Below are 71,887 nucleotides of genomic sequence, written 5' to 3' on the forward strand. Positions count from 1 at the left end.
AGAGATGAGGATGATGTTCCCGTGGTCATTTAGGAAACCGTATGTCAGAACTGAGAGCTTCCCTTGAGCCATTCTCTGGTTGGAAACTGTCTTTAGATGTGGTTGACAGACTGTGGGTACCACAAGGGAATGGCAGGGAACGGAATTTGCTGAATGCCTCTTACGCCTCTGAGCGGCTGGATAAGGTAAAGCTTGATTCCCGCTGAGGTCCTGTGCTAAGAAATGCTGAGCTTAGAGAAACCATTAACACCCATGTGAGAAGGACGGGCCTGAAGTCTGGTGGTCGATGTGCTGATTTTGTGGAAAGTGAACAGCACTTTTGGAATTGCAGCTTTATCCCGCTGCCCCGCAGCAAGCGCCGCCTGCCATGCACGTGCGTGAGGGCACACGGGTGATCTCACGCTCTCCCCTCTCTCTCCCTCTGTCTCTCTCTCTGTTGTCCCCTCTCTTTCTGCAGGTCAGCGTGGAAGTCTTGGTAGAATACCCTTTTTTTGTATTTGGACAAGGCTGGTCATCCTGCTGCCCCGAGAGAACCAGCCAGCTCTTTGATTTGCCATGCTCCAAACTCTCGGTGGGGGACGTCTGCATATCACTCACGCTCAAGAACCTGAAGAACGGCTCTATTAAAAAGGGCCAGCCCATGGACTCAGCTAGTATCTTGCTGAAGCATTCAAAGAATGACAGTCTAGCTGGAAGTAGACACAGGTATGCGGAGCAGGAAAACGGGATTAATCAGGGAAGCGCACAGATGTTAGCTGAGAACGGTGAACTGAAGTTTCCGGACAAAATAGGATTGCCTGCAGCACCTTTGCTCACCAAAACAGAACCCAGCAAGCCCCCAGCAACGAGGAAGAGGAGGTGGTCAGCCCCCGAAACACGAAAACTAGAGAAATCAGAAGAGGAGCCACCTTTGACTCTTCCCAAGCCTTCTTTTATTCCTCAGGAGGTTAAGATTTGCATTGAAGGTCGATCCAACGTAGGAAAGTAAAAGTTGTTTGGGGAAAGGAAATTAGGCTATCCCTTGTCATTTTTATCCAGATTACTGTACTGTAGACTAAATAACCCAGTATTTACATGTTATCATCTTATTTTAGGTTTATGTTATAACCTTGTTGTTATAGTTGCAGCTGGTATTATGCAGGAGACTGGTGCATATGTTTTTCCACAAGTGTTTGTCAGTGACTAGGTTTATCGAGAGCTACGGAAGGGGCAGTACCTGCTTCACACACCCTTAGTGGAAATGAATGTGTTGTCATGGCTCCTGTTTTCTAACGCCTCGTGTAGGACAGGGTCCAGCTGTGATTTTGTTTTCTTTTTGTCCTCATTTTTTTTTTTTTGTTTTGTTTCGTTGTTTTGGTTCCTGTTCTAGTTTTTCGGGGGGAGGTGAGGAGAAGGGAACTGTAGCAGAGGTGTGTGTCACGCGTGGGGTGTGTGTGTGCTTGTGCGTGCGTGTGCGTGTGTGCACGCCAGTCCCGAGGAGGGGCTGCGGCTCTGTGGCGGGTTGATGAAGAGGTTTCCTCACCCCAGGTGGATGCTGAGGACACAACCCATGGGTGTTATTGAAGAGGATCGGACAGTCTCTTGACGTTTTCAACAAGCCAACTCTTACTCAAGGCTCTACAGTATATATATATATATATATATATATTTGTGTGTGTGTATATGTATATATATATTTTTTCCCCCCATGGGGTTTGACTGCACTGATTTTTATTCCTAAAGCAACTGCCACACCAACATCTCCTTTTCTGCTTGCTAGTGCAGTTCCATTGCCCGGAGTCAGCAGGTGGGGAGGCTGTACGGACTCTTGCACTGGTCGCCCCGCAAGGTTTTCTTTCCTTGATGGCGGTGGGGTGGGTGGGTGCGTGCGTGTGGCGTGGGTGTGCGTGGGTGGGTGTGCGCGAGGAGGCCTCCGGCTCCGTGGATGCGCCTGGCTCAGGCTCACCCCTCGTTTCTGTGCAGTGTTAGACAAATCGACCGGGTTACGCCATTGACATTTGCTTCCACAAGGTAGACGCATACTGCCCCTTTGAGATCACAGGCATCCATGGTTTGCAGTTAGGTTGCAAATCTTTGTCTTTAACTCTAGTACTGTTTTTAGTTCATGATTATGGACAACTGGTGCCACTTTTTTTCAAATTTCGGTGTGACACAGGAATCCGCTGTTGAAGATGAACCTAGAATGTCTTTAAGCACTTAAAATGCTGTTCACACTTTATTGCTGAGCATCCTGGTCTAACACTCAGTACGTACTGTATCTCACTTTAATCTGCTCGGAAAAGCAACAGCAGCAAACAAACAAACAAATCTCTTCAATACTGTAACTACATGCAACTATGTAAAGTTTTCTCACAGGCAAGATGCTGAAAGTTTTAATGTGGTTTCAAAGGGATGAATGTGAATTATTGAACTAGTATGTGACAGTCATTGTCCACAAAGGACTACTTAATAGGAGGCACTTTTTAAACTTTAATGCTTGAGAAAGAGTTAAAGGCATATGCGAGCTGACAGATAATAAAAAAAAATAAGAGAAAGGAAAAAGGAAAGAGGAAAAAAAAATCATTGTCCAGTGTTTTTGAAAAAGATGGACTTTAAAGAATCTTGCAATTTGCACATCTTGAGTTTATCATTTATGTGGTATTCCTGCAGTTTTTACCTAATAATGTTGTGGGTTGGGGGGGGGTCTGAAAGAGCATAAACAAATGTAGCAATTACTCACTAACCTGCCTACGCTCTAGGCCATTTCATAGAGTTACGTTCCTTTCAAAGTTCATTTTTGGTCTTTCTACCATATCTGCCACACAGAACCAGGTCCTACCGGGACAGCTCTGAGAATTTTTCTTCAGACTTGCTGAGAGAGTTTTCCACAAGAAACATTTCTGTACGTAAGCAAGGTGTTTGTTTGTTTTGAAAACAAACCTATTGTTATTTTATTATTATTATTATTTGTTATTTTAATTGCATCGTTTTCCATTGGAAAGGCGAGATTTCAAGAGTTTGGTACAAACCAAGTCGGATGGGGAGGGGGGAGGGAGGGGGATTCACGCCGTTCAGTCTTTTTCTTTCCCCAGGTAGGGCCGGATCCTTTGAGGTGCTGTGCACCCAGCCTTCTGCACCAGCCTCGGGGAGGTGCGAGTGGGAAGTAGGTGGGGGCTGAGCGCTGAAGCCTGTTGCTGCCACTAGAGAGGTCCCGCTGATGGGGGTGGGATCGCGCTCGGGCCCCACGTCAGCGAGCGTTCCTATCCTTGTTTTCGGTTGGCGAGTTCGCATCCTTCAGGTAGTTTTGAAGAAGCTGTACTTGATAGGGAGAAAAGGAAATAAAAGTCCGTCGTTAGAAACGCAGTAACCTAAAGTGAACAAATTTATTTAAAATCTTGTTTTCCCTCTCCCCTAAAATACAGTGCTTTTATTTAAGAGAAGAAATGTTAACCCCAAACCCCAGCTTTGACTCTGTCATTTGTTACTTGAAATTTAGCTCACACCAGAACTAATTGTTTTTATACCATATTCTGGGGTGCACCAAAAAGTTGAAATACGTTTAAAATAGCTTGAAACTTTTCTTGAATTTCCTTGAATTTTATTAACCTCTCGGCGGGCTACCAAATAGCTGAGTGGGTTTCTTCTCACAGTCACACTGCTTAGTTAGTGCTTATTTGTTAATATTTCTGCTCAGAGAAGTTGCTTAATCTTCCATATACTCTGCTCAGGGCACTTGCAATTTATTGTTTTGTTTTGTTTCCTGTTTTGTTTTTAAGCTTTGATGGTAAAGGAATAGAAAGAATTACAGATTTTAGTTCGCAGTCGTACCACTATTTCCATACTTCACGCATACTCGGGAAAAAAAAAAAATCTCAAGTAAAACCATACGCGTACACATTTGTGGTTAATAAAGAAGCAGGGGCTATTAAACTGACTGGATCTATTCAACTAACACTAAAAAAAAAAATAAAAAATAATAATAATAAAAAAATACATTTGGAGCAATAGGAATGTATTAGTTCTGTGCTTGTATTTCAGACTGAGGAATTCTGAAATAACTGGTTCTTTCCAAACAATTGTCCCTTTCCATGCTTTGGCTTTTGTAGGATGTGCAATACTTTACGTGCCAACTTAGACTCACCCGTGCGGTGTTAGCTAGATCTCATACCCACTTCTGATTTCCCCTGGTTTTGTTCTTGTTTAAATAGTTTCTTTCTTTCTACTTTCCCCCCCCGCCCCTCCCCGCTATTAATAACTCCCTCCCTCTCCTCCCCCCACCAAAAAAAAAAAAAAAAAACCCCAACAAAAACAAACCATAGTAATGGTCAAGCATCCCTTGCCCCGGCAAACATCAACCCTTTTTGTATTTGATGTTAAAAAAGATCCAGGAAGGAAAAAAAAAAAAAAAAGAGAAAAAAAAAAATGAAGATGTATTAATGTCTGCGTGCCGTCCAGGCGTCCGTACGGCCAAGTGCGACCCTCCGCCTGGACGGCACGCAGACGAGACCCGGCTCCCACTGGGGAGAGAAAAGCCCCCCTGGGGACCAAGTTCTTCACAAAGTGGGGGGGGGGACTTTGCCTCTCCCCCCCGGCACCGAGCGTCCCTTGCAGCGAGCGCCCCCGCGCCCGGGAAGGGCCATCGATCCCCGGGCGCACCCAAAAATGCCGCTGGCAGGCGTAGAGATGCTGAGGCGAAGCCGATGGAGGAGGTGTAGCCGCTGCTTCTGCGCGGCGTCCGCTTTGCAATAGTAACTGACAGTAGTTTTCTTATTCTTTTTGTCTTCTTTTTTTTTTTTTTTTTCTTTCTTTCTTTTTTGTAGCAGGCCTGTTTAGTTTACAACGAAACGCATACAATCACCAAGAAATTAGTCAGGGCAAAGAAAAATAAAACAAGAACCTCTTTATAGGGATTTCTAAAAAAAAAAAAAAGAATCTATCTATCTGTCTATCTATCTATCTAATCTATCTATATATCTATATATATAAAATGACTGTTCCTTATAGTGTTTAACTTAGGCATTGTTTCAGTTTGTCTGGGCCACATCACGGGGAATTTGAGTTTGATGTCACTTACCTCGAGTCCTCTGGTCGAGACCCAAACCGGAGTCGCTGTTGACCTATTTTTACCATTTCGTACGTTGTCCTTGGGCTCGCTTTCCCTCGGAGACGCAGAGCTCGGGAGGAGGGGGGGGACACAGACCTTCCTTTTCTTTTTATTCCTTTAATTCCTTTGTCCCGCTGTCGCTTCATTTGACCTGTCGTTCCCGTCATTTTCTCAGCGTGGGGAAGTGACATCACTGCTCTCCTTTCCCTTAAATCAAGGAACATTTTAGAAACCTTTCACACCTTTTACTCAGGGATGGGGCTGGCATATGTGTGGTACACTGATGTGACCAGAAGCAGCACTTTTACTGCTCCGGAGTAGGGATGTACAATGTTACAGACAAGTTTGGATTTCCTGCATCTCGTGGTTTAACCTTTGTAGATCTCACTTAGATTGCAATACAAAAGCAGCAGGCTCAGCGCGAACTGTAGCTGTTGGGTTGTCCTGAAAATTCACTTTCTGCAGAGATTTATTTTACTTTAAAGCGTGTTGCCAATAGTAAAAAGGAAACGGTGAAATTCTGTTAATACTTGCAACATCTTTAAAAAAAAAAAAAAAAAAAAGCCTGTATCAAAGAGAGAAAATCCTCAATATTTTTAAACACTAACAGTGTTATTTCCAAGAGGGGGGCTCTTGGTGCAGTGCTCTGCGTGTCCTGGGACCCAGTTCTGCAAACACTTACGCACGTGCTTATGGGGGTCCGGGCTGGCCGGCCAGGGCTGCTCGGGAGCTTGCTGTGAAGCTCACGTATGAATCTTTGTGGAAGCTTGGTTCAGGCAGGGCCTGATCCTGACCTTAATCAGGCGGCTGGAAAAATCTTTGCCCGGGTTCTCCAGGGCAGAAGCCCCAGGTGGGCAGGGGGGATTTGGCCTGTTGAAACACTTCTGCTGCCCCGTTTGACCAATGGCAAAATGGGACATGCACTCGTAGGATTAATTTCCATTTCTTCCCTCCCCATCATCACAGGGAACAGCAGAGCCCGCTCTGGGCTCTGGCCGGTGCTGATGTGAAAAGCCAGAGGAATGAACGCAGCACCAGAGTGCGGGCAGGGATTGCCTTCCCTCTGGTTTATCCAACCCTCCCACCCCCCCAAATCCTGAAATACAGAGCAAAACGAGAATTTGTTGATGCAGATGCGCATACGTGCACACACAGAACCCCAGACACAAGTGTCTGTTTGCACACAAACAAATATGTGCGATTTTTTTTTTCTTTACGCGTATGCCTACGTGCCCAGGTGATTCCCTGTCCTGAGGACAGCCTTGCTTTGTGTCCATAGGGAAATTCCAAACGCGTTGCACACCTCTACTCCAGAGTTCAATTTCTTTTACATAGACGACCTCGCTTCAGATGTGTTACCTTTACTGATAGGATCTTTTCTTGTAGCACTATACCTTGTGGGAATATTTTTTGATGTAAACCTAATTTGAGAAGCTTATTAAAAATAGAAACTTTTTTTGAAGCACTCACATTGAGGAGTACAGGTAATGTTTTAAAAAATTGCACAAAAGAAAAATGAATGTTGGAATGATTCATTCAGTGTTTGAAAAAGAGACGGCTCTGTTTGAACAGTGAGTTTCATACCTTGTTTGTAAAAAAAAAAAAAAAAAGTTTTTAAATACAAAAGCAGAGAAAGGTTGAAAGTTACATGTTTTTTGTATATAGAAAATGTCATGTCTAGATGATCTGATTTGTATTGGCTTTGGCCAGGAAGAATTATTACTTAAAAGGCTCTTAAAGAACAACTGTGCTTAATTTTCTGTTCGTATTACATGGGTCCCATTTCTGGGGAATGGAGTCACGCTTCACACACTGTTTATTCCTGTGCTGAAAATAGACCCTGGAGCAGCAATTCTCCAGTCCAGCTACCGGGCACTTCAAAGGGTGGCTACTCTGCAAAACCAGAGTCTCGCTCTCCAGCTGTATTTCGGCTTTAAGCTCTCCTGCCTGCGCCGAGGGAGCCCCTGGCAGCCCAGAGGGCACGGCTGGTTTTGAGGGAGGCCTCGGCCGAGCCCTTTGGTAGGTGTCGGTGTCAGGGCCAGCCCTGCTGTCGGTGCCGGGGCGGGCAGGGCGGTAGCAGCCCCGGGCTGGGGAGCCGCTGCCGGCTGAGCACCACCTGCTCGGTCCCCGCCTGAAGCCTTTCGGTCCTGGTTTTGGTTTTTTTTTTTTCCTCTCTCTGGGATGCTGTTCCATGTTTTTTCAGCACTTCCTGTTCCAGACGAAACCCAAAGAGTATAACCCTGAGCAAGAAGTGCTTATCACAAGGGATCCTAGCCCAGCGCTAGCAGCAGAGCGATACCCAAGGCCAGCCGGCCTTCCAGCCCCCTCTCCCCCTCCTCTGCTGCCCGAGCCGCCGGGGAGCAGCCCCTCACACCGAGCACGTTTCCAATGATGGTCTTGATCGATGGCGAGGCCGGTGTTTTTCAGAAGCCAAAAGGAGAGGATCCCGAGGCAGTTTCTGAGGAGAGGGTCCTTTTCCTGTCCAAAGATCGAGCTGGGCAGCCGGGGGCCGGCGGGCAGGGGGAGCGGGTGAAGTTCCCAGGCTGCTTCCGTCCCCCTGCCCGGCGGTGACCCACGCTTCGGCTCCCGCAGGCACAGGGGGCAGAAACACTCGCCCTGCCCGAGCGACCCCCGGGCTCAGAAAACCGGCCCCAGGTGTGTTACGATGAAGTGCATTCAGCCAACAGGTAGTATTTATACAATAACAGTCTCTAAGGTCTCCGTAGTTTTTTTCTTGCCGTTAGCTGAAAGGACTCAAGTCTTCCACTGAGGATTTTATGGAGGCTTCATCCAAGGTTGTTTCTTTTTCTTTTTGTTCATTTCTGGTTTGAGCGGTCAAAGCTCCTGTGCCCTTTCCCTCGACCGCGCAGTAGGTGTGCATTGGAAGTGGTGTTTGCAGCGAGCGTTAGTCACTCGTTGAAGCTGTCGTGGCTGTACTATGGGATTGCTGACCAGCAGGAACCTCAGGGCCCAGCTCCTCGCCCAGCACGGAGCCAGTGTGGGACCGCCGGCTTCCTGGGCTCTGCCCCTTCACGCCCACCGGCGAGGGGCTCGCGCCCTGGCCTTTGCTTTAAAAATCCAGGACCCACGTACGCTCTCCCTTCGCAGGCGCTCTGCGGAACTCCTGTCCCAGGCAGTCGGGGTTGGATCGGGGTAGCTGAGGGCAAAAACGGGCTGGGGGCGGCTGCGGGTGGCTCAGTCGGTGTCTTCTGCCAGGCCGTCGGGCTGGCCTCTTAGCGAAGTTACTAATCTCTTAAGGCATAGATACGACTCTTCACGACAGTCAGCTAATGTTGAAACTCACTAATGTATGTATTTGCTCTTTTTTTTTGTTTTGTTTTTGTTGGAATAATATATTAACTTGTTGAACACTGTTCTTTTCGCAGTGTTACAAAAGGGGGGGAGGGAGGGAAGGAGGGGGATTTTTCCCAACCTTTTTCAGTTCGGGTGAGCTACTGAAAATCATTTTGTACTAGCTATGTCACCGCTCCCGGCAGGCAGCAGCGCCGCATGGCGTGGGGCTGTGCCGGGACAAGGTTTAGCCGTTCTACAGCAGTAGTTTTTAAGGTCTCTTCTTTTTTTTTTTTTTTTTTTTTTTTTTTTAAAAAAATCGTCTGGTATTACTAATGAGGCTTGTTGCAAATCACACTTCCGGTGTAGTTCCTAGTGTAGGCCCAGTAAAAGGGATATCGCAGCTTTGTGTTGGGGAGAGATTGAGCTGACATGGCCAGTACAAAGGAGAAATAGGGAGGGAATAACGTTTTGCACCTTATTGAAAAGAGGAGATTTTAAGTGCATACAGACATAGTTAAGAGCTTTTATTGTGACAGGAGAACTTTTTTCCATATGCGTGCATACTCTCTGTAATTCCAGTGTAAAATATTGTACTTGCACTAGCTTTTTTAAAACAAATATTAAAAAAAATGGAAGAATTCATATTCTATTTTCTAATGGTGGTGTGTCTATTTGTAGGATACACTCGCGTCTGTTTATTGAATTTTATGGTCCCTTTCTTTGATGGTGCTTGCAGGTTTTCTAGGTAGAAATTATTTCATTATTATAATAAAACAATGTTTGATTCAAAATTTGAACAAAATTGTTTTAAAGAAATTGTCTGTATACCAGTACAAGTTTATTGTTTCAGTATACTCGTACTAATAAAATAACAGTGCCAATTGCAAACGCGTGATTCGTCTTTATGAGTTACGACTGAATGCCAGAGAGCTTTCCTAGGGAAGTAATTCGCCTAATTTAATTCTCCCCCCCGCCCCGGCAATGCATTTTGGATGATGCAGAAACACACACGTAGCCATCCATGGCCATAAAACCCTCTCCAGACCATCGGAGCGAAGCTCTTTATTGCGTAACAAAAACTTTCCATTTCCAACATTTGAACACTGGAAACGATGGTGCCGCACATGCCGGGGCCGTCGCGCACACGCGGTTGCTGCAGAGGAGGGGAGGCAGCGCTCGTCATGGCCATCTCAGCAGGGCCGAGTGGGGCAGGAGAACATCTAACGCTCATCAGCTCCTGTCAGGCCATTACGCAGAAGCGCTTTGCAGTTACGGCAGGCAACACCAAGGAGTTTCGGACTCTTGAGTTATTTATTTATGTACAAAAACTTCAACCAGTAAACATTGTGCCAAGTAAATGCTGGGGAGGGCTCGCGTGAACAGCTGGATGACCGCAAGCGAAGCAGAGGCTGCAGGGGGATGGTCTGTGCTGTGTTTAGGGGTGCAGAGCTGCGCCAGCACCTAACCCGGCCATCCTTTGCCCCCCCCCCGTGCCCCCAGGTAGCTCCCGGCTCACAGGGAAGCGCCCGGCCTTCTCCTGCCTTGGCTTTTTTTTTTCCATTTTCTCTTCTACACAAGCAAGGCCAAACCTGGCACTTGGTTGCCAAGGCCCTTCTGGCTGCAACAAACAACTTTTTTGATACAAAACCGATACTAGTGACCAAAAAGCAACATTTCCCGGGTGGAGGGGTGGGAGGTGGCGATGAGCCGACACTGTAGGTACCCTGGCAGAAAGCTGTAGCAGCAAGTCCATTCAAGACAAGGAAGCTCAATAGGTATAGACGAGGGAGTACCTGGTTCAGAAAAGGCTTCAAACTCAACCTGTCCATGAGTGGAAAACACCAGTCCCGGTCCCAGCACAGTGGGGCTTTCCCAGTTGCTGCTGTGTTTCTTGCTCACCCCCATCCTTTCTCCTGCTGTTACTGACAAGCTGTAAGGAACACACAGGCACACTTTGTATGGGAAAAGCTCCTCCAAATATAAGCAGTGGCTCCTCCTGCCCCTGCTGACAACTCTTCACATTTACAGGGTGTCCCCATCCTATATTCAACGCCCTCCCCGTGCCCTAAGGTGAGAAGAAGAGCCCAGCCAAAACCCATGCCCTGTGGCTTGTTTTTCATCTGGCAGGATGCTGGGTCAAGGCCCACTTCTATAACAGGCTGGGCACAGGCTAGGGGAAGGTCTACATGTCCACCTCTCCACAGCCACCATGAAATCACCCAGGCATGAGCAAGGCTGCTGCTGAGCCAAGCCCTTCCTCCCCAGGGAACGTTCAGGTAAGCCAGGCTGCATGGGGAGGAGGGCCAGCCAGCCCTGCCAAGAGGCTACAGCAAGGCACCTCCAGAATATGACTGGGAGGAGGTGTTTCAGGTGTCCTTATGTTTTAAGAATCCGGAGGTGGACACGCTCAGCAGAGATTGCTTTAATGATGTAACATTGCCCTTGTCAGCATCCTTGCTCGTAGGTCTTTGGTACGTTCAACTCAATCACTCTAGGGCCAAACCTCAACATTGCTCTTGGGTGCTCAACTGAACAGTTGCCTGGCTGGGGGAAAGCAGGTATGACCGTGCCCTACAGCACAGCTTAGCACACTCACAGCATTGCTCTGGACAGGATGGGGTTGGGGTGGTAGGGTTAAAGAAGACCAGGTTATGCACAGTCACCCAACACAAAGCACTTAAGAATGACACTTCCCACAGAAGGACACCAAGTAACAGAGGACCTGGTTAAATGTCCAGATGAGGTAGATCCACAAATGGCACGTGGCATTTATCCATAGTTGTGGCCTCTGCTCGGACCATCCTGCCAGACACAGCATGCCCTCAGCTCCATCTCTGCCCCCGTTCCTTGTGAGCGTGGCAGCGGGCTTGAGCAGGGCACAGCACCAGGGGCTAAGGGAAGATAAGGGCAACTACTGGAGCACAGGACTGGGTGTTGAAGGAGGGCTCCAGCTCATATTTTTTCCATTTTTCCAGCCTGTCTGAGAGCTGGGCATGAACAGTGCCAACGGTGACTGCTGACATAGTTGGGGGGGGGGGGGGTATCCCTGAACAAAAACCCGCTTATAATGTTGGGTGAGATGCAGACATGCCACCAGGTCAGCCTTTCTGCAGCCCATTTCTATCTCCGCTCACTTTGGAGCAAGAAGGAGAAAAATGAAAGAGAAAACATGCTGCTTAACAAAATGATGGTAAAAGCGGCTATTTAGAAAACCAAACACCCTAAATCAAAGCTTTATCAGTAACTATTCTTAGCCTCAATGTCATTCACAGCCTGGAGAATTCTGGGGACAACTTCAGATTAGCCCATCCCCATCCTTTCCTATCAGTCACTGTCAGTCACTGGTCAGTCAGAGGTATGTGCCAAAGGAGAAGGGAAGGGGGGGGCGTAAGCACAGCCCCAGGCCAGGCTGGCTGTGGGAGTGTGCAGCCTGCCCAGGGAGGAGCCCCCACGCTTGCCACGCAGGAGGAGAGGCAGCCCCCCCGGCCTTGTCCCCAGCGCCTGCCTTTTGGAAAAGAAACTGTTCCGAAGAGATGTCATGAAGCTGCTCTGGTCAGTGTGCGTATGATCTTTTTTAAAAAAATGTTTACAAATATATATATTTTTTTATATATGTATATGTATTTCTTAAATTCCATTTAGAAATGTAGCTAAAAGAAGTAGAAAAGCGCCAGCGAGAAGAGGTGTGAGACCAGCAACTGCTGCACTTCCCACGTATGAAGGCACGAGTGTGGAGAGACACCTGTGGTCAGGCCTGCAACGTGATGGTCTAACCCCACTCCTCACAGGGGGTGTTGTTCATTTGCCTTTGCACCCCTGCCCTTTGCATCCCATAAATAAAGGAACGGTGACCACCTACAGCTCTACTTACACAGAGTAGTAATACTGCCTGTGCTCTAGGCTTAGGGCAGCTAAGAGCAGTATGTGGCCCATGGTAGGTTTGTGGTAAAGAAGCCTGGCACCTTCTTAACGTGATGCTTTCAGGCTGGAGGGAACAGAGATCAGCTCCTTTATTCACAGGCCTGCTTCCCTTCTGCATTCAGGTTCCTTTATGGTATGTGGGCAGGGCAAATGAGCCTTAAAGCCAGCACAGGTGTAACCTGTGCTCACATTAAGGTCCTTATTCACCTCCAAAGCAGAGGAAGGGTCACACCCCAATTAAGAATTATGCCCTACATGTTAAATGGAAGACATTTAAAGTATCAGGCTATTTAGAAGATACTCTGTGTTTTTTCTAATGTGCACAACACACTTCAGTATCACCAGGGATCAGCCTATGGCCTAGATGTGCTCCTCAGCATGGTCAATTGTGCCACTCCTTGTGCGTGGCTTTTTGAGCAGTCCGGCATATGAGTTTAATTCTAGAGTTTCTCTTTGCTATTCCTCTTCCTACAGATCACTCTTTTGCTTTCAAAGGAGGCCTGCTTCTTTCTACAGATAGCTACAGGAGAGGAAAGTAAGACTCTGAAGTAACATCAGCTGTATTAGGATCTCAGCAGCACTTTAAAGTAAATGGCCGAGCATTATTAATTCATTGTGCTCACTTTTACATCATTTATCATAACGAGCTACTGTGGTATTCATGTGGATGCAATGTGTATTTCCAAAGAAATTTCATTGTGATTTATCAATTAATTAGTGGGCCATTACATTTTATTAAAGTGTTACCCAGAGTCTTAAACATTCATTACTGCCTTTAGAGCAAACGCTTTAACTCCATCTCAGCCCACCGGTGTCTTGCAACCAGGCTGTTCTGCCGAAAGCTCTCTTTTGCTTTTCCTGGTGTCAAGGACTGCAAAGGAGTGGTACCAGATAACCAAAAGTGAATTTGATCCCTCTGGCCTCCTTCACCTGGCCACAGACAATGCACGGCACAGCATTTTTTTGTCTTTTCTAAATGGATACGAACAGGCAAGGGAACAGGGAGGGCTGCAGAGAAACCTCCCCTTGGTGGGTTGCTGTTGCTGAGTTTCAATGTCTTAGAAATCTGTTCACAGAGAGCAAGTAAAAGCCGGAATACAAGTAATTCAATAACTGCATGCATGAAAAAGCAGGCGAGCTCTGAGACATTCTCTCCTGAGATGGGGGCAAGGGGGACAGCTCAGGTTTGCTACATTCAATGCCAGCTTCTCTGAAAAGGCAAGTCCATTGAATAGGGACATTTAATTAAGAACAGCAGTACCAGCCCTGTGAACTGAGAGTGAAAGAGATCTGGCATTTTCATCATCACCGTTAAGAAGTCACCAGCAGCCAGGCCTCGTCCACCATCCACCTCTGGCATTCTGCAGGCTGGCAGCCATGCCACAAACATCTATTCTTTGGTCAGAACAAAGATGAAAAGAATTTGATTTCTCCACGCAATTCCTTGCATCTTTTTCTCTCCCAGCCTGCAATTTCTGGAGGGTGCACTGCCAGAAGTGGTGGTAGCTGACAGGTCAGTCTTAAAAGAAGGAATGTGTGTATGTGTGCAGGCGCAAGAGCCAGGTCTGTACAAGCCAATTCTTTGTTAATTGAGGTTTCAGCAGCTATTTATCGGGGCTGGGGGGGAGGAAACAGGTGAAGAAATGTTGGTTAAAAAATAAAATAGGCACAACAATAAAAGATGAGGCTATTGCATTTTGAACCAATGGCACTGCGTTAACAGCACAACCTGCCCTTTCCAAATGCCAGCCATAGCCCCTCCAATGGCTATGACACTGCCATTCCGAGAGGTGAGTTTGCCACTAACACAACATGGAGGAGAAAGCAAAACGAAACAGCAGCCCTTCCTGCTCCTCTCCCCCACCCCTCTCTCTCCAGTCCCCCAGTCCTGGGCTAAGAGAAGACCTGGCTGTGCTGCTGGGTGACCCGGATAAATGTTGTTCTCCTGCTCAGTTCCTTGAGTTTGGCAGCTCCCACGTAGGTGCAGGTGGAGCGCAGCCCTCCAAGGATGTCCAGGATGGTGAGTTCCACATCCCCTCTGTATGGTACCTCCACAGTTCTGCCCTCTGAAGCCCTGGAGAAGAGATCGGTTACTGCATTTACATCTAGATGCAAAACGTAACGATGTGTTTACTGGAGCAATGTGGAGCTTAATACTCTGCATGCTGCAGTTTACAAATACTCCCCCAGTTTTATTGCTTGCTGGCCTGTTGCTGCTTGGTGCTCTCAAGCACTGAAATGCCTCAGCTCCAGTGACCACCAATACTGTGAACTAGAAGCAGACAAATTTTGTAGATGCTCCAATATCCCATGAGCGTATTTACAGATTCCCCCCCTTCCTCATCTCAACCATCTGCCTACAAGCAAGTGAAGCTTCCAGGATTATGGAAAGGTACATATGACCTTGAGAGCTGGAAGCTTTAGAGTATAAGGAATGGTCAGGCTCAGGCAACTTACAGGAATGCTGGAGCTGGTTCTCAGCAGGCACAACTCTACAGAGGCTTCGCGGCCCCTGGCCTCTGTCCCATGTCACTGACCAGATGCAGATGGAAAAGCTCTGGCTGTCTCTTAGCAGACTGATTCTCCAGAGCCCACAGAGATGGAGCAGGAAACCTGTTATGGAAAGCCGCTGCAGAGCTATCCCCTGAAGCTAAAAGGTTAGCTAGCACAGTTCAGAGCCAAGCAAAAAGGCCAGAAAAAAAAATAGTGCTGTGAATACTGTCAAGTACAGGCACATGCTGTCCCCCAAAAACACATCTGAAGAGTTACATGATGGAGGAATCCAGGCAAATAACTTTCATCCCTTCTCCTTCAACTTTCCTCAGCCTCATGCTCAGCAATTCCTCCTGCAGTGGAGTTCGCCAAACACCAGCTCATCTCACTAGGCTTTAAAGCAAGCTTGTTCTGCATGGCACATAGCTCCTTCGGAGCGGTAGGCCTTGGGAAGGGGGTCTAAGAAATGCAGTGGGGAGAGGGGATTGCTCTCCTTCTTATCTACAAAATGGAGGCAGAAATCAGGGCTGGGATCTGTCATTGTTGTAACTGTCGCTTTATTTACTTCTCCCTTAAACAAGTTGTCTAAGGGATAGTGCAAGAAAGAAAGGGCATGCCTGTTTGGAGGCTCCATTTGCAAATCATTAACAGCAACAGTTGCTCTGTGGAGGTACTTCACTGTGAGCCTGGCTATATTTCATTCTGTTAGTTTAAATGTGAGGTCAAAGCCCTAGGGAGACAATCAAGGAAAAGTGTTAGTACACCATGTGAATAAGGAACCATGATTAATCTCCCTACATCTGATGAGTAATTGACTCCTCCTTGAAACTCTTAAATAAACTGTAATAGGCAGCCAATGGAAAATGTCTGTACCACTGCCATCAAGAGACTCCGTGGGGCTCAGGGGTGTGTTGTAGGGCCTGTGTTCCTGAGAGTTCACAGGTTTTTATTTTTCATTCCAATGCCAACAGGAAGAGAAGGCCTGGCCCACAAAAACAACACAAAAGCAGTCACGCTGCCATTCTGCAGCTGGGTTTTTGGCCACACCGACCCTGTCCAGTCAAAGTTGGGAGGTTCAGCTCAGCCTCCAGGGAGCTTCCCACAAGACTGTGAGAGACAGTGCATGTTTGGGATTTTGGAGAAACCAGTGCGAATTTCACCTACTAGATCCTGCCACCTGAAGAGCTCTGCATGCTGTATTGGGCAAGATATGCAGGGTTTACTGCATTCATGCATGACCGCCAACTCAGTTCACATATGAGTGTCCAATTAAGTTATGCATGAATGCCCCATCAGTTCAAACATGAGTGCCCTGTTAATTCATGCTTGAGCATCATGTGGGGCATAAGTTTTGCTAGCAGAAGCTGATTGCAAACAAAGGCATCCCCAGTTACAGTGGTTCAGCAGACCTGCAGAGACGTGAACATTGCTCCCGAGAGCATGAACATTTGGTGGGCCTTTTTTCAGAGAAAAATTACAGAAACATGGGGCACTTACAGCCACTGTCCCTGGGAGATGCCCCTGCAGTGGCTATGGTGCTGTTCGGAAGCTGGAGCTCGTGGGATGCCACTCTTGGCTTTGGAGACCAAAACCTACAGAAGTGGTGAACTAATGTCACAGCCCCAAAGCTCTGACAGCTAGACAGTTGCTTACTGCTCCTCTGGTATCAGCTGGTGGGATGTCCTGTTGATCACAATAGGAGTGATCTATTGATACCATACCGGGAGAAGCACACTGGAAGAGAGCTGTGAAATTAGCTCCACAGAAAACGCCAAGAGTCCAGTTTTATGTTCATCCTTGAAAAAAAGTGTTAAAAAGGGCTGAAAATTGTCCACACTCCCACCAGACATGCTGGGAATAACGGATGTTCCAGAAGGAAAAGGAGGAGTATAGGATGGAAGTGGGACAGAAATCTAAAGCTGTGAGTTAAGCAACTGCAAGTACAGCAAAAAGGTCAGAACTCAGTTAATATTTTGGATGTGGAGCAAGCCCCAAGACAGCGAAGCTCTTTGGTGTGTCATCTTATTCCCCAAATGGGAAGATGCTCACACTGCTGCATGTGAACACACATGCACCCCCCCCATTTTGCATGTAAATGAAGCCCTACAGGTACTGAACTCATGACCCTACTGGTACCTTCAACAGTGGTGTTAATTTTAGCTTGTACAATCTGCAGTGCACCCCATCACTCCGGCCAACTCCAGCCTGCTGCTGGCACGGAGGGATGCGTGCGGTGGGTGGGAATCCTGGAGGGCTGGATAGGGTGAAGCACACGTGATGGTGCTCTCTCAGCCCACCAAAATGTGGGGCAGGACAAAGGGGTCAGGCTGACCTGGCACGAGGCAACCTTCCCTATGCGCGGAGCATTTAAGAAATGGCAGGAATTGGGGGCAGGTCTTCCAGGCTATCATTTGGGATACAGAAAAAGACAGTAAGTAGCAGCCAGCTGCTGGTGCTATTCTGTCTCTGTGGCCCAAATTCCACCCTACACTTAGTATAAAGTGCTAAAACCCAGCTTAGTAGCAGCTGTGAATTGCTGAGTGACCACAGTAGAACCGCGGTGTTCACACAAAACCTGTGAAATCTCAAAAGGGTTAACAAAAGCAAATTGGCTCTAACTGAACAATACTGCAGTCTCTACTCCTGCTTGCCTCGTTTCTTTTCTTCCATAAAAGAAACCTAATAATTGACTTTCAGAAATTCCCAGCTCTGATCCATGTTCCTCATGGAAGGATGTGAAAATGTAAAAATAAACCAATACATAAATGACATAAAAGTAATGAAACCAGGTACACAGATTTCATACAAAATTAAATGGGATCAACTTGACATATTCATTACAAAAACAATTACTCTCACGACTTTTATTTGCTGCTACAGCCATCTCGCCTTACCTGTCAATTTTAATTTAACTGTTTGCTGGAGGCTCAGGTTCTCCAGCCAAAATAAGTAATTTTGAGAAGATGAAGCTAAGTGACAAGTAGTCTGATTCTGCAGGGGACTGAGACACTGAGCTCCCCACTGCTTGAATGAAACATTGTGAGTGCTCAGGCTTTTTTTAAGACAAAACAGCTTATTGGGGTCACTGATAACAGAAGTAAAGCTGGGCTTTTTAAATGCATATAAAGAAGCCCCACTGACTTGACCTGTCTGGGGTATCCAGCATTTAAAACGCTAAGTTAGAACACTTTTGGTTCAAGTCTGCCATAAGCTAAGCTAGTAAGTGACTAAACTTCCTGTAACTTTTCCTACAAGAATAATTCAAAGCAAAGCCTTGCCCTGTTTCCAATCGTCGCTTCAGTACCCAGCACATTTACAGTGCTGGAGAACTAACAGTCGCTATTTTTAAACCATGGTGACACTCATCACGCTGGGACAGGCGAAGCAAGACCAAGACCATGGCTGGTATGGATAGCCAGCTCTGAGTCGAGGCTGCAACACGAACAGATGAGAATCAGCTCCTTCACAGTTACCAGTCAAGGCTTACAGATTTAACGCTTGGAGCTGTTGTAGCGAGCAATAGACTGGGGACTCTTTCTGTGTTACCTGTTAGTGGCACAAAAAAAGCAGTATCTCAACAGGGACTAAAAATTTCAGATTGTGGTTCTGCTCCCTTGTTGCTGAGAAGGTTTCAGAACTTGATCCCCAGGGGACTCTAAAATCAGCACCCAAATCAAAATACAGCAATGGATCAAGCAGAATTTGTGTAGTATTGCCCATAAGGGATTAAAAGGATCTATCTAGACTAAGACAAATACACCGCCTTTCTGTACATTCCTTTTTGCTACAAGACTTAATACTTGCACTTTATCTTATTTTTAAGGGAGACCAGTGTCAATTATTTCTCCTGGTGGCGATAAATTTTGTTGCCAGATCACATACCCACCTACCTAGGTGGAGCAGAATTTAACAGCTGTCTTAGTCCTTTGGCCCACTGGTACAGCAAGCTTTCTCAAACTTTTCCTGCAACTTTCACCAGCTCTGTGGTGGCCAGGCCCTGAATGACTACAGCTGCACTGAGATCCACACAGCACGCTTGGGCTGCTCTGTGCGTTCGCAGGGAGCCATTCATTAACTACATTCATTAACTACATGCCTGACCAGCATCAGGCCTTTCCCACACTCCAGCTGACACAAGCACAGGGTAGCAAAGGACAGTGAGATACCATAGTTCAGATAAAAGGTTGCCAGCACCTCTGTGTAACTGGCAGCTGCCACTTTTAAATTATGAGATATTACTAGTGCTGTCCACTCAGACCATTTGTTCAGAGGCTCTGATGACAAGCAGATTCAGTGGGGGACAAAAAAAGCCCCAGAACTGTACACAGCTTCTGGGAACTGGCATATGAACCCGGAGTGAATCAAAGGTCAGAGATATGCAGCACATCTTTCTGGTGCAGCATTTCAGCTTGTCTCAGGTGCAGACAGACTCTTGTGCAGCTCGCTCTTCTGCAAATAAACATTTGTGCTTGAAAGCAAAAGCAAACTGAACCTGCAGCACCAAAAGAGCCTTGCAGGTCAACTAGGTGGAAAGCCAGTCACAAGGGTTGCTCCCCTGAGCAATCCACTGGCTGACCTCACTGTAGCCAGATATCCTGAAGATAATAGTGCTTTTAACTGGTACAGATGCAGACCCATATGAGATTAATTGTGCATTGCTCACTAGCTTCCAATCTGAGCCCCAGAAAGAGGTACACAGGTCAGGTAAAGTAAGAAGGGTACACTCCACTCAAGACAGACACGTATGTCCTCCTCAGGAAGAAGGTAAAGGTATCCCTGTCCTCTTCTCATCCTATTAGATGCAGAAAAATCCTGGCTTGAAAATCTGCCAGGATTTACATGTTCTCCTCAAATTACAGTATTCACTGTATATTTTCACTTGTTAAGAAATATCTTTTTTTTTTTTTCCCCTCCAAAACCAAATGTCCTTGGAACTTGCCAAAACTCATCACAAGCTCTTTTTTGCCCTTGAAAAACTCTTCTATCATCTCGCATCCCTATGTCCAACTGGTTTTCTTCTCTTCAGAAGTCTTCCTCAGAAAGTAGTACTGAACCAGACTGTGTCTAGTAGGCACAGACTATCTGCTAAGTGCGGTGTCCACAAGCTGTCTGTTTCCCCATTTTCACATAGACTTCTCTTTTAATGAGCCTGGGTTTTCTGCCAGAGCAGGAAAGCTAATGACTTCATTTATCTCCAGGTCTCTCCTGCACAACGTCTACCAACAGCCTTCCTTAGTCTCCATTATTACTGCAGTCTAGGAGCTCATAATAAGCAGCTTGGGACACTTAGGCCAAAGGAGACAGGTGTAAATGCTCTGAAGTAGGCTATGTCTTACCACTTTGTAAAGTGCTAGGTGAACTAGTGCACATTTTATGGTGTATTTTAGAAGTGTCAGACAAAAATCAGATCCAATTGCAAGGTGGAGGACAGGAGGTGGGATCAAAGGTGCTTTCTATCTACTGTGATGTCTCAGACTGCCATGATCCTCTCAGCATGTCTCTGTGTCAAAGTGTGAGTTCCATTTTATTTTGTGGATCCCATTCTGCTTTACATTCTGCACTGTCAACTTCACAGTGCTGCACCTCGTTTCCATGGTAGCAGCTGGACACATTGGGGAAAACCCACATGCTGGAATAGTTGCAGCAGAAAGGGCCAACAAACCCCATCAGGCCTGAACGTCTGGAATAGTAGGTAAGGTCACTGAATCTGAGACCCTTACTAACAGCAGTTTACTAGATGGGTCCAGAGCCTGAATCTACCCCAGCAGAGGAGGAGAGAATCAAGAGACCCCTCTTACAGTGTAAACTGTAAGACAGGAAAGATTCTCTAACAAAGTATGCAAGAACCATGGCAGGGGGTTTGGAACTCGATGACCTTTAAGGGCCCTTCTAACCCGAACCATTCTATGATTCTATGTTGTCTCAGGAGAGTGACTATACCTGCTGCTCAGAAGAGAAGAGACACCGAGTTCCCTGGAGTCATCTGCTTTTTTTGAAAAGTCAAAATTCTCATCACTTTCTGGAGTAAAATAGCAACGGACGAGATTCCTTTGCAAAGCCTTTCTTCCTTTCCTCCCCTCCCTAAGGATTTTAGCTCAAAACCCAAGGTCCCACATGCTGCATGATTTGGAGCTACTCTGGTGCTCTGCTACCCAAAAAGAGGTGGGAAATCTGTTCAGCAGGATTCTGCTGCCTAAGAAGACTGCCCAACAAACACAGGAGGGAGTGCTGAGGGTACCGCCTGTGACTGAGAGTACTTTGGAGTTCCTGGGCCCTCATTAGTATTACAGCTGTAATTCAACTCCATACTGGGGAAACCCCAGCTGAGCTCCACCCGTTCACCAGGCACCCCCTTTTTGCAAACAGAAGGGAGCATGTGGGCCAGCCGGGAACCCATACGCTAACAGCACACCCAACCTAGACAAGCAGAGGGCCAGAAACTGCAGCCTGGCGTGCCATGTTCCAGCATTTAATTCATACACATTCGGAGAGACCCTTAAGTCAGAACAGTGCCTAATGACTCCCCAGACCATGCAGCTAGTGCTGCAGTGACAGCACACTGCACTGGCTGCAATCAAGTGAACATGGTTGCTCTCAGCTAGCCACCCCCTGCTCCTTCTCCCTGTCTCCCCCTTGATGTCATCCCTCCCTCAGATCTGCTGCCGTAAGTGTTGGTAACAGCTTCCTAAATGGAATAGAGGCATGGGCCTGTTTCCAATAGATGCCTTTTGCACAATTCTGCTCCAGAAGCTATTGGCTGTCTGGCTCACTGCAATTGCTCCTGTGTGGAATTCATACCTGTATTCAGCAACCCCTCCTGCATGCTTCTTCATGGCTGTATCAGAGCTCATTCCATAGAAGAGTTTCACCTTCTTGCCATTCTTTTCCATAATCTCTCCAGCACACTGGTCATGGCCTGCAAACATTCCTCCAAGCATGACAAAATCAGCACCAGCTCCTGTGATCAGCAAGGTGACACATAAGGAAGCAGGGAAAAGAGAAGAGGGTAAAAGACAAAGCAAGAACACAGTGGCCTCCAAAAACAACCGCCAGCCCCAAACAGTTCGGTACAGAGAGTCCCCTCCTGTAACAGATGCAGCAAACTTGAAAGAAATGCTTTACTGAAGAACTGACACATGCTGAATTGTATTTCTCTGATATTTTAAATTGAAAGAATTCTTTTCTGTTGCGATGACAAAGACATAGATTATTCTACTCCCCCCCCCCCTTTATTTTCAAATTCAGTTTTAACCCTTTACTTAATAATAGTATCTGAGCACAGTTTCTTATTAACTACTATTTTGAGTGCAGTACTTAGAAGCCCTAATCACAGGGCTGGGACCTGTTGAGTTCAATGCTGTACAGAGAAAAGGACAGCTCCTACTTCAAGACCTTTCTAGGCTACAAGCTGTGAGTGGGAATGTACCCTGATGGAAGGCATACTCATGAATATAATGTACTCCTCCCAACACTGACATAAAACAAGCAGATGGATTTTTTAAGTCCATCAGCCGTATGTGTTCAGTGTAGGTCTGAGTGTAGCTCTGTGAGGTCAGTGTAGCTCTGGATGAGCCCTTGTCAAAAAGATCTGGATGGGTCTACATTTGATTCCTGTTGTTTAAAAACTCTGGGCCAAGGACCGCCACCCCTGGGTTCTGTGGTACTCAGTATGCACCACAAAGGAGGTCTAAATATGTTCCAAATACTGAATAACACTGAATACTCAATCATGCCTGTTCAGTCTGTCCATCTTCCCTGGCTTTGCAAATCATGAAATCAATTCCACTAGGAATAAGATCAGGAAGAAGTTTTTTGGAATCACTCTTGATTTTCTACTGTGATTTCCAATATTTCCAGCTGAGCTGGAACTATTCCACCAGCAGCTCCTCCTGTGATATTTTGGCATATCTAGTCTTGCTTAGAAAAGTTTGGCTTTTACTCTTTTATGAGCCTGTGGTGACCCACCCCTGAAACAAAGCATTTTCCTGTTCAGACTCTCTGTTCTTCAATGTGTATGTGTCAGAACAGGCCTCCCTTCTGTCCAGTTTCTTCCCAGAACTGGCAAAAGAACAGGGCTATAAACCTCACTTCATAGAAAGCATATGAGCCTGAACTAACCCCACCCTGTTATGAACATGTCCGAACTCTGGAGAGATCCCAGGCTAGGTACATCTGGCATTAGGATTTGCTCTCGTCTCTGCCACCATCCAAACACCACCAGACCTTGAAATCTGGAGAGTACGTGAAATCATTATCAAATCTGCTCAGCTTCTGCCACCTGTTTAAAAGACAAACCTGAATTTGGGAACATTTTGATCTTAGAATACATGACAACTGTGGAGTGTGCACTGATTTATAAAAGCCAGTTCCCTCCCTTTACCACTTTGCCAAAGAGCAGACCCAGCAACAATGCCTCGGAGCAGAGCACCCAGCTGCTCTGCTAATCTCACCTCCCTTTGCCTGGTTGTTGTTTGAAAGGAACACTATGTCCGTGGTAAAGGGATATTAAAATTTAGGCTTCTGCAAAACTGCTGAGCACAGCACAAGCAATATTTATAGCCAGGCACCCATTCAGGTGTCTCATCATGCCAGCTACCTGGCAGATTTTTCCTGAGCTCTCTTGTTTCATATGGCTGAATTCTAAAGCCTTACTTTGATTCATGTCTGATACTACTATTAACCTGCCAAAACCCAAGGGAACGTTCATCCTTTAAGACATTCTCAATTACTGGTGGGGAGCTCCTGTTGTTACCTGACATAATCTTGCTCCACCTTTGCAAAAAAATAGTACTCTGGGAAATCTAGTTGATGTCTCCTTCATGGGTAGAGGAAAACAACATGAGAAAGGAGGGACAGATTTGAGGTCAAGGTTTCAAAGAGGGCCTTTAAACAAATGACAGGCCTGCCAAAGGACACTCTGGACTCTTTGCCTTGTCAATACTATCGCCTGATTCTCAATTCTAGTCCTGTCTCTGGTTATGGGTCTCACAGCCTCCAAATTACTAATGCAAAACAGTCACAAGAAATCTACACCTCAGAATCACAGAATTTTGGTTCGTCTGCACTTAAGTATCTATTCATTATTTTTCTTTTCACTGCGTATTTTGGGAGGAAAGCAAGTATGTTTGAATTACAGGACTGAAACTCATCCAACTTTTGCAAAGTACAACATAATTCATCAAGCTCTTCCAGAAGAGAGGAGCCATGTTACAGCAGAAGTAGCACGTCTATTCATTGGAATGACACATGCTTACTGCCCTGCAGCTCCAGGAATGACAAGCCCATATTAAATACACTTTTCCAGTGCTCTCCTGAACTTTCCACCCCGCTTCAGTGTTGCAAAGATGTCTTAGAGTTTTGAGCCTGTTCCACTTTTCTGCCAGTTAACAACCAACCAGAAGGCTTGCTTTCTTTACTTACGCACGGTTTTTGCATGACCAGAAGCACTGGCAATGTTTGCAACACCCAGCTACAGTCTTTCATTTTCAAGTACGGATAGACAGCATGCCATTACTTTAGGTTGTGGGGTACTGGGAACACCTGGCAACAACCTCCCAGGTAACACAGGATGTGATAGGGTACGTTGCCTACAAGCATCCCAGTAGCTCATCCAGAGTTTGCTAAACTTGTCCTGTTTCTACACAACGCCAATTCAATGCACTGATGCTGGGGAGGACTTCCCCCTTGAGGCCTATGCTGTATCTGGGCTGATTTTGCTCATTCACATTTCACAGTGCCTTCTCTTTCAAGCCGTTAAGTAATGTGTGCTGACACCAGCCCAATCTTGCAGCACTCACACAGTTCTGCTAGATCTGGATGGAGTCCCTCAGATGTCTTTTGTGTGACTGATAATACAAGTTACCGATAACCAGATTGGCTCTGCACAAATTCAGCTGGAGTCACCCTGGATTTGTGGCCTGGGCAGCCCTCCAGGCAGATGCAGCGTAAATTTGCCTGGACCACAGCTGGCCCTGGAATCAACATTCACCTGTGCTCCAGCTGAGCCAGCGAGCCTTTGCAACAGTAGATATACACACAGCTATTGAAAACAGGAAAAAAAAGCCAGTATGATCTGTCAGGTATATTTTGGAACCAGCATATGTCCCCATTTGACTTTTCCACATGATTTTTCCTTCCTTTTACTTCCCTGCTCCTGTATGTCTTCTCACTCTGCTGTAAGGAACAGTAGTATTGTGTTAAAGATGCTGGCGTAGTATTCAAGAGGCACATTCTGTTCCTGACTGTGTCACAAAAATATATGTGACCTCAGGCAATTGAACTTTGTATTTCTGTGCTTTGACTTCTCATCTTTAAAAAAGGAGACAGTAGTGCCTCCCCGGGGTATTCTGAGAAATGTGTTCATGATATCAGCCTTTCCAAGAGTGCAGCTATGAGAACCATCTGAGAGCCGAACACAGTTATTTCATGCTTTCCCTCATTCCTGCATCAAAACACCTCTTTTCTTCCTGATCAACCTACATCTTTTCCATTATCATCTCCAATACAAAGATGGCAGTGATATCTTCAGTTTACCAAATCCGTATCAGGTTCCCATCCACCAATTCCAGAATTCCAGCAGTCTCTCCCAAAGTATCTGTCACTCCCAGCATTTTGTACTCCACAGTCAGCGCTTCTCTGTTCCTTGCCCTTTTAAATAGGCTTCTACCTTGTTTCCCCTCTGTCAAAATGCCCAATTTGCCTCTGACTCTTGACACCAATGGTGTCACCTCCCACTTGTAAAGCTTCCCAGCATCTTCTTCATGGTTATTCACAATGTTTCACTTGCACTCTATCCACTTTATTCCTCCTCTGTTCCCATGAACTTGCCTCCTTCAGTCACATCTTTAGCCACTTGTAAATGCTAGTCTTCACATCTGGGACTCCCTCACACTTTTCATGATTCAAATTGCTGCTTTGTGACTGCTTTCTAATGACCACCTCAGCATCCCTTTCCTGAAGACTTTACAATGATCCACCATAAAGACATAGTATAATCACTTTAATCAAAAGTCTTCTTTGGGTCTTTTGTCTATGCTTTGTCCAGGCCTCCATCCCCAGGTGAAATTGTACATCTGTGTGGTTTAGTACCCGGTCTCTGCTGTCCAATATATTTATGTAGCTCCTCCCCGCCAAGAGGCTCTCAACATCCAGAGAAGTCTGTACTAGACAATTCAGTATTATTATCAAGGCTTTGGCTTGTAAATGCTGGGCATGGAGGCTATCATCCACGTGGCTCACATAGCCAATCACCTAAATAGTATTCAATAAACACTGATAGTAGTAACGTTATCTAGAAGCTTATTTTGCCATCCACCTTTAACAAATGCACACATGGCTCCAGCTAGTCAGATATCCAGTGTGTCTGCCTCAATTATACATAACCAGATATGGTAAGCTTACTGCCTCAAGGTACTGTACCTGTGACACACTGGTCAGACTGATCTGTCTGGCCTATTGTCAGAGTACAACTACTGCCTGTATAAACTCAGCTTTCTGATGCTCCTCTGTCCCAGGGACAACCCATGGTAGCCTTCAAACACATACCACTGTGAATCCCAGCATCTCCTGACAATCGGCAAGGCTTTAATCTGCCCTTTCACATGTTTCAAGCAAGTTTCTGTTCAGTTAGCCCAAAAAGACTATAAGGACCCTTCAGACTTGCTATAAACATCTCAAAGGAAAATATTTTAAACACTTTGAAGTTGCTTCCTGTTGTTCTAACGTCTGGAAACGCTCTTGTTGAAGAAAGACCTTTTCCACGGGCCAGGTTTCTGCACAGGCAGCTGGGAATGCAGTGAGGTCGCAATCCCAGTTCACAAGCTCCCAACACAACGCCAGCAAGAACCGGGAAAGTCAGGCAGAACAAAGGTCTCACTGCAGGCGGCATGATGTCAGAGTGGGCTGGGCTGAGGAGAGGTCGGGTGTTTTTTTAATACAATCTTGTTGTCAAAGAGGGTGGATGCCACTGTTCAGCTATGTCAGAATCACCCAACTGGAAGTATCTATTCCCTACGTCACATCACCCACTGGGTAACACAATGGTGCTGTGAGATCCTGTGACTGACCAGATTCCTTCCTGGTAGCAATCACACCACAGCTGTGCTTAAAATTCTCTAATTAAATCTTCCTTGTCATCTGACCTGTCTAAAAACAGGAGCTGTCTGCAAACTTAGAAGACAGATTTTGGTTTCAACCTTTCCAGGAGGCCCAGAGTTTTTCTTGGCAGGTCTGTAATCTGAGTTTAGGCCTGCCCCTGCTTTCCATACTTGCAAAGCTTCCTGCCAAGCAGATGTGCTGTATCATAATGTCCTACCTCTTGTATCATAGCACCCTGAAATCCCAACGAGACACTGTGCTGTCCCATTGTATACTGGGTATTACCCCACTGTGACATCTCCAAAGGGTCTGGCATTTTGGGGGGTAGGGGACTGTCTTTAAATGTACTGCTAGCCCAGGATGCATTTAGCGCCTCGTTCACATATGCTACTACAACAAGGTTATGGCTAAGTGACAATCCTGACCTTGACCCTCCCATACCAATGTAACTTTCATGGCCAATAGAAAATACTCACATATTAAATGTTCTAACATCAGGAGCTGGTGCAACTCACTGAAGCTATTGGCATGAGAGCAAAATCTGTTAATTATTAACTTAGATGTTTTAGACATCTGCTCAGCTCTAGGGTATACAGTATAAATAAAATCTCATCTCTTCAAGTTTACAGCTGATCCCAAGAACATCTCCAGGGATCTGGCCTGCCTTTTTGTTTTGTTCTTCTGTCCAACACACATTCCACCATCTCTTCGCCCATTCAAGGCCAAAGTCACCCAGATCTGGCAATGTTGCAGGCATCTTTGAACCCTACTCAGAAGAAACCCCTATCAGCTTTTTTTGTATTACTGTCCCGATGGCTGTATCTCATGCATGTCTGGCAGATAGTTTCTAAATAGGACTTCGACCACTGTAAGTTTTACGCCGCAGAATTTGGACTGTCTGGTCCAAAGAGCAAATTCACGTCTGGTTTATTAATTTCACTGGAGTCACCCACAGGGACGAATGTAACCTATTGCTGATTACACATTCAGGGTCAAATTGACTCCTGCATCACTGCTGACGGTGTTGGAGCTACGCAGGGAATACCAGGTGGCACTACGCACTGTCCTTACCAAAAGCTTTGGCGACATCTCCTGGACAGCTGCATCCTCCGTCCTGCATAAAGAAAAAAACAGTGAGTGGCAGTGAGCTCACCCGGGGACCTGGTGAGCACTGGTGCTCCATGACCTCCAGCAGAAAGGCCCCTCCTCAGGAAGTCAAGAAATGACTGTACACCATTGCTACACATCATCTTGGCTGAGTTTTTAGGGAATCCATATTATCCTTTCTATTGCTTTTCTTCTTTAGGTTCATCTACTCTACCGTATAGTCTACTGATAATATCACTGATAACAGCAGCAATGCAAATTCCTGACTGCAATTTCCTAAATACTAGAAACTGGAAAACAAAAACTCCTCTGATGATCTGAATCATTCCCTGCCATTTTAATTAAAGGCCATGTGATGCAGAGGTACCACAAAACCCTACCTTAAATGACCAAAGACATTTAAAGTAACTTTCTCAGCAGTTTACAATACATTAAAAGGTCACAGTGGGAGGGGTGAGGAAATACACCATCAGCTATGTTGGATTTTGATCTGATAATCTCTAAGCAAATTGGGTAATCTAATCTTTGGTAAGTGAAAATGAATCTCTCATCATGAGTTTGGTTAAGAAGCAGCACTTTGTGATCTTTAGCATTTTAGATCTGTATTTCAGTTTCAGTGCAGAGCAAAATAGTGGCTGATCAGAGGGTTTCAGTTGAGGGGAGGGAAGCTATGTATGTGTGATAGGGCTGTAAAAAAAGGGATGGCACATAGCAGAACTCACCACGTGCTATGGTTGTATAGGTTTGTAAAGGTCTGAGCATCAGATAAAAGATCCTTCTACTCTACACAGACATTGTACCAAGAGGGCTCCCAATTCCTTTGAAGATCAGGGCCTGTTGCAGACTGCTGACAGCTTTCCTGCTTTTGAAGCCACTCCCCAGACTGCATGGTTACTCCATTTGTTTCACCTCCCTGTTGGCAGAAATGCATGCCCGGGTATGACCTGTGGCTGAGCACAGCTAGACACCCTACCATCAGCCATTTTAGAGCTGGCTTTTGCGGGTAGGCAGCAGCGGGGCTGAGTGTTAGAACCTCTCTGTGTGCAGAAAAGGATTCAGACACAAACTGAGCAGGTGGATTCAAAAGTGAGTGGCTTTTCAAAGGGCATCCCGCTGCAAACAGCGCCTGGTAGCAGTATAAAGGCTTTTATTCCATTTGCTGATAACCTCTAGCACATTATGCTTTTTTTTGAGCTAGACACTTGCTGTCAGCTGCAGAAAAGAGTGCTGGGCTGACAGCTGAATCTCTCTCTCCTATTAAGGGCTTTACTTGTGCAATTCTTTCCCTCTGACAAGTCTGTCAGAGCTTGGAGGAAGGTGTGAGTGTGCGTGCATGTGTCAGGGGAGGAAGAGCCGAGATAGAAAGAGGGCGTCTAATAATCTTCAAAGAGTAGTGTCGGGAATTTGCCTGACTCTTACTCTGAGACCGACTAGCTATGAATGCTCTCTGGTAGGTGGGTTCAGTGTGTTCTTGTTGGGTGGCTCAGTGTCTGACTTCTGTAATTAACCCGGTAGTGGCAGTGATGGAGTCGTTACGCTTTCAGAAGTACCATGAGGCTGGTGGCCTTAATGTGTAATCATTAATCATCAGCTTCAAGAAATATCACTTTGAATGTCACCAAATTACAAAATGCTGAGCAGATTAAGAGACTTTCCCAAAAGCTCATAAGTTACCGTTTAAGATAAAAGGAGCTGATGATGATGATTCACAGCACTTCTTTATCTGTAGATGTCTCCACTTACTTCACATAAACAGGTAAATTTAATGATTCACAGAAAGGGAAACAAAAAGGGGACATACTAAGCAGTAATGCCAGAAGATGCTATATAATAAAGCTATATGCATTAAACCACTTCATTCCATGTGAAAAATCAAGCACTCTGTTTAGAAATTAAGACTGTGCTTCTGCTGCATTCAGTCTGGGAAGCTTCGCCTTGCAATTCAGCTCATCCCAACAGGGGCTTTGGTCTGGACTCAAAATGACTTGTAGAACTGCCGGGCTACAGTCATGGAGCTTGTTGCAGGCTCAGCCTCTACCTTAGGGAAATGTACCTGTACAAATCCTCCTGTGAATTCAGGAAGACTGGCATTATTCTGAAGTAAGCCTGCTGGAAGGGTGGCCATGGGGCCTGTATAGGACATGATTCTGAGACAACTGGGTGCTAAGCAGGAGTGAGGAAAACAGCTTTTTAACACAGCTAAAATAATGTTATTTTCCTCTCTCTTGTTTTCAGAACAGATAAACCATTTAAAACCAACAAAATTTAGCCTGAGGAAAAGAAATACAGCATGGAAAACCAGTATGAACTGGTTAAATATTTAATATTATATGCAAATTATAGTAAGTTTATAACGATGATTTATATGTTTCAAGCAACTGTATAACAGCCCTTCCTACAGTATTAGCAAACAGATAGGTATTTATTATGCAGAAGATATATAAAGTATATGGCATATACAGCAGCAGAAACAATACATATAGTGCTTTATTCTGAACTACATATGCAGAGCATATTTCCGTGTGGAAAGTGTTCTGTGTGGAGGAAGAGATGATACGGCAGTAGCTGGGTGAAGAACCCCTTAGTCATCCCTTTCACTGAATGCTGGTGGCCTATCACCCAGGCAGGGTGAAGGGGAAATAGGGATCTCTATCAAATGATAGCCAAATGAGAGAGATCACATGCAAGGCTGCTTTCCATTCCCCACATTGCTGGCTTACTAGAATACGTGACTGCCTCCCTATCCAGCAGAGTAGTTCTCTGACCTACAAGAAAGAGAAACTTTATCTCAAGTAGGGAGTTTCTGAAGGAGCTCTCCTGCTAAATGGCCTCTCCACTGTAACTCACTGCTCAGCCTTCTCAAGGATTAGCGGGAATGAAAAACGAGACCATTGGCTCCCTGACAAATAAACAGTGCCTGTATCTTAGACAGGGTTTCCTCTCTTCTTTCAGTGAGTCATGAAAGATTCATTTCTGAGGTGAGCTTTGAGTCTTAAAGATAATTTAGCTTGAGGAAAGTAACTGGTGCAATTTCACCTCCCCCTTCACTGTGTAAGTGACTCTAGAGAGACACCAGGTGTTCACTTGGACTATCATGTTTGTCTAAAAATTATCACCAACTTTGTCAATGTATCAGCTCCAAAAACCATACATGATCGCTTCAGTAATAAAAATGTGTTTAAAATCCCAGTTTGTGCTAACATCCTAGTAGAGCTACTGGAGCTTCAAGCATGCTTCAAGCATGCTGAGTTCCTTGCAGTGCCTGTGCAGTGTACTGTGCAGTGCAAGTGTACTGTGCTCAGCACTGTCACTGTCTCATTCTGTGAGTGGGACTTCTTTTCCTTCATACCTAAGATGAGCCAACGTAACAAGAAAGAGGAGCAATTCAATGAAGGTACTGGACAAGACAGAAGTGGATGCAAGAAAGCACCTCAATGGACTGACCCATGTCACGCCATCAGCTACAATCTACATGAAGATAGCTGGTAGGCTTTGAATCTTTTCACATCCTTCCTGTCTTTTCCGTATTAATATAACATAAATAACCCGCTGGATATGTTTTCTCCTGATGAATTGATGTTGATAGCTGTGGTAATTGATTGTAGAAGTCTCTTGGCTTAGGTAGGGTGTGCCCCTTCCTGAATCTACATGACAATAATGAGACATTTTGAGGGATGCTATGTGTCCTTTATGCCACTAGACCCAATTATATACTTAGGCTTGCTCCCATATGGTGTATGGTGTTTTTCCCTCAGAAGGATACCTCTCTTTTGTGATACTCTTGCCAGAGCTCCGGCAATGACCACGCAGTCCAGCCTTCTCTTTCCCCAGTAAACGCACCAATACCTATCTGAACGCTGCAGAATTCAGGCATAATATCCTCACCCTTGCTTTAGTCTCCTTAGCTTGGGTGACGGAGTTGAGTTGCAGTGGTGTTAGACACCCCAGTTACAGCTAAAGGCCCAGATGTTGTAGCCGACAGGTATGAAGTTTCCCTTCTATACTCCCCCTGTAATGGCTAGGGGGTTGATAGGTATGGACTCACCGAAGACAACATGACCTAAGCAGGTCAGGAACTGATCTATCTGCAAAGCAGCAAAGGAGAGGAGGAATAGTACAGAACTGTCTCATTTTTCAACAGTCTAAATACACACTCCCTGTTTTCTTGTAAAATCAGGGTAATAATTTTCTTCTGAGAGTTGCTAGCAGAAAATGATGATTGCAAAACTAGGATGGGTCTCTGAGCACCATGGCTAGGACGACACCTATAGTTATCCAGCCTTCATAGTAATGAGTCAGTCTTTCATGCTCTATTGCACACATGTTCTACTGTCTGCTGTAGGCATAAACATTTGCAATGCTGCCCAAGTCATAAAATCACAGACTGCTTTTCCCTTTTTTTTTCAAAATTCATATAGGGGAGCCATGAAGAGGAGGAAATGCACATGCATTAACAATAAAGAACAAGAGAGATCCGACTGTAACACATACTTGTTTTTCTGCTCCATTATACACACAGCTCCAAGAACACCATTAAGCCCTTCGCTCATCCACAACCAGTTTGTTCTCCTCTCCCGTCCTTCCTCAACAATACAACACAACCCTTTCCTCACACAGATACTAGTCACAACTGGGTTGAAAAAATCAGGGCCTTCCAGTGATTTCATTTGGCAGTAGATGTAAAATTCATTGTGGTCTCTTCTAGGGCCACAGAGGGAGACTGTTGGCTCTGAGCACACCTGTGATCACAGCATGCTGGTTAGCCCCTATGCCTCCCGGATTACCACCTGCCCCACAGCCAGCCTGCAGAGACTGTGCAAGCCTGACACAGCCTTTGGGTGCTGTAGGCTGCAGCCTATCTCAGTTTGAGGCCATGCTTACAGATTTACTTTTTCTGTGTGAGATGAACCTGGTCTTACTGGTAGAGTGGAAGCTGCCATTAGCAGACAGTACAGATATGTGCTCTTTTTTCTCCACAGGCTTGTTATTTCCCCAGAGCTTTGTGAGAACATGTGGCTCATATGCCAGGTGTGCTCAACAGAGCCAACTCTGAAACACTCCTGCTCCTGCATAGAGAGCTCCGTGAGGATGCTATCTGAATCAATCCAGCTACTACAGCACAGATGGGCTCATATCACTTACCTTGTACTCTCCTCTAGTCTATGCCTGTCCCTCAGTCCCTCTCTCTGGGGAAAGCCATGTTTACATCTCACTCATTTTTCAGAAATCTTTCATATTGTTGGCTTCCATGTGAAAACAATCAAAAACAAAATCAAAAACAAAACAAAGATATCAAGCTTCCTGTTTTGCTCACATAACAGCTTACTCCATTCAGGGAGCAATAAGCAGCTTTCCAAAGGCACGAACAGAAATGAGGTGCCCAAGTCTTTTTAAACATTAGCGAGAGTTAGTTTTTTTAGGTTTAAATCTCCACTGACTACCCTAGGAGCCAGTATAGGGGTCAACTGGAGATGACACAAGGATAGCCTTTAACATGCAGAGTACTGGACTGTTTGATTCTCCTATTCCACAACAATTTGCACAGTGGGAATCTGACAGCAGATGATATTTACTTACAGAGATGATATGTCCTTTCAAGCCATGTGCTGAGTCTGCACATTCAATAACAGCACTTAGCTGTGGATATCCCACCCCTGTCTTAATCCGAGTGGTACACACAGAACCTAGACAAGAGAATGAGAGGATAGAGAGGATAAACACAGCCCATTAGACTGCAGAAAAGATACATCTTGTTTTCTTTTACTTGTGGAAAAAACACATTTATATCTGTATTATTTTTTCCCTCAAAAAGTCTCTATTGGAAACGTTGGCTTTTCATGGATAAAAGGAACACGTAAGGACTTGAGTTTTGAAACGCTATCACACCACTTTATGGGAGCTGTAATTGAGGTGACTAATATCCCCCCTTTCTTCTCCAGGGCCACAATTCCCAGTTTAGGTCTCATCCGTAATGCTTCCTGGTGAGGGAATTACTGCATCACAAGAAAGCAAATCTGACTGAGGTGCCTGAAGTACAGGGGAGCAAAAGCACAAGAGTCACAGCCCGTGAGACTCAGCAGTAGCATTTAATACTTCTTCCCATAAATATTTCTAGCTCTTTTCTACATATGTTTTTTAAAACAACTCTCAGGCAAAATCTGTGCTGCTTTTTTTTTTTTTTTTTTTTTTGTGGAGATTTCCACAAGGGAGAGAAAACCATCTTTTGCCTAATACTTAAAGCAGAAATATTTGGTTGATCGCAATAGTTGGGAATATAAGAAAACCAGCACAGAGCATTTGAAAAGTGAGGTAAGTACAGAAAGCTGTATAGTGTGGTATTACAGGAAATATACTAATTGTATCTGATTATGAAACTATATTATTTATACACATACATGGTGCATATATATATGTATGTACAAAAATAAAGGTGTATATATATGTAAAAACCCACTTCAATTATATTTTAACTGGTAACATGGCTATAGATATTTTGGACTATGTTCTCTATTCTTCTCCTCAAATTAAGAGTCAAAATGAAGACTGCTTTTTGCCAGTTCAGGTCTTATGATTTAGGATACGGACCATAAAGGTCATTTTTAAAGAGATTCTGCATGTAATGCAGTAAAGTCTGGATCCCTTCACCCAGCTGATATTCAGGTATACTCGAGCTATCGGTAAAGTAAAAGTTGCCAAAGATCTTTCAAAGAACTGACAAGGTGAAAACACTGAGAAGTATTTTTGCAAAGTAGGAAGAAAATTAGTTTTAAAATAATCTCCACAGAGGATGTACTTATATATGTAATGCTTTATAATAAATCACTGCCATTTTCCACAGGATGGACAATTATCTGGAAAAGAGCCTCAAGGTCTGATCTTCTGTTAGGAACATTTGTTACTTTTAGGTTTTGGGTGGTCAACTTACACCGATCTGTTCAGGAAGATCTCCAGGGAGGGGTACACAGCATTTACTGCTAACTATTTCCACTTTGAGGCTACAAACAATAATATTTCTTCTTTTATGTCTGAGCTTGCCCATCACAATTGCACCATGACATCTCTGTTGTTTATTCTTCACGTATTTTGCAGTACTTATTGTTTGCTGTCTTCCTGGGCACAACTGCAATCTTTTTTACATCATTTGCTCTGCTCCCATTATCCATTCATGAACCATAACCATTTGGCACTGCAAACAATCTGCCTGCACTGGCTGATCACAGCTATACTGTGACTGGCACTTGTGTTAGCCAGTTTAAAATCTAGTCCACTTATGGCGACCCCAGCTGCAGTCTATGAAGAAAATACGAAGAGGAAGGAGCACATGAACAAACACACAAGGGAGGGAAAGAAAAAGGGAAGACAATATGGCAGTACATGCCAGACAACAATAAGAGAAGAGAAGGTAGGAAAAACACTGTAAGAGGTTTAAGGTCATAGAATCATAGAATGGCTAGAGTTGGAAAGGACCTTAAAGATCATCTAGTTCCAACCCCCCTGCCATGGGCAGGGACACCTCTCACTAGAGCAGGTTGCTCAAAGCCCCATCCAGCCTGGCCTTGAACACTTCCAGGGATGGGGCATCCACAACTTCCCTGGGCAACCTGTTCCAGTGCCTCACCACCCTCACTGTAAAGAATTTCTTCCTTAAATCTAATCTAAATCTCTTCTCTTCCAATTTAAAACCATTGCCCCTTGTCCTGTCACCACTCTTCCTGACAAAGAGTCCCTCTTCAGCTCTTCTGTAGGCTCCCTTCAGGTATTGATAGGCTGTTATAAGGTCTCCCCGGAGCCTTCTCTTCTCCAGGGGAGCCTTCTCTTCTCCAGGTCCTCCCATTTATCCGTGGGAATGTTACAGTGATAGGTAACATAAGCACATTAATGTAAGTATTTTAGCTTCCAGGCAATAGTAACAGGTAGAGGCAACATTATCCATACTTCACGCTTAATTAATGCCATTTAATCTTTGAAGACATTGACAAGATGGGCAACCTCAGCTTACCAGAACACAAATCATAAAGCTATTTAGAAACCCATCGTTCCTTGATAGAAGTGGATACCTGAACACAGCATCCTTTGAGCTGGGATGGCTCAGCCTCTTTTCAACAGGCTAGAAAAAATGTTCCTAAACAGAACACATATTATCACTGATAATGTCAGCAACTCAGGCAACTCAGTGCTTCCAATAATAGGCATCTTCACTGCCAGAAAATGGACTACATAACACTTTGCAGTATGAAACACTAGCACCCTGCCCATGTATTTCTTAAATATACTATGCGCAAGGGCACTGTTACTTGATTGACCTGAGTGGCTGTAGGCAGCCTAATGGGCAGGCAAACAGCATTATACACTGGTTCCATCTGGACAATTCCCCCACCACTGTTACCATAAGTCACCAGTATTCAACTGGATTTGACTTACCTGGTCCAATACCCACTTTAATAATATCTGCTCCAGAAAGAATAAGTTCTTCTACCATCTCTCCCGTCACCACATTGCCTGCCTAGACAAAAGGAACATCGTCACATATATGGGAGATTTCAAGACTACTGCAGTAAAGACTAATGACGATAACGTACAGTTTTATCCAGAGCTTTTACAAGTTGAACTATATAGAGTAACAAAGAATATAGTTCACCATATTGTTCATCGTACATGCCATAGAGATTAAACAAATCAGAGGGTACATTCTCAAGTCAAACAAATTTCATGATGTCCACTAAACCCTGATCCTTAAGATCTCATCAGGATATCTGCTTTGTCTTCCATCCCCCTAAACCTCACCCAGAGGCTCTCAACCACATCACCCCTACCTGTAAGCACTATAGAGTCAAACCTCTCCCTTACATACGGTGCAATTACTCCACCTCTCCTGCCCTGCCTAGCCCTCCTAAACAGCCTATAGCCCTCCAGCCCATTTGCCTACCTCACTTTGTGGGAAGATGTTCAGATCTAAAAGTCTGGAAAATCTTTTTTTCCTTTAGGATTTAGTATTTTGAGTATTGAAAAAGTAAGGAATACTATTCTTAACGTTTTGTATGTTGGTGCCAGAATTGGTATGTACATTCAGACTACCTAAATAAAAGCATTTCTATCACATTCATTTGGTTGTGGTGATGCCAGAGGTGAAAGAAAGGGGTTTGGTTCCCTCTGCATGAACTTCACAGAGATGTAGAGAGCATGCTGTTTATGGTAAGGTCTTCTTCTTGGAAAGAAGTCCTGAATTATTTTGTGTTCTTTGCCATAGTTTTCCTTGCACTTAAAAAGTTCTTTTCCTCCTTTGGCCTTCATCCTTGATACCTTTCTCAAAAGTAATGGCAGCCCTCTCAGCCTTTGTCTTGCTACTTCTAGTCATCTTCTTCTTTAACCCCTCCATGCTCCTAATCAACTGCTTAGTCCTTGTTTGCCTTCATCCCAGACAGAACTTCTCTTTCTTGAACCTGAGAAATGAGAGCTGTCCATAGTGGTACAGATGAGCTCTCACCAGGGCTTTGCACAATGCTTGCTTTTCCTATGGAAATACCTTGCATGACACACAATAATGCATTTGCCTGCAACAAATTCACGGCTCAGTCACCCTGTGATCTATTTATGCCTCCAGGAACATTTGCCTACTCCAATGTTTCCAAACTGGAGAAGAAACTCATAGTGCTCCAACCAATGTTGTGTTACCTATTTCTACTCTGCAGTTCTTCACATATGATTTACTGATGTAGGGGCTAGCTCTTCTGTCAGAGCTTCAGCTGGCATGGAGTATGGAAGCCACAGAAACATACCATGAGATACAGCTTTTTCTGGCTCATGGATGCCATGAAATCCAGAATACGATGTGGACAAGGAAACCTGTATTTCTTGAACAATGGTTTTCCGCAATCTAAATTCGAAAGACCTGACCACGATCTTCACTGTTTCATACATTTGATGGCACCAAAGCCAGCAGGGTGGAGCATGAGAGATGTATTAATGAGTAGCCTGCTGGAGTCAAGCTCCATGCAGCAGATCCAGCAGACCCAGCCCTCCAGTGGCTTGGTGAGCAAGGGACAGGCTGTGTGGGTGGGCTCTGAGCATGAAGCTGGTAGTGTCAGTGTAGTCACTTTAGAAATGGGTATCTGCCTCCTAGGAAAGAAAATAACCATAGTTGGCATTAACTGAGCTTCCATTTTGGAAGTGTAGTTGGAAAAAGTGCTGAATCAGCCCAGACACTGAAAAAGCTCCAAGAGATGAAACACTGGTGGGCCAGTGTGATGCAGTTCATGGAACTGCTATCTGTGGGAATAAGCTTTACTCTCCAGGACTGTGAATACAGGTTGCTGAGCTTTTAAATTAATTCTTTTGGCATTTAGTGAAGAGGAAGGTTGTTGTTGATAATGCTGATGTGGGTAAGGAGTTGGTTGGCCAGGTGGCCATCTGACACTAAGAGGCAACCACCTCTTTTCAAGAGTCCCTACATGCCAGTAAGATAGCTGCAAAGAAGAACAGAAATTTTTGCTTTTTATACGCCCACCTGAAACCACCTGAGAATGTTGATGTGATGGAATTACTGATAACATTATTCAGATACAAAGGAACTTCTTTCTCTTTTAATTAATAAAAGAAACTATGAAAGACAATCTTCTAGCACACACATGGTAATTAGTTAGCAAAAATGGTGCAATAAGTGCAGAAAACTACCAGCACATGTCTTTTCAATTAAAGAATCTCACCATTTTTGTGCAAGTTTAGTGTAATGAGACAGGCCCTTGCACGTGTCCAGACACGGATCTGGTTGATCAGCAAGTAGAGTGAGACCAGAGACAAATTCCCAGTGCCCCCGGTCCAGAGGGCTTTTAGCAAAAAGACAGTCTTTAAGGAGAACGGATTTCAAACAACATGGGATTTATGAGCTAAAACTCATGCTTTGAGTTATGCTTGAAAACAAACTGGTAGCCAGTGCATTTTCAGACCGTGCTTTCCTCTCTGCAAAGGGCTGCACAAGGCAAATGAATGGTGACATAGCACATCCTGAAACAACTCCCTATAGCTGTACTAACTGCATTCCCTTACCGTAGGAGAACACAGTATGGGAATGCAATCCTGTAAATTGGACACCACAATTTATAAAGGATGTTAAGGTACTTGAACATATCCAGAGGACGGTAACAAATCTTGTGAAGGGGCTGGAAGGCATGTCCTCTGAGGAACGGCTGAGGACACTGATGGCAAAAACCCCACATCTCTGACAGTAGCGAGGCTCAAAGATCAAGCCCTCAGCCTGCAGCGGAAAGTGCTCCTGAACTAAATAACTGCAAATCTTTTTGACGTGAGCAATACCTGTTCATTTCCCCATGGATTTTTTTTTTCTCCTTGTACTCATTTTAGAAATGCCTGAGCCATTTCCCTTGAAAAACACGCTAAAACAAAAGAGCCAAAGAACAACAGTACTCCATCAGAGCAAAGGTCCATCTCACCCAATAATCAGTCTCCAAAGTGGCCAAGCATAAATATCTAAAGGAGGCTATATAAGCAGTGCAGGTCTACTTCTCCCAGAGTCCTGGGGGTGCTCATAGGCCTCAATGGCTGGGATGGGCCTCCCCTGGTACACCCACCCCCCGTCTCCTGCCTGCCTTCAGTCTCTGCCTGAGCAATGTTGTAGGTGTGCCTGTTCCTGACCCTCTCTCCTGGACGGGCCTGGGACCCGCAGTGCAGAGACCTGCTCTCCTGGATGGACCCCTCAGACCTAGGTCATAGTTTTGATGCAGAACCATACATATAAGATAGGGTAACTATTCTATTCTGTTCTACCCTATTCCATTCCATTCCATCCCCTGCACTCACCATGAGTCGAATAACGATGAGAAGGATATTAAATTAAACAGGACTTTCCCTTTGTGAACCCACATTGACTGCCTGATGACTGCATTGCTCTTTCAATGTCTTTCAACAGCACCCAGTATGATCTCCTCCATAATTTTTCCAGGAACTAAGGTTAGACTAAGAGGTCTGTAGTTTCCTGGGTCTTCCCTCACGCCTCTCTTGTAAATTGGAATAACGTTGGCTAGTTTCCAATCAACAGGGACCTCCCCAGACTCCCAAGACTTTTGGTAGGTGATTGAGAGGGGTCCTGCAGTAACATCCGCTAGCTACTTCAGTACTCTGGGATGAATCCCCTCAGGACCATCATCCCATCAGACGTTTGAAAACCAAGTATGGTTTGGCCTTCAGCTCTGTGGCTTGCCTCATGTCTGTGGCATGTTCCTAACTAGAAAAGCTGCGCAAAATAAACCTGCATGAAACACAAGTCCAGTCACTCACATCACCCATTTTGCGGTTGTACTGAGATGGGCTATTCATTTGTGGAGATCTGAATTTAGGATCTAGAGATGTTCAGAAAACCTCTTATGTAATTATATTCCAGGACTTAGCAAGTGTTTGTAGTAATACGGATATGGGCAAAGCAGGAGGCAAATCCTAAAATCCTTACTTAATATTTTCTTAGTTTTTATTGAAACAAAACTCCTGCTTAAGTCAATAGGAGCTACCCAGGGAATGCAGGGTAAGGCCTATTCTCCACTTACTGATTTTTGGCTCTTATTTCACCATTTATTTATTTTTTAATGAATTTTACTTCACCCTTTCATTAGCCTGAAACAGCTGACAGGGCACCACCTGAGGCACTTATAAAAACAATGACACTGTTAGGCAGCAATTTGTGGTCTATGACACAGGACTGCTTAACTTTGCTCAAAACTGCATGACATTGATTAAAATAAAATAAAATAAAATAGAATGGTCAGGAAATAAAGACTATATAATAGGTACAGTGTTTCTAGCTAAGTGCTGCTTCCTTTATGCTCAGTGGCAATTTGTTATACTAAGTGTTGTACACTCCAAGGTGGGATGACAGAGAGCATGCTGCTTACAACATTAAGGAAGCAGTTTACATCTGGAAGGCAGATGACTACCTGTGCAATATGACACACAGCACATTACAACTTGATGAAATACTGTAGTACATGCACTGAATTCATAAACAGGAACAAATGGGTATTAAAGTCTGTGGGTCCACGAGATTTGGGATCAAATATGTATTTAACTTAAACAACAGTGTCTTCTTATTAGCAGAGCATAGCGCGTTGTCAAACTGTCTCTTCAGAAATGCTAACCAGACGTTTAATGTTAAGTTACTGCTAGAGAATGTTGAAACTGCATATGTTGATTCAAAATGCTCATCCTAGCAGGGAAAAGCACTTACGTCCGCAGCATACATTTTTTCCTAGAATGCCTGTACACACGAGTGGTTTCTCTCTTTCTGAATCTGCAGATCCTTAACAGATTTTCAGGGAGGATGTGGAGCTCTACATAGCAGACTCCAACCTGCCGATGACAGGCTTGCTTCTTTTAGGTACCTTTTGCAGACCTCAGAGAGCACAAAAAAAACCACTACCACAGAGACACAGCGCTCTATATGTGAAGAGACCTTAGTATCACAGCTGAAGAGCATGGAAAGCTGTTTTCTCACATCCAGCTGAACTCTACTTCTACTGAAACCAATGAGGCAAAGGAGCTTTTCAAAACCCTGCCTGTAAGGTAAAGCCAGAATACTTCCACTAAAAAAAAAAAATCTGAAAAGGTGAATATAGAAAGACTGAGACTACAGAGATGAAAAATCCTTAAAATTACCTAAGAATATAATGCAATTGAAGTAATTGGAACTTGTACAAAGAAGCCACTACAGACAATACATTTTGTAATGTATTTGGGCACTTAGGCAGGGAACATAGTGATTGGTAGAAGTATTGTATTAGTGAAAATCACGCTCATCTTAATGATGAGCCCATGTACCAATGCATTTCTAATCTGCTGCAGAACTGGCCTTCTTGAAAGAGATATACCCCAGTAATTACCTTACTGCTAATCTAACTTTGCTACCCTTGGCAGTAAAAGCATCAGTAACAACTGAAAGTCAGGTAAATTACCATGCTTTCAGTGCGGTCAGTTATTAGGGGCTACAACAAATTACCCTGCCTGTGGGCCTGATATTACACACTCAGGACAACATTCAGCTGTACCACCTCTCAGTGTGAGATTTCAAGTGAGCATCACCCTAGCTTATTCCAGCACTATCCAGGATGACCGAACTGTGGGTCAGTCATGAGGGAAGTCCTGGTCTCAGAAAAGTCAAAGGGAGTTTCACTACTGATTTTAACGGGATCAAGATTTCACCTAACAGGATTATAAAGGCTACAGCTTCTCTGACAGAGATACAAAATTAGTGAACACAGTAGGGCAGTGCCTCTGAATTTCAGTCAGGCATTTGATACTGTGCCTCATAAAAGCCTGCTATAAATATCGACTCACACTGACTAAGACAGGAACACTGCTGCACTGATTGAAAGCTGCTGGCAAATGGCAATGGATCAAGCTGGGGAGAAGTGTCTGTGACAACAGTTCTCAAACTTTCTTCTTGTACCCTAGAGGAAAGCACAGTCTGTGCCTCCACACTATCAGAAACACTGCCAAAGGACACTTCCCACCCACCAAAGCACAGGGTGCTTTATCATAAGATGGAGAGATGATGCCCTTTGCGAGGTTGAACCATACCTGCTGAGTGTTTACACACAGTATTGTGACTGACCCAAGCCAGCCTCAGCAGCATCACTGTCTCCTACCCTGGAATCTCAGCTGGCCCCTGCTCTGAGACCCCACCCCTCATTGACATGCCACAACTGGACTGACTCTGCTGCTTGTTCCAGAGATATCATCCATACCATCCATACCATCCTTACCATCCCTGGAGGTATTTAAGAAACGTGTAGACATGGTTCTTCAGGGCATGCTCTAGTGTCCAAGATTACTGGTTTGTGGTGGGGTGCTGTGTGGGTGGGTGATGGTTTTTGGTTTGGTTGTTGTGTTGTGTGTTCAGGTGGTGGGTGGTGGTTTTGTTTGTGGTGTTTTGTTTTGGTTTTTTTTTTTTTTTTTTTTCTTTTTTTTTTTTTACTGTTGGTTGGACTCGATGATCTCTGAGGTCCCTTCCAACCACTACGATTCTGATTCTGATTCTGATTCTGATATACTGGGAGCAGTCTGCATGGCTTTCTCTGAATTCTGCCTCCACTAAGGCCCTGAGAAGTTCTGCTACTGACTCCAAGGGGAGCAAGAGTTTCTGGCCCCTGCTGTTTCCCTTTGCTCCTGCTTTGCAGTTCCACTTGCCTCTCTCTCCAACACATATCTTGTGGGTGCCACTACATTTGCAAGCGTGCTCCTGCCCTAGCCTCTTCCTTCCTGCCACACTCCCTGCTCCCTTCCCTACAGCTTATTCTGTATAATGAACAGAGAACACTATGAAAAGAAAAATTCAGGATAAAAACTTGGCAAAGCTTGCTGGCAAAGATATCTTAGCTTGCTAAACAGACTTCCAGTGAAATGGAAGAACCCTATCATCTACAATTACACTATTAAATAAGGACTATGCTCACTGTAATATAAAGGCTCTGACCCTCCACCATGAATGTGAACTGAAGTTTTGCTTTAGACTTCAGTGAGTAGGCACAACGCAAGCACATGAGGCTGCGCTAGAGCAAAACAGCCCACTGGACCATTTCTCTTGATTCTGGGGAGCAATGCCACATTTGTCAGACACTCAGGAGACTTGAATACTGCTTCTTCCTCCATCCTCAAATCTAATGAGTAATTGAGGCAAGTCATGTTGTACCTTTGTCTTCCCTACCCTTTGCATTCCATGGAGAAATCAACCTTCTTTGTAAATGAATATGAAAGGCAGGAGTGAAAAGATCTTGTGTCAGAGACAGGCAGAAGAAAATAAGGTAATGCGATTATAAAAGCAAGTATTTAAAAAGGCAAAAACATGCATTTGTTAGGTTGTTACACAAGAGAGATCCTCCATCTGCACTGGAGCATTGGCCACAGAGAGTACTACATTAATCACAGTCGCTTTGCACATCACCTTTCAGCCTCCGAGCTGAACCCATTACATGGCCCCTGGGAACAGACATTCCCGGAGACCCGGGGTTGGGTTACTGCTATGTACTGCACTGCAGCTGACTGTGGAATGAATGGTCATGCTGAGGAAAGCAAACAAGACAGCCTGCAAGGTCCTGGAGATCACTTTCAGCTATGAGAAAGCTCCTTTATTTTTATACCTTCTATTTAACTGCTAACCCTTTTGTGTGAAAGCCACAACAGCAGAGAGCGTACTGCAGGCATAGCACAGAGACATCAAAGGAGACAGAACAGGTAGCAGCAGGACATGCCTTCCAGAGTATCATAAAAAGGAGCCTAGACGAGCTCCTGCATTTCAGCTAGGATAGTTTCAAAAGGCCATTTTTGCACAGAGTGTAAAGTAAACTCATTTGGAGGTGGGGTAGAGGTGTGTCCCCCTTGTTGAATCGGAGACATTCAGGGACTGCACAGACTTTGGAGGCTTTGGGAAGCTGAAGGTTTTTGAACATCCCAATGTTGTTAGCATGCTTTTAGGAATGGAAATTACTCTCGTGCATGAGATTAAAAACATGAGGCATACTAAACCATGTCCAGAGAAAGGAGCTACAATAAGAGAAGGCAACTGAACAGGTCAGGGCTGTATATGCGCTCAAGCAGGTGGTGCTGTCAGGACAATGAGACTTGAAGCAACAATAAACTTATTCACAGAAGCAGAGAAACTAAGCAGGTAGCTTAACAGATGTGGGAGGTGGATGAGACTGGCTTAAGGACCTTGGACTAAAATCTGGGCTTGATACCTGACTTTGACATTGACCTCCTGTGCCTTCTGGGCAATTCATCTTGGTTGAGTTCCCTCCTCAGTCAGCAAAGTCAGCAGTCTGGGGAGGTGGAGGAAGGGATGACACACAATTTTCTTTCCACTCCTGATAAGGAAGATTATTTTTTTTTAAACTATGTGGTTTAAGCTCTCTCCCACTACTCTTCAAGCCAAAGACACTGGAGTAATCACATCACTAGAGACAGTATTTCAGATACAAAGCAAGGAAACGATCCTTCTCTCACTGCAGTGAACGTGAAGCAAGCTCAAAAAGCCCACATCTATCATTTCATACTTCCAAAAGCTCTCCCCAAAGCCATGAGAAATATGGCCATACCAAAAAAGTTCCCGTGTCTGCTGGTAGCTGTTGAAGGATGCCTGCCTATTCATTAGCTTATGGTAACCCAGAACCCCACAGGCATTCCAGTCCACTTCCGTTTTCCAGTGCCACCATCATTCAGAGGCAAGAACACTGCCTTCCTCCAACATGGGAGGAAGGAATGTAGTCTCCCCTGAGCTGCTTGATTGCAGTTCTTGATTGAACCAAGTCAGAGCGTGCATTTATGACCATTTTTAACTCCACGCTTATTTTACATGTGTGAAGCTTTGGCCCTAGCATGAAAGAGTGAGAAAGTGTTGCCTAAGCACATGTTTTTTTGCTGCAGTGGCTTGAAGAAAGGCTGGTAGCCTCATTAAGAACGTGCTGCTTGTTTTAGAATTTCTGCTATTCTCATGGAAACAAATTCACACCCCATTTCTTCAAGAACCCTGGGAAACAAGCAGGAGCAGTAGGACTCTGCTGCAAGGAGTCCTGTGCTGATGCAAAAAGGCTGGAGGAAGCATGGCATTAGCGCTCTGACAAGGGACAGTAACATCACAGAATGGGCATGAAAAGCCCCGGCATTGACTATTTTGCCCCCTGATGACCCCATTCACAATTGCACAACACCCCCTATGATTCTTATCATAGGCAAGGATTAGTCTACATTCAGCTGTCTTCACAGTAATCTAACAGACAGAAAGAGCCAGTGGCCTCAATTGACCAGAAACGTTGGCGCATTCCCACAGCAAACCTCAGCTTGGAATCACCAAAATAAACCTACACACTTTATGATTAGAGGTCACATCTAGTGTGGGAAGGAGGATGTGAGTAGGAAAAATATTGGATCCACCCAGCCTACCATGCCAACATCAAACTACTGTATCAGAGCACACATTGAACATTCCCACAGAAATTATCAGCAATGGAAGACTGACAATGCCAACATGTTATTAAACAGTCGTCACTGGCTCAAAGTCAACATCTTGCTGAATTGAAAGGGTAGATGAATAGAGCTTCCCTCTATATTCTCAGAAGAGCATCTGTCCACATGTATTTGTCTGGAAGACTAGAGGTTTGAGTCAGATTTTTCTTTTCTTTCTTTTCTCTCTTTCCTTTTATTAAGTGAGGACTCCAAAATTGATGGAGCTACCACAGAGCTTCTGATGCCTGCCAACCACACTCTGGGCCCTGGCCCTGTTCCTGGACAGAATTCCCACACATCCCCTCCACCCTTTTTACACACTTACCATAATGGTATGATGTGGGAACAGGGCACGGACAGACTTCACAAACTCCACAAAGTGCTCTGAATAGCCGTTTGCCACATCCAGGCAGATATATCTGATAGGTGGAATGGCCTCTAGAATACTTGTTAACTTGTCCAAATCAGCTTTTCCACTACCCGAGCTTGCTGCTACATGCTAGAAAGACAGGCAGAACAAAAGGGAGTAGTGGTTTGTAAAATCCAGGATAAACACATACTTCATATGTCTTTTTCTGCATAGTCTCAGGAGGACTTGTTCTGGAAACTAGTGAAAATCATACTATATAATATGAAAATCATACTAATAATATGAAATAAAGACCTTCCTGGGAATATCAATTTGTTACTTCTGTTTTGTTTAAAGGCTCTAAAAGAAAGCAAAACTAGCATTTTATCAGCTTTTCATTCACCAGTGGATTCTCATAGGCATATCACAGAATCACAGAATCACCTAGGTTGGAAGGGACCTTCTAAGATCATCTAGTCCAACCATATAATCACCTGAGATGGATGAATGTTCAGCCATACTCATATTAACACAAATGCAGAAGCCCTAACTTGGTGTATTTCCAGGAAGGCAGAGTGGCAAAATCTGGGGTACCGTCAGAGAGCGGGATCTGATCTTTAAGTTCACCAAACACTCCCTTGATCTAAAGAATCACAGAATACTCGAGTTTGGAAGGGAACTCTGGAGATTGTGTAGTCCAACCCCTTGCTCAAGCAGGGTCAGTTACCCTTGAAAACAAGCAGATTGCTTCCTCCTTTGTCTTCCTATGAGCTCTTTCCAATAGAAAAATAGTTTCCACAGCTGTTGGCCCACAAAATCTCTGCAGAGATCCAAGGTCACAGAGCAAGTCAGTATTTAATCACTAGGAGATCCTACTCCAGTGATTATGAACCACAAATGAGCTAAGTACCAAACTGTTCAGACACAGGATATTCCTGGGACCACTCTCTATGCTACAGTGGCATATAAGCAACCCTGATGAACCTAGGAGATAGGCTGGCTTTCAGAAAATCCTGTAATCAAGCATCTTTATAATATAATTCTAAAATATGCCACAAGTAAAGGCACAATACAGCTGTGGGGTATTCTTTTCTATACAGAAAAAAGTTTTAAAACTGCACTGAACTGCAAGGAGGGGAGACAGCCAGGCATGCTCTTATACTGCCTCTCCAGGAGTAGGGGCCTGCCAAAAGTACACAGCAGAAATATGGATATGAAAAAGTCAGAACCTAAGTCAATGTTTAAATTTAGTAGATGGTGTTTCTCTTTAACGGCTTAGGCTAGGACCCTGTGAACAAGTGAGGCAGCACAGCTAGTAGTAGCACAGTGTGAGCTCTAGTGCAAGGAGGTAAATGGAGGACACACATGTTCTGACAACTTTCAATGCTCAGCCCTGCTCTGGCCCAGCACCTGGGCCCCTCCAGCCCGCAGGCTCCAGGTCCACGTGCATACCTGATAGCAAGAACTCTGCCTAGTACAAGGGCATGCAGGGCCAGCTTGTGGTTGGGTTACTCAAAGGCTATTTGCATTTATAGTCTCGGGCTTCTCCCTCACCAGCACTACCACAGCTCCCAACAGCAACAGAAGTACAGCAGTTAGACCTATTCCCAAGTATTTCCTTCTTCTTTGTTCAGGATACTTCTGTTTCCATTCCAGGCATATACAAACTTTGCTTTTTTGCATCTTAATATAAGCACTTTCATAATCGACTCACACAGCTATTCTTTTTAAACCAGGACAAGCCACTTCCCTTGATGCATTTAAGAACAGCAAATATCTTCATTCTCCAAAACCTCACTTGACAACAGCAGTCCCAAGAGATCCCAGTGTATGTGAGTTCAGAACAAAGCAATAAACCATAATAATTTACACTATGAAAATGTACCTCAAGGCATTCTGGGTGATTGGCAGCAAACAGTTTCCATTCTTCCAGAGAATAATGCTTGTGAATTGCAGTGAACATTGCATGCTAGCAAAAATAAGAAAACTGGTATTAATGTCCAAGTTAGTCATCTTTCCCTCTGCTGTAGAATAGCAAGATATCAGAAATTCACATTTGAAATATAGGCTCATCCTGCTTGAAAGAAACAGTAACAGTGAATAAGATAAGGCAACTCCAGGCAGCTCTTCAAAAGTAACTTAGCGTATCTAGTCGACCTTTCAGGATCAGGTTTCTAATGTGTTTGATGAAGTTTCGGTCAATATTTTGAATGTGCTTAAGCACTGCAAGAAATCAAGGTGAGGCTTGAGGCTAGAGGCTAATTAAGTGGTGACTCCTCTCTGCTGCAGCTTTATCCAGTAGCCTACACTTTAAAAACTGTTGTCGGCTAATAATTTTTTTCTCAAAGGGAACACAATATACACCTCAAAAACTAAGCTCTAGGAGCTCTAGAAGCTCCACTAAAGCTGAGCTACATCCAAGATGGAAGCTTCCCAGTAAGCACCTCCACTGAAACTATCTTATATCTGGAGCTCTCTGTGGTAACTGTATTGCTGGAAAAGCACAGCTGCTTTGCAGTGAAATCACACCTTCTTGTTCTGGATTTTTTAACTCACACCCCCCTGTTCTCCAACAAACAGCTAAAAATTAACAAGGGCTGCTCACTGTCACCCAATGGCTTCCCAATTACTGCACAGATGAAAAGCAAGACTTACTTTTGCCATAACCACGGCCATTTCAAATGTTCCCACAGTGTCCATGTTTGCCACTATAATGGGAATTCCCGTGTATGTCTGCTTGGAGTTGCGAAAGGTGAAGGTGCGCGTGAGGTCGACCTGCAATGAATAGGCACACATTCTTTTAAGTGATTGCCACCTAACAAGAGTTTTACCACTGACTTCAGTTACAGCAGGTTTGGACGCAGCTTCTTAATTTTCCTCACATTTCCTGTTCTTCTTCCTTTCATTCCACTATTACCTCAATTTATTTATTTTGTTACAACTTCTGCCTTCCAAATAAGAAAGAAAATATAAAAGCAAAATAATCTTTTCTGTGTTAAAGAGTGTTTTTGCTTAAGAAAAAGAAAATAAAAATTAAAAAACAAAACAAAACACACAACCAAACAACAAGTCAGAAGGGGTTGGAAAGGAAAGAAAGGAAAATGAGGACTGGGGATTATTTTGTACAGAAGTAACCTCAGCTGTTCGTTTGGCTGCCTGAGAAACCCAAGTTGAAGTCCTAACTCCACAGAAGTCAGAACTGGAACTCCCTTTGTCATAGAGGGCTTTGTCACAATCTTTAATGTAAATGACAATATAATTACTCAAATTCAAGCTCTTACTTTTGGCTATGGTTACCAGCACTCTTGCCTACAATATGAGCAACCATACCCTGGCTTATTAAATCATGAGGCTGTTAGTTTCTAAGTTAATTTCTCACAATTATGTTAGCCTTCACCTTCAAAGTGAAGGTGAAGGATGCTTCTTCAGCATCCTGAAATGATCACGGTAACATCAGGCATTTTGTTCCTTACATTTGTTTGCAAAAGGTAATACCAAATCTAGATCAGTTCCCACTGGTCTACTTAGCATCTTGCAAAAGGGAAAAAGGAAAACCTAAGAAATGCACAGCTGTAAGATATAAGGTTAGTCTCTTTAGCAATGATGAAAATTAAGGCTCTTTCACAGTTTTCATTACTCCTTACTCCCCTTAATCCAGGAACATTCGGAGACCTGAACTGAACTGAAATCCATCACCAGAAAGGAAGCAATATAAAAAATATAGGACTTTTATTATTTATTTACAATGTATTTTGAGCACTGTCATATTGCAGGCTACATTCTGATTAATATGGTGGGGGGTTTATTATCGATTTGTTAAGGGAAAGAACTTGGTGCCTCAGTGATATATTGTGAAACAGGTCATAAATAAGCTCATAAAGGAAGGGTCACTTTGGTGACCAAGCTAAGATACAACTTAATGGAGACTCACCCTTCTTGTCATTTACTATCAGAGAGGCCCAATTCTCCACTCATCACTAATTACATAACATTCTCATGGGAATTTCAGCTGCAGATAACATGAGAAAATTGTATGAAGCAGCTAGGTATGAAATAAGTATGAAAATTTAATGCATTTTATTCACCTTTAATGCAATTTATTAACTAGAACCAAGGAAAAAAGGACAGGGTATCACACAACTAGTTCTACACGGACAATAGTACCAGAACCACTGCCTTAGAGTTTTACAGAGGAAAAACATCTCTTTCAAATGAACTTAAAAGGAAAAGAACAGTATGTTTAAGAAAAGATTGAGGCAAGAGGCAAAGCTACGCAGGGAATACAAGGCCATTATTCTTTCAGTGATTCTCATCTCTGCTTACTGTAACTTCTCATATACGACTTCCTTTAGCCAGTCGGCCAGATGGATGTAATGCAATTATCCACACAACCGATAATACTTTAACGGCAGGCACTTACGAGACAAAATTGCAGGGCTTCCCCTAATGAGGCTTTTGTTCTGTAAGGACAGGAGAAATGGCACACTGGGTTGGAGATGTTTATGTTCTAGTTCTCCAAATACTCAGTACCAGATGTCTGGGAAGGGAATACAATAACGAGGCAAGCTTTGCAAGACTCTTTCCCTAGCCTACCTTCCCTGGTCCCAAGAAGTTGATGTTTAGAGATCTTCAAAGACAAAGGTCTTCTCCAATCCATTGTGCTAAATACCTGCTCACGGACAAAGGACCTGCCTTGTAATTTTTTTAATCCTTCACACCTTTAGCCTCTCCAATATCCCATAGCAATAAATTCTGAAGATGAATTATACATTGCACAAAAACTACGACCTTTGCCTGATAATTACATTCAGTACTTCCTACTTCTTGTTTTGTGAGAGACAATCAATGGCCACTTCTTAGTTTCACGTTCTCCATTCCACTCCTCACTTCATTGACTTCTAGCATATCCTCCACAGTTGCTGCTTCTTCATACTGAATAATCCTAGTATGTTTTTTTCCTCATGTGGAAACCAGTCAATACTGTATCATCCTGGCTGTTGTTCTCTGTACCTATTTTAGCATATTATGCTGTTCTTGTGAAGGGATCACCAGAACTGTGTACTCAAGATGAACATACCGAGGAGTATCACAAAGCTAACTAGTTTTCCTTAGTTTCTCTAGTAGCACTTCTGACCATCTCTTTGCCTCTTTGCTGAGTGGTAACAGCTAATTTATAGCTTATTGTTCTATGCATTATGAGAAAATAACTTCTGACTCTAGGATTGCTCACCATCACTCAACAACAGTAAAAGTTTCTTTAGAAAGAAAATAATGAAATGTATGTTATAACTCCTACCTAGACCTTCGACATATGAAAGTACTAGGACATTTGCTGTTCCGTTAAAGCTCCCTGGACTTACTTGAATTTAAAAATTTTATTTAATGACCAGACTTCCTATAGGACACTTGTCTGGTGAACGTAAACGGCTGAGGCAAGTCCAGCAAAGGCAAGAATAGCAGGTTACATGTGTACCAAGACCCCACAGACAGATAATTCTGCTCCCAATCCAATCATTGCTTTAACCAATTTTGACACTTGAATTCAAGCTTCAAATTGTCTGGTATCTTTTCAAAAAGTGAAAGCAATGACAGAAAATGAAGATAGTGCAAAGAATCAAAAACAAATACCAACACAGCAGAGCTACACAAAGCGCTGCAAACACCCAAAACTGCCTAAGAAGCTGACTTAATCCTAGTTACTCCATAAAAAACTATGCTTGCGCAAAATGAGGCATTCACACCAGAGAAGCAGATGCTTGCTGATATAAGCTTCAAAGCAGCAGCTTGCTGGGTAACAGGCACTGTAGTATGCTGCCTCTGTTCCTCTGCCAGAACTATTTATTTATATTCTTGTTTTGAAGCAGACTGGGGCTGTCCATTTCTGGCTCTCACAGACACTGTTTATTCCTGTTGCTACAGCCTCAGTGATGGTGTCCAATTTCTTAACCTTCATCAGTTTCCACTGACCCTCCTCATGACATGCACTTTTTCTCATGTGAAATGTTTTTAACAGTTCATCATAGCCACCCGTTACAACCCTGCCATATCAGCTCATGTTCCTCCTATCATTTTCCCTTCCCAGCAGATCTTCTTTCCACAGCCTGCACAGAGCTAAATATATGAAACACTGCACTTGAAGGAGCCATGTGTCACTTGATGGAGCACAGCTCCACCTGTTTGCCAGGCCAGCACAGTGAATTTTGAAGAGGGACCACAGGTCCCCAAGCAAATGGCTGGAAAGGGCCCACAGGCCTTATGAGCAGTAACAGCACACAATGAGGAGTTACTCAGCCAGGACACCGTTCTTTGTAAATTAAAAACTACTAGCCTGAAATTACATTTCTACTGAGAGGGCCACTCCAATCTTACACCTTCATAATGGTAAAAAAGTTTTGCCTAGTTGTCGCCTTCAAAATCCCTGGCCATAGGCCGTAATAAACATGGCTACCCCGCTTCCCTTTCCAGTCTTGTCTTTCTGCCTCACTTGATTTGCCTCCATCTCTCTCTCTCTCTTACAACTCCACTTCCCCTGGAGAAAAGCTTAATCCTCTTTCCATCCCCCAACACAATGTAATTCCTTCATTAGTCAAACTAAATCCTTTGCTAGCCTTGGGGTTACATGAGGTAAATGAGAAGGCACCTTCAGTCCTGAGGCAGCCATCTTTTTTTGTACAGGCAATCCTCATGGGGATTTCCTGGGGGGTCTTTCCTGATCCCTGCTGAGAAATAACTACAGCAGTATCTGGGCTAACAGTGGTCCTGGGCCAGCAGGGATGCGGAGCCCTGGGCAGCTCAGGCCACAGGGGTATGGGTGGGCTGCTGCTCGTCCCACAGCAGCAGGAGCCAGGGCCGGGGGGGGGAGGGAGGGTTAACATGAGGGTGAAACGCACCCCACCACCCGTTTCCAACTGACAGGATGCCAACCCAGGGCACCCTGTGCCGCGGGAAGCGCTCCTCAGCGTCTCTGCTGGTTGGGGTTTTTTTATCATTACAACTAATTTTTTAAAAAGAGTACGTCAGTAACTCGATAGACGCACTGCCCACAACCCCCTGGGCTGACAGCGAAGATGCCTACCGGCCCGTCCTGCTCCCCCGCCCCGGGTTTGTACCGGCCCAAGCTGCGGGGCCCGTAACCGGACACCCGGGGAAGGGGCTTGGGCAGAGCTTTCGGTTCACCGTCGCCTCTACGGCAGGCAGCCCCCCACGGAAACCGGAGGTCATCCCCCCGCTCAGCGCCGCAGAAATCCGCAGAGGCACCTGTCAGGAGCAAATAATTCTCTACCCCCGCCATTCTTTTTATTTTTGCTGAGGAGCGGGGAGGACAGCGCGGCACCGGCTTGCGCCCGGGCTCGCCTCGCCAAGCCGCGAGGGCGGAGGGGGGGGTGGGTGGGAGAATACGCAGCCGGCTCCGTAACCCCGGCCCCCTCCTCCCAAGAGCAACGGCATCCCCCTCCTCCCACCGCCCTCCCCTCCGCCACGCAGAGGGCGTTTCGATCGGGGAGGGCACTGCTACGTTAGACCGGGGAATAAAAATAAAGCAGGGAGGGAAGGAGGGGTGAGGAAGTTAGGCGCTGAGAACGGAGGAAAAAAAAAACAAACATGCCGGGTTTGAATGTCCCCACCTCTGATCTGCTTTTGAGGCTGCTTCTTTTAGGTCTGAGCAGGACATCTTTAAAGTCCAGTTTGAGGTCTGCGTCTACCCGGGGCATCTTGCTGGGATGGCGGGGGCCCGGGCTCTCCTGGCGGCGGCAGTGGCGGCCCCGCTGCACTCGCTCCGCTCCGCTGCACCGCGCCGCCTGCAGAGCCGCGCCGGCCAAAGCCCGCCGGCCGCCCACCGAGCGTATTTATAGGGCGCGGGGAGCGCGGCGGCTCGGCCCGAGCCCCATCGCTTTATTAGGAGAGGGTTGTTTTTAGCTGAGAGCCGGCCGCCCTCTGCCCCTTCTCCCGCCGTGGTCACCCCTGCTCCTTCGGCGGGCTGGGCGTTATGTGTGTGGTGGTGCGGGGGGGGGGGGGGGGGGGAGAGAAGACGGGGACGCGGCGCCCGCCCGCAGCCGCCCGTGCGGGGCGAGGCGCGGGCACCACCGGCAGCACCGCCGCCTTAAGGACAAAGCAAGGGCAGAGGCAATGGCGCCTCCATGTGACCGAGACGGCACACGCCGGCCCCGCCGCCGGGTGTAGGAGCTCGCAGCGCGACAGGGCGCTGCCCGCTTCCCTCTACCGGGCGGCCGCTGAGGGGCTGAGCTGACATCTTCCCCCCACCCCCCCCCCCCCGTGCCCCCCAACTTCCACCGCCCGAGCGGCGCTTGCGGGCCAACGGTTGCGACCAACCGCCGCCCGGCGCGGGGGCGGCCCTGAGGTGGCCACACCGACGGGGGCTGTGGCGAGGCTGCCCAACGGTTTTCGGGTGTCTGCCCGAAACGGTCTAAAACCATAGGATGGTAGAATGGTTTAGATTGGAAAGGACCTTAAAAATAACCTCATTCCAAGCCCCTGCCGTGGGCAAGGACACCTCCCACCAGACCAGGTTGCTCAAAGCCCCATCCAGCCTGGCCTTGAACACTTCCACGGATGGGGCATCCACAGCTTCTCTGCGCAACCTGTTCCAGTGTCTCAACACCCTCATAGTGAAAAATTTCTTCCTGATATTTAATCGAAATTCAAATCAAATTAAAAAATCAAACTGTTTTGGTTCCAGCCTTACAAAGGGCCAGCCGTTGGTATCCCTGGGCTCCGGTGGAAATCTGACTTTCCGGGGCGCTCCACTCTGAGGCCTAACCTGGCCCCCTCCCTGCCCGTCATCCTCTGATAAAACAGAGCATTTCCTGGCTCTGGGACCCCCCGAGCTGATTCCCCACCTGACTGCAGAGCAAAGGGCTGGTGCATGTTTTTGGCGTTAGAAACGTTGAGAAATGTGCAGCTGGTTGGTCATAGGAGAGCAGTTACAGCACCAGCCACCTGGAGCTGCCTCTGCACAATAATGTCCTATTTTAATACATTTAGAGAAGCAATGCGGGGGGGGGGGGGGGGGGGGGGGTTGCCCTCCGTAGCATAGAGGAGCCCGATTTGGCTCCCCCGGCTAGCCACTGTTTAACACACAGTCGCAAAACCCCCATAGAAGCAGAATTACTGGGTCTGTTTACATCTATTGGCACAGGGATCAACGCAAGGGTTACCAGACATCATGTGAGATGACTTTCACAGGAGCTTTGAGCCTTGAAGTCTTATTTAATTATGAAGTCAGTAAGTTGTAAGGTTTGGACTTCTATGGAAGACACATGAGCAAAGCCTTGTCAGTGACTGGAAACTGTAGCATGGGGGGGGGATCATGGCTGGCTTCCCTTCCTCAGACACATTGCAGGATGAGGCAATGCCCTGTTCTTTATCTGAAAGTTGCACATGTCTAGTCAACACCCTGCTTCCAGCAGAGATCTTTTACCTCTTTACCCAAGTGTCCCAGATAATTCAATATGCCCAAGCATGAGGCCCAGGCTTTACACAGCAGTCAGGGCATTTGAGTGCTCGCAGTTTTGAATGTCCAGGCTTAAAGGCCTTGAATCTGGTTTCCAGGAAGCCTTGAGGCTTCAGAACCCAAGATACAATGTTCCAGGAGAGCCTTGTCACTGCGGGTATTTCCTGCAGAAATACTCAGGCAAAACAGCACCTGGTATAATTAGTCTCATCTTCATAACAGAGGCCATTGACTTGGCGCTTGCTCCACTGGATTCAACAACATAACAGAACTACTAAAATTTATCCTTCCAACAGATAGCCACATCTCCCACCATTTACTGTTCAGTGATAAATTAACATTTTGTTCCGGAGCAGAGAGTACCGATGAGAATGGGTCCTGTGAAAGTGACATGCCTGTAGCAGAGGACTGAGAATGGAGAAAAAACAAATGCCTTCTGTCTGTGCCTGGCACCATGTCTTCTCTTTGCCCTCATGGCAGGCATGTGATGCTGAGAAGAAAGAAATAAACCACTGCGCTGCACTGTGAATGCAAAAGGTCGGCACTGTCGTGGGGAGTAGGAGATGGAGGCTAGCAGTGATACTTGTAAGCCCCAGAAAATCCATGCCTGATGCTGTTCCTTATTTCCAGTACTTTAATTTTAGTTTCCACTCACAGAACTCGCTGTGCTATTTTTCTGTAGATTACAGTATCTGTTAATACCCAATATTTTCTCCATGCACAGATACCAACAGACTAGTTGGGTGTCTCAGATCAGCTCTGGTCATCTTGAAAATTTAAAAAAATCCCCAGTTTCTTACTTCAAGATGTATTTTCTGTAATTAAAATTATGGTTTCTTGCTGGACCACCTCCATCTTTTTTCAGTGTCCTTTCTGAAATATGGACACCAGAAAGGACATGATCAGTAATCACATTAACACCATAGCCAGAAATGAAGATCATCTTGTTATATATCTTTGCTTTTCCTCTTTACACCTGCAGTGATCCTAAATTATCTGTGCTATGGAAGAAAGAGCTGTTCAGCCAGGCTTTATGCAGTTTTGGTATTTATTCTGTAAGTGAAAATGAGCTATCACTGATTTCAGAAATTAGCATATGTAAATTATTACAGTTACTTGCCTTCAGAGCTTTTCTTTTCTCTACTTCATTGGTTTATATTTATACTTAAAAGCAGATGGAACAATGCACTCAGAAGATAATTTTTCAGCCACTGTAGCTGAAAAAAACAATGCTAGTGTAGCTTTGTAGGTCTTCTAACAGTTTCCTGAACTTGGTGTTTTTGAGAAGAGGGAGAAGTGGTCATAATAATGCAAAAAGTTATTACCATGTCTCAAGAAGAAGTATCTATTTGACTTCAGCCCATGAATATCTGATAGTTATTGTTGTCCTTGTGATTTTCATCCTGTTAATGTAATTGTAAATGCTGTTGTATTTAATAATAGAAATGAGTTCACAAATGGGATCTAGTGACAAAGGACATAGAAGCAGCAGAGGTACTCATTGGCATCTTGGTCTTCCCTGGTAAGATTTGCCACAGTAATCCCAGACCTCTGAGACCCATAGGAAAGTCAGGAGCAGTGAAGGCTTACCCTCAGAATGGCAGGATCAGGTTGGGGTGGTGGGAGGGGAGAAGGCTTCCTGAGAACTAGAAAAAGCAAATGTCAGTCCTGTCTTTGAGAAGAGCAAGAGGAGGAGGGAGGATCTGGGCAACTACAGGCCAGTCAGCCTCACTGATGGTGATGGAACACATGAAAACATTTCCAAATGCATGAAGGAAAAGAAGGTGACTGGAAGTAGTTGGCATGAATTTATAAAGACAAAATAATGCTCAGCTAACCTGATTACCTTCTACGATGAAATGACTAGTTTGGTGGGTGAGGGAAGAGCGATGGGTGTTGTTTATTTTAACTTTGGCAAGACTTTTGACAGACTCGCATAACATCTTCATAGACAAACTGACGAAGTGCAGTCTAGCTAAAAGGACAATGAAGTGGATTGAAAACTCACCGACCTTCTGGGCTTAAAGGGTTGTGATCAGTGACATGAAGGTCAGCCACTTGTGATGTATCAGATTAATTCTATGTGGCACTAAAAGCACCCCTTTTTATCCATGCTCAGTTTTCTTCTAAATTAAACAACACTTTTGTCACTAACTCCTTGGTAATGAAAAAGGCATTCAGTGATAATCTTAAAGTATGAGCACTTCTGAGCACCAGAAACACCTCTAGGGTGAATGCTTAATGAGGTTGTAATTATTTATCAACAGAAAGTAGTCACAGCAGATGCACGGCTGACACAACTGAAGGCACACACTGACTTCTTTGCTGTCGTTCCTAGGAAAATGCTATAGCCTCATATAGCTCCATACAGACAGCCTGTAACATAATTAGCATGCATGTTTAAGGAGTGTGGTGAGCAGTAGTGAAAGCATTGCTCAGCTGGCAAGTGCTCCTGCAAACTGTGTGTCACAACTTCCCAGCAAAATCCCTTATCTGGAAAGAACAACATGCTGCAGGACATGGTGTGATGAAGATCTTTCACTGTTAAGGAGAAGCAGTACGTTTGAGGAAAAGGCCTGGCCTTGTTTTTCGTATGAGAAATGTAAATAACTTTTATTATTCTGTTTGAATTTGGGCCTTGTCTACACTGAATAGCATTTCCCAGTGAATGGATCAAGAGACCTAACTCGGCAAACACTGCAAATGCAAATGCAGAAGATTTCTTTTGGTTGTGGCGATAAGGGGCTTTCTCTGAACTATCACTAGTATTACAGCATCTGCGCTAAGGCTCTTGCTGGCCTTGATAGCCACCAGAAATGGGAGGAGTGGGGCTGACACCCCTGACTGACACAGCTGTGCCAAGCAGACTTCAGCTAAATGCATGAAGATCACTTGTTACAAAATGAAGAGACTTGTATGCCATAAGTATTTTCATTAAATTCAAAGGCCTTAGGGTAGACCACTAACTCATAAGCTGAGTTCCAGGCCCACACTGACTCTCATTCAAGGTATAATTTGCTTATGAGTATCCATTCCCATTTGATCTCAGTAGGTTTTGTTTGCTAATTTAAAGTAATCGTAGCAATTAATGATTAATGAGATTCTGACCGTCCTTGGCTTATGAAATCTGTTTAGAGTCTGTCTGTGCTGATAAATAAAATGGACCAAGCCCAATCACTGTCCCTGCAAGGCAAGGGAGAGAGCATTGTTCACACACAGCATCCGTTTAGATGCCATATGTGAGCTTCAAGGGGTTTCACTCATACTGCGTATTGGAAACAGTCTCGTGCTGTTCCCTGAACTGTGCTCGGACTCCCTGGTAGAGTGCTAGCTGGCCTGGATGTCCAAAGAAGTGCAATACTAATTAAAGGGTATGGACCGTTGCATGGGAGAGCTTATGGCCATGCACTGGTCCAGTTTGGTTTACAGTAGGTCTTTACTGTTATGAAAAAGGTCTGTAGATTTTATTTAAATGGGAAAAAAACTGGTTGTATACTGTCCATTGTGAACTGATACTTCTGTTAATTACATACAAGACCCATACACTGTAAAAGAAAGAGAATCTTTCCGTGGAAATTTTAAGCCATCTCGCAGGATGGAACAGGGGTTCTGTTGCTGCTACAGAGCTTTGTCTATGGAGCCAGCCTTTCCTCAGTGGTGCTCACTGTCAGGATGAGAGGCAATGGGTGCAAACTGAAACATATGAACTTCCATCTGGACATAAGAAAAAGCTTTTTTTCCTGTGTGTCATGGTTTAACCCCAGCTGGCAACTAAGCACCACACAGCCACTCGCCTCCTAGCTGGATAGAGAAAGAGAACCGAAGGGTAGAAGTGAGAAAACTTACGAGCTTAGATAAAAACAGTTTAATAATTGAAATAAAATAAAAGAATAATTATAATAATGATGATGATAATAATAATAATCTGTAATTAAAAGGAAAATAACAGAGAAAAAAAAAACACAAGAAAGACAAGTGGAACAAATGATAATAATTGCTCACCACCAACCGACCGATGCCCAGCCAGTTCCCGAACAGTGCCCCCCCTGACCAACCTTCTCCCTAGTCCATATGCTGAGCATGACATCATATGGTCTGGAATATCCCTTTGGTGAGTTGGGATCAGCTGTCCCAGCTGTGTCTCCTCCCAACTTTTTTTGCACCCCTCCCTACTTGCTGGTGGGGCAACATGAGAAACAGAAAAGGCCTTGAGTCTCTGTAAGCATTGCTCAACAATAACTAAAACATCCCTGTATTATCAATGCTGTTTGCAGCACAAATCCAAAACATGGCCCTGTATACTAGCTACTACAAATAAAATTAACTCCAGCCCAGCCAAAACCAGCACACTGGGAGGGTGGTGGAACACTGGCACAGGTTGCCCAGAGAGGTTGTGGAGTTTCTGTCCTTGGCGACAATCAAAACCTGACTGGACACAGTCCCGAGCAACTTGGCTTGGCTGACCCTGCTTGAGCAGGGGTTGGACTATGTGATGTTGAGAGGGCCCTTCCAACGCCATATCACTTTGTGATTCTGTCATTCTGTGAATGGAGGTCTTCTGTCTTGACTGAACATAAGCTGATTTACCAGAATTTTCCAAAAGATTCTAGACAAAACAGCAATGCAAGTGAGATAGCAAAACTGCCTCAGTAAATAGGCATTATATTTCCAAATAAATAAATAAAAGCAATAGTGCACAACTGCAGAAGGCTTTGGACTGAGAAGAGCTCAGCGAGAATGAAATTCTGGTGTTGCCTGTGTACCAGCTGATGATGTTTTGTCAGCAAATCACCTACTGTCATGACAGTGCATGAGAATTTCATCATGTTACAAGCCAGACTGTACTGGGTCTGGCCATACCCCCTTCTTCCCCACAGTGTTCGCATTCAGACTTGGATGCAAGCTTGCACCTGAACTTCATCCATCATCTCTAGTCTAGAAACTCCCGAGAATCCATTGTCAATTCAGCCTGCTCATGTAAAGAGAGGATAATATGGGATTCAAAAAGCAATTTTGCACAAGTGTTTTTCTCGCCAGCAGTTGATTTTACACCATGCTATAGAGAAGTGATAGCACTGCTGAGGCAGCGCAAACACTAATATTGCTCTTTACCTCTTAGTTTTTTAGTTTTTATTTTTAATGTACCTGTATCAACATGCTGCTTCCCTCATGTTAACCTATTTCTTGTGGAATTAGTGAGAGGTAGGTTTATCCCTGAGTTTGTGTTACTCAGCATCAAGGTGGTTAATACAGAAAATAAAAAAAAAATAGTTCTCTTGCACTTAACACCATTGATTTGGTCTGTCCCTCAGGCATAAGACAGACTAAGGTCCTGAAAGTCCATTTCCTGTTTATGGAGAAGGGTCAGGACATTGCCTCTTCTAACCCTGGTAATTTATTTTTTTTTAATTTGGTGCCCTAAGCCTGTTTGAGTAAGCGCATTACCATTGCTATATGAAAGAAATGCAAAGCACATCATTAATTTAAAAAACCCATTATATAGCCAAATGGCATTTTCTTTATTTTCTGGGCTTTCCTTGACATTTTTGTGTTGGGTGAAAATCTTGGTACCAGTTTTAAACTGGAAAAATGTTTCTAAACTATGAACATCTGGTAATCACTAGCTTTCAAACCCAATTTAATCTTTATTTAAAGAAAAACTTAATAACTTTGCTACCCTACTGCACCATCTACAGGCAAAAAAACCCCTACGTTGTTGATATTACAAAATGTTAGAACTGTATTAAGCACCTTCTTTAATCATTGCAATTAATAAATAAAAGTGGAATTTTACAGTTTTAATCTCAGTAAGTGTGAGGCTTTTATGCCTTTTGTTGTTTAAAATTAAAATATGCCTTTTGTGTTTAAAATTACATTTTTCCATAACTTTAAATACTCTGCACACACTGGCCAGGGAGTTTTGCTTCTGTAGAACTTGTGTTAATTTGCATCTTATCATGGGGAAATAGAAAACAAAATTTACTTGGACCTTTATTGCATTTTAAGAGCTTAATGGGATGCAGATAAAAGCTACTGCATTTGTCAGCTGTCACACACTTTTTCATAAAGATACCTACATAGGGATTCTGATTAACATCAACTCAGTTGTCACCACTATGCCTTTTTTACCCATAATTCCTCACTGCCTAAAGTTAAAGATATTCTTAAAATGACCTAGAAAATGCTGCCTCTCTCCCACAGCAAATAAATCCTTGCTAAATATTCTCATATAACATTATGATAAAATGGGAAGGGAAAATTTAATGCCTGGATTTGTGAAATATGCACTAGTTTTACAAGTCTGTTTAAAAAGTGAAGATTATTAGCATGTGAGGCCGCGGCAGCTGCACATCTGTAGCTATCGGCTTATATATAACATGCAGTTTGCGTGTCCATGATATTTCAGCAATCGACTAGAACAAATATGACGTGAAAATGTTGGATCAAATCTCATTAATTGCCATCCTTCTTTTTAGGAAGAAAGCAGATCCTCTTTAGCTGTTTTCTCCTTCCTGTGAACACACGTGTTTAAAAAAAATATATCCAGGGGTAAACGAAAATGAAATACAGTCCTTAGAAGTGGTAGACATAAATGCATTCTGCCAAGAAAATTCAAAGGATTTTAAGTGATTTTGTTCTGGTAGGAGTACAAGGGTCTAAATTCAAGATCACTTATTTACTTGGATTTTAGCCTCGTACGTAGTGCCTGTGCTGGGAAACTGTGGAGCAAGAACGTTATTTGTCGCAGTGTGTATGCAGTACCCAGTCAGTAGGGCATGTATCCTGATTACAGTTTTTTTGCATTAGTATAATGAAGACTTCCAAAAATACTGCATATTTTTTGTCTGTTATTCCACATCCTTGCCTGGCAAATTATTATTTTGCTTTTTTTTTTTATTTTTTGATTTTGATTTGTGCCTACCTGTCTCTCCCTTTTTCCCGAGCTGCTGTGCAGCAGTGCTGGCTTCTGATGTTAAAAGAGCTGGTATATTTCACCCCTATTGTCCATATTCTGCAAAGGCAGAAGTCACTTCCATACGTGGTTGGCGGAGTGCTTTGAGATCCTTCAGGATGAAAAGTGTGATATAAATATAAGATACCATTCATTCCCTTTTTTTCCGCAGTGCGCACAGTGCTAATAGGTTTTGCTTTCATCTTGAGCTCCCCTGACTAAATTGTCAAACATCTCAGTAATACCGTGAACATTTGCTTCAGGCACAGTCATAATCACTGTTCTGTTAGCTCCATCCTTACAAAAGGATGGCTATTCTCCAGGCACACAATTGACTTTCCTACTACCAAATACTTCTTTATTCTTATCGTCCTCAATAGCTCCTCTTACAATTTCCCTTGAGTTTCCTAGCTTCGGTCTAATCCTCTGGATCTCATTCAGGTTCCATTTCCCATTTGCCATGTCAGTTCACCTGCAGTACATTGTAAAGTCTGTGCCTATCCTGTATCCTGAGCAAAAAGGACAGGCTTAAGGGTATTTCTTTGGACTTCTGAGTCCTGTGTCTGTCTGTCTTCCTTCCACTCTGTTTGGATGGCAAAGGCTTTTCCTCTTTAGGCAGAGTGCTGTGAGGAAAGCAATAATCAGCTTCTCCAGGCTACCTAAGCAGCACCTCATTCTCTTCTCAGAAAGAAAGAAGCAAAACACAATTGCTTTTCTGAGCCCTTCTGACCAACCCTGTGGGAAAGGGAATAATTAGCCTCACTAAGCTATGGAGCCAGCAGCCCCTTGCCTTCCCTGCAGTCCCCTTACTTGACCCCACTGTATTAGAGCTGCAGCCAATCCCACAGTAAATACAGCTGAGCAGGCGAGCTGCTCCCAGCTGTGACCACATCACCGCTCCCTGCTCTTTCTCATGTGCTGCCGTGGCACCCACCCAAGGCCACACAATTGTCCCTTAGAGAGCTCAGATGGCAAATGCAGAACATGGCAAGGCATTTCCTCATACTCTGTCTCTTTCATTCCTCATTATTTTAGCTCAATTATTCTTGCTCCCATGTTTCTGGATCCTCTTGCATTCAATGGCAGGCTCCTTCTTTTCACCCTGACACTCTGCTGTCAGGTGGTAATATATCGCTCACCCGAACAAGAGCTTGTCAAGAAAATCAATGAGATACAGTGTCCCTTTGGGGCCAGGCAAACAAGTCTTGTGGAATTTGTTAAATGAGATGTGTGGGACTACACTGTCATGTGGGGAAAAAGAGAGGAATAAATAAATGTTTATACATTTGATTTCCTGATCTTTGAAACTGATCCACTTGAATCACTGTGTCTGGTGCCCAGTTTGGCAAAAAGACATCTTTACTCCTGATGACTTTCCTAAGCCTGCATTTGGGCTGTGGTGTAGTAGAGTGGTAGATTCCATATTCCATGGCATAAAATCTAGCTTCCCTCACTTACCTAAGCGTAAGCAAGCTGGGACTACGTCTATAGGAGCCAGTGTCTCCTATACTGTGATGATAGTATCATCATGTAAAACTCGTGTGTTTGATCAAAAGGAGTCCTTGTTTTTCTTTTTCCACAATCCAGAATGGCTCAGAAATGCAGAACCATTGTGATATTTAAAAACCATTTGATACTTAATCAGAACAGATTTGTGGTGCGTGAAGAACGTGGGCATATATCTGAGTTGAGCTTTGGGAGACATTAATAATGAATTATGCTGATAAAGAACAGCTGTATTCTTACATCAGAAAACATGGGGACAAATAATTAATTTGCCTTCATTGATTTCCCAATTCTTTCCTGACAGAAAGTCCAGAAATGCTTAGACTACAGATCTAATTGCCATGACAAGAGCGCATGCATTAAGAGATTGTGTCAATTATTGGGCCATCAGAAGCTATTATGAAAGCCGATTTCTGCTTCTGCGATCTTAAGACCTCCCTTCCCTCCCCCTGCCCTGTCACTTTTTAAAGGTAGCTACTAACAGAAAGTCTGGAGACAATAATGCAATAAAATGTTGATGATAACTTTCATAGAATCATATAATCATAGAATGGTTTGGTTTGGAAGGGACCTTAAAGATCATTTAGTTCCGACCCCCTTACCGTGGGCAGGGACACCTCCCACTAGACCAGGTTGCTCAAAGCCCCATCCAGCCTGGACTTGAACACTTCCAAGGATGGGACATCCACAACTTCTCTGGAGAACCTCTTCCAACGTCTCACCACCCTCACAGTAAATAATTTCTTCCTAATATCTAATCTAAATCTACCCTCTTTCAGTTTAAAACCATTATCCCTTGTCCTATTGCTCCTCTCCCTGATAAAGAGTCCCTTCCCATCTTTCCTGTAGGCCACCTTTAAGTACTGGGAAGCTGCTGTAAGGTCTCCCTGGAGCCTTCTCCTCTCCAGGCTGAACAACCCCAACTCCCTCAGCCTGTCCTTGTAGCATAGGTGCTCCAGCCCTCTGATCATCTTCATGGCCCTCCTCTGGACCCATTCCAACAGGTCCTTATCCTTCTGATGTTGGGGACTCCAAAGCTGGATCCAGTACTCCAGGTGGGATCTCACCAGAGTGGAGTAGAGGGGGAGAATCACCTCCCTTGACCGGCTGGCCACACTTCTTTTGATGCAGCCGAGGATGCCGTTGGCTTTCTGGGCTGTGAGCTCACATTGTCAGCTCATGTTGAGCTTCTCATCAACCAACACTCCCAAGTCCTTCTTAGGGCTGCTCTCAATCCACTCTCCACCCAGCCTGTATTTGTGTTTGGGATTGCCCTGACCCATATGCACGACCTTGCACTTGGCCTTGCTGAACTTCATGAGGTTCACACAGGCCCACCTCTCAAGCCTGTTAAGGTCCCTCTGGATGGCATCCTTTCCCTGTAGCGTGTTGACCACTCCACATGGCTTGTTGTCATCGGCAAACTTGCCCAAAATCCTAGGGGTCAACTTTGAATCTCCCCTGGTGCTATTCTGCTGTGGTGTTTGATGCAGATCTATGCTGCAATAAGCTGGATAATGACTTTATTTGTCCACCTCAGGCATCACCCAATAGATTCAATTACTGATCATACTTTCAATTTTATCTTGGGAAAGTTTATTTTGCCCTTTTATGCTTATGCTAAATTGACACCACCAGAGTTTGGTGATTTTGGAAATGATTGCTACTTTCCCAGAGTCGTGATTTTATTGGTTCTGTTCTACCTCAAACCAGGACATACTTTGTTAGGATGCATCGCTCCTGAGCTTGGAGCTCCTAAGCTTGGAGGGGGTGATCCTGTCGTTCAAGAGGGAATTAACTTTGTACCCTGTACCTTCCACTTCACAGCTGTGTGCAGCCCTGCTCAACTGAGATTCAGAAACAGACTCAGACTCCTCTCTATTCAACATGAAAGATAAGGAAGTGCAGTGATAGGATGAGGGGTAATGGTTTTAAACTAAAAGAGGGTAGATTTAGAGTAGATATTAGGAACTGGTAGATATTCAAAGGACAGTATGGGACTCCAGTTCCTGGGAAATGCAGGCTAAACCTCAGCTGGTACAGTTCTTCTGAAGGATGTAGACCGTATATTTCTAATTGATCAAGTGCCTTTGAATGAGTCAAATTTTATTTCAGTGGCAGGCAGATAAGAAACCTTGACGGTGTTTTTTTGTCATGAAGCAATCTTGACAAGTATATATGGCTGCTACTTAAAAATTCCTACTGCATCGTTGAAACACTTCCAGGCATCACTTAATCAGGTGAAGGAGATCTTAGCTCACTTCTTGTTCTCATTCAGGTTTGCCAATTATAGCTCGTCTAGAATTTTGTCCCCTCTTACTTGCGAACATCTCTTCAATTCTTGCTAATTTCTGCAGCCAGACTGAGTGATGAGAACCAACATTTCAGGCACGCACATGTGCTCTCTCCCTGTGCACCATGCTGGCCACACTGGTGAGCACCGTCAGCCCTCCTGCCTGGCTGGATATAGGTCTGGTGTTTTCTTTATCCTGCCTGGCTGGATATAGGTCTGGTGTTTTCTTTAGCATCGGCCGGGAGGGCTGGGGAGGTAGGAGTGCAGGGAAACTGCAAACTGCTCTTAGTTGTTGGCAGAAGCTCAGTCTCCTCTGAGGTGAGGGGGATATTTTTTTTTGCCTGGTTAAGGTAACCTGTTAGCAACATCGTAGGAGGGGATTTATTCCTCATATCTCTGAACCTCTTCATTACACCCTGTAGATGCCGTGACGTGATTTATTGCATGCGGCAGAGTAACCTGCAGAGGGCACCTTTACTCTTGCATCGCGGGCCTCCGCCGCTTGCTTTGTGTCAGCAGCGCTGCTCAGAAAGCAGCAGTGCTCATTGCTTTCTTTCCCGCAAGAGAAAATAACGATTTACACCATGTAATTTCTCTCTGTTTCTTTTTCTGAGGCCTGCTTGTGACAGAGGAAGTCACCCAATCTACTATAATCTATTTGGCTTAATAACATGCAGTTTGTTTGCATAGCATGTGATTACAAGGTTCTAGAGGACACCAATTAGGAAGAAAATCTGGGGAGAGAATAGGGATTAGAAAGCATCCGTCAGTCAGATGCCTGTCAGCCAGCAAAATAATAATAATTAATCATAATTAACAATACATTCTGTGTCAGTAGTGCATCTTATCTGAGGACTCTACAAGCATTTTTTATTTAATCTGCACAGATCCTTCTGATGGGAATATATACGATAAAATATTTAGAACTAAATTTGCAAATGGCATTTCTGAAATGAGACCCCTAAGGCAGTTGTATACAAGCGCCAAAATAAAGTGCCTGATTTTCAGACATGCTGAGCATCTGCAAACCCCAGAGTTTGTGTGCTAGTATTAGCTTAGATGTCTTTTAGCACAGACAACGTGACTACCGCCTGTTTATTGGTGAAGGACCAAAACATTTCAAGTGATATGCAGGCTGTGCTGGGAAATGCACATCTGGCCCTGTGGTGATGGGTGGATTTACCTCTCATCTGTACTACTCTGCATGGGAAGAGCCTGATCACACATGCAGGACCAAGTTCTTATGCATGAGCTGTGCACAGGTTGGGGATGCGCAGGGCCAAGCATGCCCATGGGTCAGTTCACCTGCAAATATTCCAGTTCCAGCTCTTCTTAACCATGGTGTGAATGCTTTGAATACAGTTGGGACACTGCCAGCAATGACGGAAAATATGCTGTTTGCAGGACTCGGTGTCCTTACTCCTGCTAAATCAGCTCTCAAATCATTGTACAGACATAGTCCAAAGCACTAAGAAGTGTTTTGGTGAACAAAGTACCAAGTTGCCTTACAAGTCAAACTTCTGAGTCATAACCAAAACAACAGCGATGAGAAGAAACTTCCAGCAGTTTTTGTGAAATACCTTTTGTTTTATATCTACATGTTTTTTTCAGTGTTTTTTCCCTCAGATAGGATCTCAGGATGTGTAATGCTATTTTTAGTAGAATTAGAAAAAGCAAAAAAATCCATATTTTGAGCTCGCTTATACAATGCCTTGCTGCCACATTTCCCACACACAGATAATTTTGTTATTTTCATACTCGGCAACCCTGAAATCAGAAGTGTTACACCCTTAAAGCTCAGCCTCCCATCTCCAGGCTCACTGGAGAGATACGTGCCATTTCAGGTGAAAAGTGTTTGTTTTGTCCAACTAATAGTATGGTTAGTCACTTAATTGGATGCTATTCCACCTCCTGCAGACCTGGCAATTTTTTTGCTAACACAAGTTAACTGAATAAAGGCAAATAAACCTGTGGCACAAATTACTCTCCACAACCCCAGGGTATATAGCCCTTCCTGGCCTGTGTTCAGCCTTTTTTTTCCCTTTTTTTCTGTCACGACTGTAACAAAGAACTGGTATACTCTGTAGGGAGGAAAGTCTTAAATTCTGCCACATGATCTCTTAGGTCTGTAGCATAATGGTAGAAATCCTCCAAGTTCTGTAACAAATGCAGATTAGTTAGAAAATCCCTCTTTAGAATTGATTTAGGTATGGAAAGAAAAAATACATCCAGTGTCGCAGCTTTAGTGCTACTTAGTTGAGATCAGAAATTCTTCCCTCTCTTTTTTTTGCTAGTTTTCAAATTTCTTTTTCTGCTTTGCTGCAGTGCTTTGGAACCAGAATAGCACAAACACCTAGAAACTGATGGATATAGGACAAAAGGTTAGAAGTTCTGGCAGTGGACCAAGTGGCATATTACAGATCTGTAATGTCCCTTTTGAGTCTCAGAGTTATCACCACTTTGTAAACAAATGGGCAAGCTTCACAATCCTCCTAGCTGTTGTTTCAAGTTGCCTGGGAATACAGGCAGAGCGTTCTACACTGGTGACAATCTGATACTAAAGTCAGTAACAATCACTACCATGGGGCCCAACACATTTCCTCTGTCTTTAAAGATAAAATTCTGCTACTCTGTTCAACGCAACACATAAAAACCTTGTTTGCAGATTTGACATCGTGGCTGCAGAGGTTTCTGAGGGTGTTGAGAGCCCATTGTGACTTTTGTCCAATGCTCAGCTCAGCAACGTAGTCTGAGCTCCTGCATAAATCTTTCTTTGAATTTTATGCAGAAGGGTCCTTTTATTTCCACAGAAGTTACTGTCTTTTCCACCCTATAGGCAGTCTCAACTGTGCTGTGACTAAATCCACTTAAACTATAGCTACCCCTGTGCTTTAAGAGGGCATTATCACTTGGGGCAGGAAGGGAAAGTTCATCCCTTAGGAAGGAGCTTGCCATGATTTTGCAAGGCACAGCAGTAACCTGGTAACCGACATATCCATTCGTGTTACATTTTCTAGGTCAGCATGAATCATTCTTAAGAGAGCAAATTAAACAAGGCAATTTGAGAGGACTGTAACTACCCTGCATTCCCCCTTCCCTGGCTAGTACTGCCCAAGGAGAGGCTTGTGCTTTCATGGCACATGGTGTAGTCAGGGCAATGTAGACCCATCCCATCCCCATCCTTTTGGGGTGCTCTGCACCCCTGCTTTGCTATTGACAGCAGGGCTAACAACGATTCTGGTTCCAAAGATCCTGTCCCTGGGATCCCACTGAATAAATGCAGAATAAAATGAGAGAATAAAGCAATTTCAGTCCAAGTCGGGAGGCAGGAGGTGTACCTGTAAGGGCACAAGGAATCAGTGGGAAGACACTGCTCGAAATGAGAGGCAGATTGCAAAGCAATTGCAATTGCAAAGATTGCAGAGAGGCAATTCTGATATACACCCCAGTCTAGCCCTATTTCAGACATGAGAAGGAATCCATGAGCTTGTAAATACAACGGGTTCCCCCACTACACACATTCAAGGATAGTGACATACATATGAAAACAAGACTCTTCCTTTCCATTGCTGTGAACGACAGCATCAGCAGTTGACACAACTCCTTTTTATCCAGTTGAATAATGCTTTCTCGTAAACACAACAGTGTATAGCATGTAAATTTGACCACGCTCAACATTTCTTTGCTGTTGTCTCTGAAGATACTGTGGGCCAAAGTCTTGGCTGCTTTAAAACCTGAAGGTTTCACACCATAAAGCTAAAAACTGTACTGGCAGGGGTTACAGACTGCAGTGATTTGGACTGAGGACCAAGAGGGTATGACATACTTATAAACATTCAGTCTCAGTGCAGCAATTTGTGGGCAGAGAGCATCTCTCAGCAGGAATAAACCATGAAAAGCACAGAACACGTCTTCATCAATTATGTGGAGTATTTCTTAGCCCACAGTTATCACCAATTAGGCAAACTTTTCTCTTGTGATGAACTTCTGTTTTGACCTTTTATAAGATACTCTAATTCCTTGTGCCTCAGTTTCCACACAGGGGATAAAAATATTCCTTTACCTTGCAGAGATGCTGTGCAGATTAATTAATGCCCAGCTGCACATTTTAGGCTCTTGAGATGAAAAGTGCAATGTAGGTATTTACTTTTAAAACTGTATTTGACTATCTTGCTGAAAAAAGCATCATTTGGACCACTGCCAGCCATGGGGATGGAAGAGTTCTCAGCGGAGAGAGGAAGTCAGAGCTAAGCATATCGGGTGCAGCCCCAAACCCTGCTCTTCCAGTACTTGCTCAACGCTCACTGAAAGACCAGAATATCTGCAAAATACCTGCTGTCTCTATCCAGGTTTAATTTTGGCTAAATATTATTCAGGGAACAAATTGTGACAGCTGCTGTTCAAACACAGTGGGCCTTCTGTTGATGTCAGTAGTTGTATGAAAGACGAATTTGACTTGCTATCCCATTTTAATGAGTGCATGAGTGTATGTATCTCCTGTGTGTAACACTGAGACAGTGTTAAAGCAGGTCAGGATTCGGTTTCAATTCCTCAGCCTCTGGGGCTCTCTTATTTCCTGCTGAAGAAATCAGCTCTTCAGCTCTTCACCATAGCAGAATCAGGGGTGCCATCTGCAGTTAGAAAGCCGGACTCCACAAAATGATGCCTTTGCTTTCAATGACTACATTGCACCTCCTCATGGAGCCTCTTGAATGCAGGCCTTCATTTTGAAAGGGAGGTCCCGGGTCGTTCTGTCAGAGCAGTGCTCACTGTTTCTCAGGTTGCTGGACAGGGTAAGGTGAATACAGTTTTTCTTTTAATCTATCTGTGCCACAATCCCACAAAGTGTGTGTCAGGGAGAAACAACTCCACCACGCAGAGGACAGCAGGCTCCAAGGTGAATTTTTAGGTACAAAAAACATGTGGATTGAATGAGTAGCTGAGGAACAGCTGAGAAGCCGTGTAAATCAGATTTTTCTTAGATCTGAGAGGTTTAAATCTTTCGATGGAGAAAAACTGCCCTGTTGCAACGAAGCTGAACGTTTTTTTTGGACTGTGTATAAACCCTTGATTCTGGCAAATAACGGCTGACTGGGAAGCTGGAAGCCGTGTGCTGTGCATGCAGTCTGTAAGCCTTTTGTCATTCTGAATGTTGGTTCAAGTAATCTTTCTTTGACAGCTCATTTGCATCTAAGCTATCCCCAAAGAGTCTGAGAGTTTGGAAATAATAGAGATGACATTTGGGTAAGTGTTTAAAAATGCACAGCAGCAGCATGCTCAGAGGCTTGCATTAACAAGCAGAAACGAATCCTGAAAGTGAGCTA

General features: G+C 44.4%; 2 protein-coding genes across 5 annotated transcripts in view; one reads left to right on the top strand and one right to left on the bottom strand.

The window, feature by feature from the left end:
* Positions 1 to 988, top strand: part of ATXN1 (ataxin 1) — a 9,913-nt gene extending 8,925 nt beyond the window's left edge. The window contains exon 2 of the mRNA XM_074146764.1: positions 458 to 988. Within this exon, the coding sequence (XP_074002865.1) occupies positions 458 to 988 (531 nt within the window). The remainder of the gene's footprint in view (positions 1 to 457) is intronic.
* Positions 989 to 8,886: 7,898 nt separating this feature from the next.
* Positions 8,887 to 54,390, bottom strand: GMPR (guanosine monophosphate reductase). Of its 4 annotated transcripts, XM_074146378.1 has the most exons (11): positions 53,966 to 54,390; positions 48,999 to 49,118; positions 48,229 to 48,312; positions 46,320 to 46,493; positions 36,416 to 36,497; positions 33,572 to 33,678; positions 27,959 to 28,001; positions 21,590 to 21,749; positions 14,204 to 14,372; positions 10,171 to 10,307; positions 8,887 to 9,614 (listed from the first exon to the last, which is right to left on the bottom strand). In XM_074146378.1, exons 1-10 carry the CDS (start codon positions 54,050 to 54,052, stop codon positions 10,194 to 10,196), a joined length of 1,140 nt encoding a protein of 379 aa, XP_074002479.1. In that variant the 5' UTR covers positions 54,053 to 54,390; the 3' UTR covers positions 8,887 to 9,614; positions 10,171 to 10,193. The 4 variants fall into 4 exon arrangements, with proteins under 4 accessions (XP_074002479.1, XP_074002480.1, XP_074002481.1 ...); XM_074146379.1 differs by having other exon boundaries at positions 9,401 to 10,307; positions 53,966 to 54,152; XM_074146380.1 differs by lacking the exons at positions 8,887 to 9,614; positions 10,171 to 10,307 and having other exon boundaries at positions 13,271 to 14,372; positions 53,966 to 54,335.
* Positions 54,391 to 71,887: the final 17,497 nt, after the last annotated feature.

Source organism: Numenius arquata, chromosome 4, assembly GCF_964106895.1.
Source record: "Numenius arquata chromosome 4, bNumArq3.hap1.1, whole genome shotgun sequence".
Taxonomy (NCBI): domain Eukaryota; kingdom Metazoa; phylum Chordata; class Aves; order Charadriiformes; family Scolopacidae; genus Numenius; species Numenius arquata.

What these genes read in the sequence shown, in the direction of transcription:
- GMPR (XM_074146378.1), bottom strand. Translation starts at nt 54,052, where the DNA reads ATGCCCCGGGTAGACGCAGACCTCAAACTGGACTTTAAAGATGTCCTG. An exon ending in TCCCACATCATACCATTATG is followed by an intron (nt 36,498 to 46,319) that starts GTAAGTGTGTAA and finishes CCTTTTGTCTAG; the next exon opens with GCAGGCAATGTGGTGACGGG. An exon ending in AGATGTCGCCAAAGCTTTTG is followed by an intron (nt 21,750 to 27,958) that starts GTAAGGACAGTG and finishes TGCTGATCACAG; the next exon opens with GAGCTGGTGCTGATTTTGTC.